Source organism: Dermacentor andersoni, chromosome 8 (assembly GCF_023375885.2).
Source record: "Dermacentor andersoni chromosome 8, qqDerAnde1_hic_scaffold, whole genome shotgun sequence".
NCBI lineage: Eukaryota > Metazoa > Arthropoda > Arachnida > Ixodida > Ixodidae > Dermacentor > Dermacentor andersoni.
This window is the reverse complement of record NC_092821.1, coordinates 92,577,563-92,649,651: the sequence shown is the minus strand read 5'-3', so window position 1 is coordinate 92,649,651 and position 72,089 is coordinate 92,577,563. Positions and strand designations below refer to the sequence as shown.

At 44.8% G+C, this 72,089-nt stretch overlaps 1 protein-coding gene and 2 long non-coding RNA genes across 3 annotated transcripts; 1 reads left to right on the top strand and 2 right to left on the bottom strand.

Moving 5' to 3' along the window:
• Positions 1 to 16,793: 16,793 nt before the first annotated feature.
• Positions 16,794 to 21,946, top strand: LOC126529351 (uncharacterized). The gene is made up of 3 exons (XR_007599210.3): positions 16,794 to 17,189; positions 18,285 to 18,386; positions 21,356 to 21,946. It is a non-coding gene; the product is annotated as an uncharacterized lncRNA (long non-coding RNA).
• A 14,417-nt stretch (positions 21,947 to 36,363) lies between these two features.
• LOC126529344 (sodium-dependent glucose transporter 1A-like) lies at positions 36,364 to 49,029 on the bottom strand. Its single transcript, XM_050176946.3, has 4 exons — positions 48,272 to 49,029; positions 42,755 to 42,881; positions 38,205 to 38,363; positions 36,364 to 38,009 (listed from the first exon to the last, which is right to left on the bottom strand). The coding sequence occupies exons 1-4, from the start codon at positions 48,341 to 48,343 to the stop codon at positions 36,934 to 36,936; spliced, it is 1,434 nt and encodes a 477-aa protein (XP_050032903.1). The 5' UTR covers positions 48,344 to 49,029; the 3' UTR covers positions 36,364 to 36,933.
• Positions 49,030 to 59,876: 10,847 nt separating this feature from the next.
• On the bottom strand, positions 59,877 to 69,004 carry LOC126529352 (uncharacterized). The gene is made up of 4 exons (XR_007599211.3): positions 68,915 to 69,004; positions 65,482 to 66,659; positions 64,347 to 64,427; positions 59,877 to 62,018 (listed from the first exon to the last, which is right to left on the bottom strand). It is a non-coding gene; the product is annotated as an uncharacterized lncRNA (long non-coding RNA).
• Between the last annotated feature and the right edge of the window lie 3,085 nt (positions 69,005 to 72,089).

Sequence of the window (72,089 nt, the reverse complement as noted above, 5' to 3'; positions counted from 1 at the left end):
CTGGCCTCCAGCTTAACTTGAAGAAGTGTCACTTCGCTGCCCGGCAGCTGGTCATCCTCGGCCATGTCGTGTCGAAAGAAGGTGTACTCCCTGATCCGGCGAAACTACAAGCTGTTGCCCAGTTTCCCCGACCAACGACTTTGAAAGAACTGCGCAGCTTCATTGGATTAGCGTCATACTTTCGCCGTTTCATCCGCAATTTTGCCACTATAATAGCACCTTTAACGCAGCTTCTTCATGGTGGCAACAACCTTTCAACCTGGTCACCGGATTGCGATGCCGCCTTCACAAAGCTGCGTCGTCTCTTGACGTCACCACCAATCCTGCGCCATTTCGACCCCAGTGCTCCAACTGAAATACACACGGATGCCAGTGGCGTTGGCCTTGGGGCCGTTCTCGCTCAGAGAAAGGCTGGCTTCGATGAGTACGTCGTTGCCTTCGCCAGTCGTGCACTCACTAAACCTGAATCTAACTATTCTGTCACAGAAAAGGAATGCCTGGCTATAATTTGGGCCATAACCAAATTCCGTCCGTATCTTTATGGCCGCCCGTTTGACGTCATAACTGATCACCATTCGCTGTGCTGGCTGTCGTCCTTAAAAGCACCGTCCGGTCGTCTTGCTCGATGGGCCCTTCGACTGCAGGAGTACGACATTCGCGTGCTGTATCGTTCTGGCCGAAAACATTCGGATGCGGATGCCTTGTCTCGTTCGCCACTAACAGACGAGGCTAGCTTCCCGAAGGCCTCATTGTCCGAGTCTTCCCTTGCTGCCACGGACATTCTTCTGGAGCAGAAGAAAGACCCATGGATTGTGTCCATGCTGCGTTTTTTGTCCAACCCATCGACACCCACTAACAATCGCGCATTACGTCGCCAAGCACATCACTTCTCCATTCGCGACGGGCTCCTGTACCGTCGCAACTACCTCCCGGACGGCCGCAAATGGTTGCTTGTCATCCCACGACACCTGCGTTCGGATATTTGCGCAGCGTTCCACGACGATCCCCAGTGCGCGCATGCGGGAGTACTGAAGACATACGCGCGTCTACGCCTTCGTTACTACTGGCGTGGGATGTATCGATTCATACATCATTATGTCCGCTCCTGTCTGGTTTGCCAACGCCGTAAAGATCCCCCTCGTCGTTCAACCGCCCCATTGCAGCCTTTGCCTTGCCCAGCACGTGCTTTTGATCGAGTAGGCATCGACATTTATGGACCTCTGCCAACCACATCAGATGGCAATCGCTGGGTAATCGTGGCCATCGACCATCTTACGCGCTATGCGGAAACTTCCCCTTTGTCCAGCGCTTCTGCACGTGACGTCGCCTGGTTTCTCCTGCGCCACATCATCCTTCGCCACGGAGCTCCCAGGGAATTACTCAGTGACAGAGGCCGCGTCTTCCTCTCCGACGTCATCGAGGCTCTCCTCAAAGAATGCCGCATCATTCATCGCACCACTACTGCGTATCATCCGCAGACTAATGGCATGACCGAGCGATTTAATCGCACTCTTGGTGACATGCTGGCCATGTACGTTGGATCCGACCAAACCAAATGGGACCATGTTCTACCTTTCCTGACCTACGCTTACAACACCGCCACGCAGACTACCACGGGATTTTCGCCCTTCTTTCTCCTGTACGGACGCGAACCTTTTTCCACCATGGATACTATCCTTCCGTACCGCCCTGACTCCACTGAAACAACTCCCCTATCCGAAGCTGCTGCACACGCAGAAGAGTGTCGCAAGCTTTCTCGTATATTTACGTCAGAAGACCAGCAACGCCAGAAGCACCATCGAGAAAGTTCCAATGCTCCTGTATCCTATGCTCCTGGCTCGCTAGTGTGGCTTTGGGTTCCAGCCTCTACCACTGGATTGTCACCGAAACTCGCGTCGAAGTACCAAGGCCCATACCGCGTGATCAAACAAACGTCTCCAGTCAACTATATTGTGGAACCCCTCGAGCTACCTTTGGATCATCGCCGTCGTGGACGCGAAATTGTGCATGCCCAGCGTCTCAAGCCCTACTATGATCCGCCTGTGCTGTCCTACCCGTAGGTCGCCGGGACGGCTTCCTTCTCCGCGGGGGAGATAACTGTACTGTAAAATAGGGAGCAGTGGGGCTGTGCCTAGGAGAGAGACAACGACGACGAGAAAGAACAACCTTGTTTCGGTGCTCGGTCGGCTACACTACCTCTCGCGGCTCCAACGTTCTAGTCGCGGACGCTTACTACTCAAAGTGCTTCGCAACAATATATATATATATATATATATATATAAAATTTGCATCACTGCATAGGTGCCACTGGACATGTACTTCGCTTCAGCCAGCGTAGCTCATTTAAAGTTGCATAACTGGGTATGCGAAACTGGGCGTGTGCAACGCTTCAATAAACTTCCGTTACGAGCTTTTGGTTCACTGAACGTGGGCCTCGAGGTATGTGCCCCCCTTCAATAAACCTTGCTGACACCAACTTGCATCGCTAGGTATTAGCCACACGTAAACGTAAAGAAATTGGAAGAAAAGCTGTCGAGTAGTCTAATGCAGGAAAAAGAAAGGCGTTCAGGAAAATTTCGGAATTTCACCATTCCGTCTGCCCTCATGAGTACGCAAGGTCATTGATAGCCACATGGGCTATAAGCTGTGAAAAAAAAGACCTTTGCTTTTTTGCGACTAAACATCGAGAAAAGAAATTTCGAAGAAAAAAAAATGGGGTAAGGTAACGATAATTTTATGGAAACTAGTCGTTTTACGTAATTTTGCCCAACTGAGGATCTTTAACGTGCGCTACGATGCACATGGGCAGACGCCCATGTTTGCCTCCATTCAGTTTGAAGAATGCAGTTTGCCTCCATTCAAACTGCATTCTCAGGAGCCGGGGATTGGCCCGCAATTTCGAGCTGAGTATACTAGCGCCTTAGGTACTCAGCTACCCCGAAGGGTGATAGAGTAAGGTTATACAGGCATATGAATGTGATGAGTCCAGGTATGTGTGCAACGATTTTCCACTACTGCCGGTTCAAAGTGTATGTGGCCCAGGTTTAAAGGGTTAGAAACAAAATAGCTGAGGGTCGTCGCGAATTTGACGGTTTGACATCATTAGGGCAGCTCATGGACTTTCTATTTTCTCGCCAACTTGTACTAATGGGTCGTCTACGGTCTGATAGAGTAAAGGGCTACTGTGGGATCCCAGGTGTGTCATCCCAGGTACGTGGCATTGCGTATGCGCCTCTCATTAGTTGACCCATTTAATGCGAACGTGTTTTACTGGGTATATGTCACTGATTATACGTCGATCTTTCATAATATCAATAGCGACAGAGAGATGGATTGCCCCCCACCCGCAAAATAGTTGATGCGCCGCTGTTTTGAACAAGGTTACGAACACATTTATTGTCCTCATCAACGGTCATCGTGACGATAGGTACGCGCACACATTCTTGTATCATCTCCGTTATTAAATGCGTAAGCATGTTTATGTCTAACCAACGAGAAATGTGTCCGTCCCCCTGAAGCAATGTCTCATACGCCGGTAAAAAAAAAACAAAAGCAAAAAACAAAAGAAGTTTTTCAACGTGGCCTCCCCATTACGAGGACAGAGGAGAAGTGGAATACCACCCTGTAATGACGTGCCGGAGCCAGCTGTGGAAGAAGACACTCGAGCCATTGCTAATGACAATAGTTTCTTTAACGGGCACGAAAAATACACGGCGCCCTATGCATAAACGGTTTCGCTGCAATAGTATGAACAGTGAACACAATATATTCTGTCACAAATTCTGAGTAAAAAGGTAAGATTTGCATTTCCTTTGATTTTATTAGGTTGAAGAATTTCTCTGTGTATAGTACATATATATATATATATATATATATATATGTATATACACACACACACACACACACACACACAAGATTCGTAGCGTCAACACTCCGACCTATAATCAGGCCGAGCTAGATGGTAAAACTAGAACTGCGCGTACTAACATCCACGTCACCAGTTTCTAGCAGCCCAGCTGTTCTGAAACGTGACGTTTACGGTACTTTATTCGAGCTGCACACATTTTCCCCACGCACGCAAAAAAAGGAAAAAGGAGCCATGACCTTAATATAGGAGACACGAGGCCGGGCTGTCGCAATCATCATTCGGAGTAATAAAACGTAAGAAATTCGAATGTCACATTTCTTCACAACGCATGGTAGATATTAATAGGGAGTGACAGCAAATTATTCGATTGTCCTCTTTGGTCAATCACAATGTGGTCCAATCGGCAGACTCAATTTCTCATTTTCAGCAAATATTGTTGGCTTTTTGCACCCGATGACTTATACATATAAGCTATCTGACATATGGCTGCTATGGGCCTTTGAAATGCGAGACGGTCAGCTTTATCGCTTCCTACCGTGCAGTGTTAGAGCCTATTTATACGAAGCGGGAGGACAGGCCAAGAATATCGCTTCATGCTCATAAAGCAGTGCAGTATATCACAATGGTTTCGTGAAGATCCTCTACTCTATCTTTGTTTGCTTATATCGGGTGATTACAAAAGGCTTCGGTTCTTGACTTCATCACTTCAATAGCTTTGTATCCAAATGCTTTGTTACCTGGTGCTTTCGTTCATCACTATGTGCGTTAGACATGACTGAAACAGTACTGTCGCTCTCGAAGTGATAGATGACTACGTCAGAATCGAAATCCTCTTGGCATTCGGAAGCTTTAAGCCCTAATTTGAAAATTACTTCAACAAATTTGTTGAAGTAATTTGAAGTTGAACTTTAAACTCAAGTTTAAACTAATACTGTATCGATTAATAAAAAATGCGCGGAAGAGACAGCGCCATAAATCTTTTCATCCTGTCTCATGTACATTCTAAGCGCATCGATTATGTTGTTGTTCATAGCAGTTGGCGTCATGTACAAGAAAGGAGACTACCTCATCTACGAAACATTCTTGAATGTATCTATAATTGTCGCGAATGCTTCTCCATGAATGGGCGTGCGACTTCACTAGACGATAGGAAATTACTGTCAGGTCGCAATAGCGCTCACGTTCCACTTTTTTTTTTTCATTTTACTGTTGGCTCATTTATAACCTTGTCCTCATCACTGCTTTACAAAGCTTTGCTTGCTACTTTAGCTACATATGTGCTTCGCGGGGAATAGTTCATGCCCGTGGCATATTTATGGCCGCTCTTCTCGTCAGTTATTATCTCAGCATAAATTTAAGGCGGAATAATAGAGACTGCTGAGGGCATCTCATTATGAATGTGAATATGGTTGAAAATTACGTTTCGCCTTTATGGAGCTTTGTTTGCCAAAGACTGATGATGGAATCTCTTCCCTTCCAACAGAAAGGAACATAACAGTTCATGTGATAGAATAATTACGTTAGGCTCTTTTTAATTGGATGTCCGGCACACACATGATTTCTATGCGCTCTCAAAAGTGTAACCAACCTGCTTATGTCCTAGGTTTAGAAGGCTGCTGTTTCAAACGTTGCAAGAGACAACGTCTTCAATACAGGGCATATATATTTTGTCGTTTATGCAGTTCCTTCATTATGAATAGGTAACCACATTCCTGGCCACAATAAATTATATTTTAATCAATTTCATTAAATTTATTTGCTGTCAGACGGTGTATTTCTTGAAGTCCCCAAACCCACAACATTGGAGCTGTCGTTACTCAGAAACGGCTAGATACACGGTTACCAAAGTTTGAACAGAGAAGAGTTCTGAATACAGGCTGGGAACCTTCGCAAGCTTTCCTGTTATAGAATGGGAGGAGTTGCTGCGAACGAAATAAGTGTATTACATGTAGAAAACTCGGCACATACGGATTAAGACACGAGAGAAGACTTACCAATCACCGACAATGGTCGGCTGCGGCTGATAGCGCACGTCCGTGCGGTCTCTTTGTGGACATTCACTCATATTTAGTCCCGGCATGAATCAGGCTACAATCCGACTGAGGGAGCCCACCAGAAACGACACAGGCGGTGGCAGGCCCGACACATGCGGCACAAAACGCGCCGTAGGAAAAACGTAACCCTCGCGTAGCTCCATCAGCAAGAGAGCAGCTGTGCGCAGCGAACAAAACAAAACGGATTCGTCACCCGCTGTTGGAATGCAACAGAGTGGAGTGATTGCCGGGGAGTGATAGCTCAGGGGGAATACAACTGCAATAGGAAGCAGGAAAGGAGACGAGTCTATGGAGTTGCAATGTTGTTCGCGCTCAAATTCAAAACAAGAACAAAAAGAAAGACGTCGACAGAGGAGGTCGAAATGAGATACCTTCACTGACAGACGTTCGAAAGGGAATCACCCTACTAGCAACGATGTCACCGCAGAATGAACAACAGAAGAACTGCCATGTACGTGGTAGCCATATTAAAAGGCCTTCATGGCAGGGAACGGAGTATATTTCAAAGGGATTTGCGTGCAGCGCCGTCCGAAGTCGCCTGCAGTTGCTCTCTGTCTGGCGCCTGCTCTCTGTGTCGGTCTGTGTCTCTCGGGAGCCGCCGCCGACGAGAGTCAGGAGAAGGGGAGAGAATGCGCCATTGGAGGTTGGTGCGAGCGGAAAGAAGGGGATCTCGTGGACACCGTCGTGGACACCGTCCACCCTTAGTTTTGCGCTTGGTAGTGCTCCAGAGGGCGCCTCTGCTGTGTCGACTTTCGCTGGGCGGGCACCTTCTTGTCGGTTTTCTCCGCCGGATCCGCTGGTTGCGTCGGAATGTGTCGGGAGTGTCGGTTAAGGAGCGTCACGTTCCTTTGATAGCCAAGCCATGTTGAAAGAAGCCTGAGGGCGCCTGCTTGTGGCAGTGTCAGACAGCGGGGAAGGTGCACCCGGGCTTCCGAGAGCGAGAGCGAGGGTGATGCAGCCGTGGCGGTGCCTCTTAGATAGAACAAGGCCTGTGCACTTCGATCGGTGAGGCTATACTACTTTGCTCCACTGCCATAAAATCTAATGAGGATGCTCTCGAGTAAGGCGCGGTGATTTTGACGTCACCGCTTTCGTCACGGAATTTTCGGTTCAAGTAGCATTACAACAAGCCTACTGGATATCTAGGAGGCGCTGGCCCTGTCGATGCCCTCTCGCCTGACGCAACACCTGGTGCGCTACTGTGCAGCTGGTGTTCCCTTTCGCGTGCTTCACTCCGTCGAGGCGCGCTAGTGTTGTGGCATTGCAGCCAACGGAAATCTAGGTTCCGTTTCGCTGCTCCAGAGGCCGGTGTTTTTGCTCAATGAGCCAGTTGACGCTTTCGCATAAAAGGTGGCGCGCATCATAAACGATACCCTATTATGTTACAGGTGTATTTTGGGACCATGTAGAAAAGAATTACAACTGCAGTAAACCTGCAAGAAGTATCAGAGCCAACAAAAGAACGTTTAAACATTTTTATAAAAAACGAAGCATATTTTTTTGAGGTGTATGTATACAAACTTCATCAAACTTTGGTGACGTTCAAGTCGGAAACTTAAGAGCAGTAGCTTGCTTTTATAGGAATGTATTGAAATAAGACTTCATGTGGGGCTAGTTTGTACGACATCGTTCTGTTTACTGGGGTATACTATTATACAAAGGACAAAAAAAATGAAAGCATTGACGCACATGTATTTGCTTTCATCACCATATTTATTTGAATATAGGTGGACCTTTATTCTGTAATATGTTGTCCAATATGAGATATCGACCTATATTCGCGTCCAAGGAATTTCGACCTCTGTTCGTGAACAAAGCTATCAAAAGTATGACAGCTAGCACAAGTACCGAACTAACGGAGTTGCTCCATCGTGCCTGCCGTAGGGAGATTATCAAGACCGGCTTTGAGAAATAGTGCACGTCCGACATACTCGACGGCACCAGGGATGACGTTGTTTGGGTACCGAGGATGCCTGCGAAGCATCCGACAAGGATGACTTCTCTATCAGTTTCGACGAGGGTACAGTTTCTGGCATCGCTAACGAGATTTATAAACCTAAGCTTACTGTAAATAAAGATGGATCATGATGAACGTTTCTCGTTCGTGTAACAATATCATGAGCCATTCCATTCTGTGAAGGTGGGTGACCAGCGAAGCTCTTTATCAGGCTACACAGGTGTGACACAGGGTTCTGAAGGAGGAGGAGGAGGAGGGAATAAAGAGAGAAGGCAGGGATGTTAACCGGAAATGCATCTGATTGGCTACCCTACTCTGGGGGACGGGAGAGAGGGAATAGAGAAATGAGATAGAGGGAGGGAGGGGAGGGGAAGGAAAGCTGCGGCGAGCTCGTGCACCCACACGTAGGGCCTGAGCGAGTCAGAGTTTCGAAGAAAGGTACGAACACATTTATTGTCCTGATCGGTGGTCGTTGTGTCGTAAGGTATGCACGCAGATTTACGTTTGCAAGGACACTTAGGTTTCGCCTTTAAGAGTGGAACGCCATAGCAGTGAAAGATACCTGACTGCTTCTGACGCTTCCCGGCAACTGCAGCTTATGTAATCGTAACGTATTCCTGAAAACGCTGGCGGCAAGTGTTATGGAAGAGGGCGAGCTTTCTGGTTCTTCTTTTGACGGTGTCTCAAGGAACGGAGCATGCCGCGCCGCTCCTACCTTTAGACAGATCTCAAACGGCAGCCGGAAAGCGGGTTTGTGTTAGCGTTTCTCCGTAGGAGAATTATGTTTCCTTTTATATTCAAATTACAATCCGACGCTATCACGTCCATAGGATTTGTGGAGGTCGTAGTAAAGGAATTCTTTTACGTGGTTTACTTTGAGAAATTTAGTTATTTCAGTAGCGCCTCTGCGCCACATGGAGGGCCTGCGTCATTCAGGAATCGTGATTCATGATGATCGTGTAGACGCAGAAGAAGAATGCACAGCGGCCTATCCATAAACAGCTTCGCTGTAAAGTATGCGTTAGTCTATATTCGAATGAGATTTTTTTTTTCAGTTGTCGACGAAGTCATTATATAGCGGTGAGCTTATATTCATGTTCGATCTATTTTTGAGTAAGTACGATAGTGGTTGGGAGACTGATGGAAGTTCTTCATCTTTCCTGTCTCTGTAAGCTCTTTGCTTCTCCTGTCGTCATTAGTTGTTGGAAAACAGCAGGCCCCACGCTATGTTCCGTGTTACACTGCCAGCATTTTAATTTTCTGATATATTCATGACAGTAATGGTGCTAAAATACAGTATAAACAGTGAGCACATTATTTGCCACAAATTTGTTCGCTCGCGCGGAAACGAATATTTGCGCTCATTCAGAAAACAAGCCATAACTAAATGCATATCATATATGATACAACAATAAATACTTGTCTAATAGAACAACCTGAATGTCTTTCTTGTTCAAAGCATTGTCATAGATTGATAAACAGCAAACAAACTCTGGTATTTTTGTCTGGTAACTGCAAGTGTAAACATATTCAAAATAACCTGTTGATTTCCGAACTTTCTTTAGCGTTGTGTGGCAAGCTGCTGGCATATATTGTTTTAGTTAAGAAAAAAATTCGAAAATAAAATTTGCACAATTACGGTCGCTATTGCTTGGCATGGCACAGATTTCGAGGGAAAAAGTAAGATTTATATTTGTTTTTGATTGTATTAGACTGAAGGATTTGTTCTATGTGTGTGGTGTATGATGCATCATGAGTAAGGGGTCAGGTTTCTTTTTAGACAAGTATGAAAAGTGTTATAAAGTTAATGCTGGCGTAAGTTTTCGAAGCACCGAAACAGTATTCATTGACAAGAAAACAAAATTGCGCGAAACCACGCCCAACTAAATTTTCGATATGCTGCTAATTCAGTTCAAGCTGACGTTCGAAAAACAAAACGAGTAATATTCATTTAAGGTCAGCAAAGAAAAGAAAAACGTGCTATTCGTAGCATCAACACCTGGCAGAACTAGGTGGCAAAATTAGAACTGCGCGTACCAACATCCATGTTGTGAGTTTCTAACAGCCACGCATGTGTCCTGCGTGTACAGGTGTCTTGAAACGCGACATTCACGGTACTTGTTTCGTGCCGCACACGGTTTCCCCGTGCACAAAAGAAAAATTCACGCAGTAACTCCTCTGCTAATTGTCTAAGTTGCGTAAGCGTTGTGCCACTTGTCCATATCTACTCAGCCCGGTGTCTTTATCAACGTTATAAAACTTGATCCTACCAGTAGAAGCGACAGCGCTGCGGCGACACGAACTGGCGCGGGTGGCGCTACAAGGAGCATTGATGACGCAAGCAAAGTACTGCAGGTGGCGGCGCCAGGTGCGCTAATGGCAATCGGATCATTATAGGCCATTATCGCTCTTTAGCGCCTTATCCATCCACATCGAACGATTATGAACCGTGACCAAACGTAATGAGGCGGTGACTTCGTATGGAACTGCCACACGGAGCGTACGTTGAAAGCGATCAGCGATACGGACAGAGTGTGCCGATTGCTGATAGCTTCGCGCGCTGTGTTCTCTGCGCTTACTTAGTCTTCAAGAGAGACATGCGGGCCCGTATCTTGAAAGCGATGTGGGAAAGTGGCAGTGTGAGGCATGTGCTGGGAGCTCCATGAGCGCTGTGTTCTCGCCGCTTCGTTGGCGTTGAAGTGAGAGGCAGCAGAAAGGTGAATTCGCTGGCTGCGGCGGGCGCTATCTTGAAAGCGGTCGTCTTACGGGACGGATGGAGGAACGGTTTCCCGTTGGGTAAGAATAGAAATGCTTACGCTTTGAAAATGGAACTCTGATCTTAATAAACAGGACACGAGGCCAGGCTATCGCTTACACCAGGATTTATGGAGGTTGGGGATAGGTGGGCGGGAGAATGGGAGGGGGGAAGCATCACTGACCAAACAGTTATCTTAACGGAAACGTGCTTCTAATCACGTTCTCTATACAGTTGGCTGCTTGAACCCACATATGCCTAAACGTTGACAAATTAGAAATGTCAAACTATTTTTTCATAAATAGCCTTTCAGAGGTTTTAAAATGTAGTATGAGCAGTTTAGTGATAGAAACATGTTTTGTAACTGCCGTTTTTGAGCCGTTATCCATATAGGAGACTAGGCAAACGCCATCCTCATTGGGAATAACATAATTTAAGATAGATCTTCCCAACACTGACGTCACATTTTTCACAACTCGCGTTAGAATATTCATGAGAGTTGCAACAAATTATTTGTTTGTCCTTCAGAATCACAATGCGGCTCAATCGGCTAAATCAATTTCGCATTTGCAGCAAATACTGTTGGCTTTTTGCATCCAAGGACTTATAGATATAAGCTTTCTAGTATATGACTGCTATGGGCCTTTGAAATGCGAAGTCAGCTTTATCGCTTCCTAACGTGTAGTGTTAGCGCACTTATACGAATCGAGAAGAGAGTTAAGTAGCGAAGAATATCGCTTCTTGCTCATGAAGCAGTCCAGGATATTGCAGTGGTTCCGTGACGTTCCTCTATGCATCCTTGTTAGCTTATATCGGGTTATTATAAGAGGCTTCGATTCTTGACTTCATCATTTAAATTGCTTTGTATCCAATGGTTTGTTACGTAGCGCTTTGGTTCATCACCATGTGCGTTAAACATGACTGAAACAGTACTGTAGCTTTCGCACTGATAGATGATTACATCAGAATCGAAACGAACTTGCCATTCGAAAGATTTCAGCCATAATTTGAAAATTACTTCAACAAAGTTTAAACTAATACTGTATTGATTAATAAAAGGCGCGCAGAGGAGACAACGCCACAAAGTTCTTCATCTTGTCTCATGTACATTCGAACAATCTTATAGGGTCAACAGCGCAAACAGAAGGCGACAGAAAGAAGAACAGAACACTGTCGCCGTCTGTATACACTGTTCACCCTTTAAGAGGCCTTACCAACTAGCCCATTAAACTATCCTTTTGAACATTCTAAGCGCATCGATTATATTGTTTTGCATAGCAGTTGGCGTCATGTACAAGAAAGGCGACTACTTCATCTACGAAATTTTTTTCAACGTATTTATGCTAGTCATTAATGCATCTTCATGAATGGGCGTGCCGTTTGACTAGGCGATAGGAAAATACGTCCAGCTCACACTTGCGCTCACGTTCCACATCCTTTCTTTACATTTCATTGGTGGCTCAGTTATAACCTTGTCCCCATCACTGCCTTACAAAGCTTTGCTTGCTACTATAGCTACATACGTGCTTCCCGGCTAATAGTTCATGCCCATGGCGTACTTATGGCCGCTCTTCTCGTCAGTTACTACCTCGGCGTAAATTCAAGGCCGAATTATGGAGACTGCTGAGGGCACTTGATCATGAGTGCGAATATGGTTAAAAATATGCTTAGCCTTTGTGGAGCTTCATTTGGCAGGCATTCTCAAATCATGAACAGCAGGTTGCCACTATCCCTCAAGAGAAAAGTGTATAACAGCTGTGTCTTACCAGTACTCACGTATGGGGCAGAAACCTGGAGGCTTACGAAAATGGTTCTGCTGAAATTGAGGACGACGCAAAGAGCTATGGAAAGAAGAATGATGGGCGTAACGGTAAGGGATAAGAAAAGAGCAGATTGGGTGAGGGAACAAACGCAGGTAAATGACATCTTAGTTGAAATCAAGAAAAAGAAATGGGCATGGGCCGGACATGTAATGAGGAGGGAAGATAACCGATGGTCATTAAGGGTTACGGACTGGATTCCAAGGGAAGGGAAGCGTAGCAGGGGGCGGCAGAAAGTTAGGTGGGCGGATGACATTAAGATGTTTGCAGGGACAACATGGCCACAATTAGTACATGACCGGGGTAGTTGGAGAAGTTTGGGAGAGGCCTTTGCCTTGCAGTGGGCGTGACTAGGCTGATGATGATGATTTGCCAAAGATTGATGACCGAGTCTCTTTCCTTCAACCAAAGGCACTAAACAGTTTATGTGATAGAAATAAACTTTTGATTAGGGGCCCTATAACGTAAAACTATCCCAATATGTTTCTATTCCAATTTTCTGACGTCAAATTTGCGTAACCGCTGACGCAAGCATCGTATGGTCACCCGTAGGGTTATCTAAGCAGATCAATCAAACGCGCTCCTCGTTCATAGGAGGTTACTTTTGTTTGCTTGAAAAACGAATCACATTGCCTACACTGAGCGGCTTCTCTTATCTAATTGGCTGACAAGAGGCGAGGAGCACTCTGAAGTGGAGAGGGATTCGATGGGGCCGAGCCACTGCACTGAATATCGATAACTGGATGAAGAGGGTGGTGCCGGCGCCTGCGATTGGTCCGCTTTCCCTTACTTAGCTGGCGGTGGCTGGTCGACAATCGCGGCGGCATGCAACGGAAGCTTAAGAATGATACTAAAACGGATCCTCACCAAAGAAGAGTTGGCAGAACGCGGTCGTAAACGTTCCGAAAGTGCTCGAAAACGTTACACGGCTACTCGAAATGTTTCATTATACGCAAATAAACCCATGCTCTCCGAAAGGTGCGAGTAGCTAGTGCATAAGCGATCGGCAGAAGCCATCTTTTATTCCTTTCGGAACGGCCCCTATGAAAATGACCATTGCCTTTATGTTACCTTTATGTTTCCTTCTTGTGCCCTATGTGACCTTTATGATTCCTTGTCCTTTGTGTGACCTCCGGGACGTCAACTTTGTGTGTACCCCGTGTTTACTCATCCTAACGTATACCTCGAGGAAGTGACCTTTATTAGACCTCTAGGATGTGTCCTTTATGTTTACAGCAGGATGTTAACTAGATGTGCACTGTGTGTTGCCTGAGTGTACACTTGAGTGCACATGTAGGTGACATAGAGTGCACATAACAACTGTTTGTGCATATAATACAGGCAGATCTATCTGTACTGCGTGACAGCCATTGATGCAGTCAGCAGAGTCATTGTAAGTACTAAATCTTGACTTATCCTTTCATTTACCCAAAAAAAACAACCGTTATTAAAATTCTTGTAGGATGTGTCGTTTGTGTTTACGGCGGGATGTTACCTAGGTGTGCACTTCAGGGCACACGTAGGTAACATAGAGCATTAATCTATATGGTGCACTCTATGTTACCTACATGTGCACTTGAGTGCACACGTAGGTAATAATGTGCGCAGTGAGCATCTTTTGCAAATTGTACAGTCAGATCTATCTGTACTGTGTGTTAGTCACTGGTGGATTCAGGGAAGAGGCACTGCTTGCCCCCTCACACTAGAGGCATGCCGACCGGCACTAATTGTGGCTATATTGTGCGGAAAATCGAACATGCCATGAAATAGGATGGTGTATAGTGCCTTATGCCATGCATTCTCGTTATATATAAAGTATTTAATAGTTTTTCAACCTACTATTCTCCAGTAGCAAGTCAGATGCAAAAATCTGAAGTATTTAACCTAATATGCAAGAATTGCATGAAAGTTTTGTGACAGCTAGGCTATGAAATAAAGTTGATTGAATGTTTAAGACGGTTCTCGTAGCAAGCGTCCTTCATGTTCATCGCAGGAGATCGCCTGGATGCTCCGCTTCGCCTGTAGTTTGTGAAATAATCTACTTATTTTATATATCTGGCTTCTGCAAAAGTGCAGACATCAGGGCTTTTGTCACTGGGGATGATTTGAAGTTTATGATCTGCTTGCCGGTACAAGAGACTGATTGATTTTGCTGCTAGCACAGTGCAGTGCGACTTTTACCACACAGCTAGGCACTAGAACATCTGGCAGTGAGCGCACTGTGGCTTATGCAGTTTCTAAAATTCTTTTCCTTGTACCCTTCATGAAATCACCTTTTTCAGTACAAGAAAGTGAGCATTATGGCTTCTAGTTGTAATTAATATTATCACAGAAATATGAGCACTATGTTACCTGTGTTACCAGCAGGATGTTACCTGTGTGTGCACTCTACATTACCTGGCTGTGTACTCTCTCGAGTGCACATCCAGGAAACAGAGTGCACCCAGTAAATATCTTTTAACACATGCTACAGATAGCTCCTCTATCTGAAAGATGTATTAGCTACTGGCGTATCAAAATAAAAAAAATGAGGGGGGGGGGGGGGGGCGCCCGCCCGATCTATATTGGCCGCATTGATGGCGACGCGCCATCAACAGTACATACGCACATCAAAGCCTCATGCAGCGAATTATCTATCACGACAAATAACAATTGCGCGGCGGCTGGAGACGCGGTGGCACGACGCGTAGTGTTGGATAGTTTGCGCTACATGAACCGAAAAAGAGGGGGGCCCTCCGGGGCCAATCCGCCGTTTTGCTGCGAGCGTACATGAATATACAACCTACCATTTAAGTAGCTGCTGGCAGTGTTATATTGGTTTCATGACAGCCTCATTACACGTAAATATCTAATAAGTACGTTACGATTGTCTCTATATTACGCTCGTAAGATTTCTTTGCAGTCGTCAGCGGGAAATGCCAGCGCTGCCACCTCCAAAGCTGAACTGGAGCTGCCGCTCACTTTCAGAACGCCTAGTTCGAAAGAATCTAGTGAAATTGAATATCTGTAACATTTCTGATACTCTAAACTGAAAAAAAAAAAAAAAACTTGACCATTGGGAGACGCTGCCACGGCTCCACCTCAAAACCGTGGTCTTCGAAGCACTTTGTAAAATGTTGCTTTTTCCACGCTATTTCTTTTTTCAGCCGTCGGCCTTGTCATGATACGTTTTCTCTACTACTCGCGCAAATTATACACAAAAGTTCGCTCACTAACCAATGCGGAACCTGCGGTCAATGCTATAAGTGCCTTTCTTTTCAGAACTGCGTGCGCTTGCTGTAGAAAGATAGCAAAGTGGGCGAGTTCGTTACGATTCATCGTGCTTTTAGCAACAGCGCAATAGCAACGCGGAAACAAGGAACAATCACCCCGAAGAAGCAGCGCCGTGTTGCTGTGTTTCTTCCTTTTGTCCTTGTCGTTTTCGCGCTGACCACAAGTACGAGTCATTGCTTTGTTTTAATTAGCAGGGGTAGAAGTAGGGCAGCGCGGATCCCGTAAATGCTTGCTTGGGCGTACAACTGAATAATTTATAATTGTCAGTTGGCTGAGTATGAAAGTTGTATGCGGAGTATGGCCGTATTTGTTTGATTACGCGAACGTGCAAGCAGTACGCCTGTTTCACTTTGGGCGAAGTTCCGCTGCCGCTGTAAGCCAGCCATCGCCACGTTTTTTCGCCTTTATTCCTTACGCTTCGAGGAAATGTGGTTCCAGCTATTCAAGATAAGGCCTCACATTCTCAAGAACACGCCACTGGGCGCCATAAGAAGCGTGTATATGTGTGGTGATTCGGAATTTCTGATCGGTGGGTCTCGCAGCTATCGCGGCTTCCAGTACACCGTCCGCCATCCCAAGAAGACGGAGCTGCACATGCTGCGCGCTGATTGTCTCGTGTTCGCCGGCAAAAGTTCGCACATAGTTCGTCTGATATCTCTGCATATGCTTTAAAAAAACAAGGCACACCACGGCACTTCAAACATCGATAAGTTGTGTTTAAATAGCAGCCTTCCATCCAGCTACGACTTTCCCTGAGTAAGAAAATAAATCTTGAAGGCCGTGCTTTTGCAAACTGCACGCCCTGAAAGCAAATGTAGATCTCGGAGGCTAAATTGACTTGTTAACCGCAGTACAGCGCTGCGGCAGTGTGAAGGTTAGGTTGCCTCGGTTGCCTCGATGTGCGCCCGCTCTCCGCGGGCGCACAAGAAAATGGCGGCAGCGCTAGCAGACAATGTGGTTGTCCTCACCCTAAACGGAGAGCGGGTGCGCGCGCATCTAGGCACCCTAGTGACGGTTATGCCCGGTAAAATTACTGGATGATATATTGAGCTGGGTCACGTTGCGTTTGTGTGAGCGGTGAGAGTGCTCGTTGCTGTTACACGGTAATTGAATCATATTTTAGAAGTGCCTAAACAAACTGTGATCCGTATCGTGTGCATCAACCATCAGGAAACCTCTGGACTCGTGTAACGCCATTAGTTCGCCTTATGTTTCCTGTGATACGCTGGTGTCTTACGTGTACTACAGCGCCCGTACGAGCTGCCTTTGTTCTCGCCTGTCCGCGTTCGCTCGTGAATTACCTGGTACTGTGGCTTCGAATTATAGTGCGTGGAAGAGTTTGTTGAAAGTTGTGCTTTTGTGCGGTGGTGTTCATCGGCAATTCGACAGTGTCCGCGCTGGAAAGAGCGTCGTCGCGTGGTGCCTGCGAGACGAAGGAGCGCTTGCTGTTCACATCTTGAAGGTAAGCAGGTCTGACGCTTGCGCGCATTCTCGCAGCTTATGGTTCATGTAGTAAACTTTGTGCAAAGACAACAGAGCACTTTCGGAGAGTATGTTGCCCATGTTGTTGTGCCCATTTAGCAAACCGTTTCAGGATGGGAGTTTCCGTGAAAATTATTATTTCTTACCGCTTGCTTTCTGCAGTGATTTGCTACCACCGCTGATTGTTGAGGCTTAATAGGCAAATATTTACGTAAACGCTGAAAGTTCCTGTTTTCTCGGTAGTTTCCCGGCAAGAAATTCTTCCGTGGATATCATTTCTGCAAATTACGTGTGTAATGCATGTAGGTGTGTCGTGGGCATCGCGAGTTGGAACGCGACTGCGGTGTTTTGACAGTGGAGCAGATATTTGCATGTGTGAAGATTATTTTATTGATACAGTTCAGTTTGAAGCCCAGCTTCGCGAGAACCTGTCTGCATTGTTTCTGTTCTTCGTCGTGTTCGCGTATTTCTCTTCTATATTGCACGGCAAATATAGACCGATGTTACAACAGCGAAATTTCTTTTTAATCGATGCATGTCAATAAGGCGCTCGTTTTCATTAATATTTTCATCTGAAGAACATGATGTCAGCTCCTGCGATTGTTGTCATAATATGTGGGTTGTAGCACTGCGTAAATAAGGGCTGCGATTTTGTTGCGATGCTTTCCGCTCGATGTTTGCCTCTCTTGTAACCCACCGTCCACGGCTGGCTGTACTAGTCAATAACGATGGCGGAATGTCAGTCCGACCACTGAGGAAAAGGAGTAGCATCGGAAAAGGCATCGCTACAAAATCGCGGCCTAGGTTTTAGACCGCTCATAATCGATTCTTTTGATTCACTACGTATTTAGGTTTTGGTGATAATTTCCCAGGTAGTCTGGTGTGAGCTGCTGGTTTTATTACCGCCTGAATTTTACAATATAACAATGTAAGCACATGAGATATAACTACGAGACATCTGTAAAACAGGCACAGATTTATGTGTGAGTCTCTTTCTTTCAATGCCACATGACACTGTAAATCACACGTTTGAAGCTTCACATCACAATAAATTAAACCTTTCTTACTGTTGAAGGTTATGCGGATTCTGGAGTCAAGCCTACGACCTGTAGGAACCTGCTGCACTGCTACATATTGGATCGCACAACGATGCACTTGACCTGCATGCTTTTACAAGGTGCGTAAAAAACTGTCGCTGCACTTAGTTGTAGGATATGCTTGTGCAATAAGGAATCATTTTTTGTGTGTGCCATTTCCAGGATTTCTAGTAGCAGATCACTTGCACAATATCTTTTATTTATCCGAGGAGCCCTCAGTTGAAGCACTGTAACTAAATTTGGTCCTTCTGAGACAAATATAAACAAAGCTGGAGTGACTATGCAATATATTCTCTATACAGACTTTATTATTCGAGCCAGGTTGCTTTTTTAGAAACATCATTGAGGAGCATGAGGGTGTCTATGAGCCACCCGAGAGAAACAGAAGGCTGTGGTTACCTGAATTATTATGTAGTCGCTACTCGCACTAGTACCTGCACACCTAAATTCTTCCCTTTTCTCGGTCACAAATATGCATTGCATACCATAATTCATCTGCTAAAAATACCCCCATCAAGACAATAAAGTTTGCTGCTCTATTAGGTAGCTGCCAAATTCCTACTCACAGTATGAGTGCTCAATTTTTCAAGCAAACAACAAGCCATTAACCTTTTAATGTGGCAAGTTCAATGTGTGCCCCAAGAGCTCGTCGGCTTCAGAGTGGAAGCCAGTCTCTTTTATATGTAACAGAAATTTCACTCGTTGATAATGTGGTATAGAATGCTGCTGAATCATAAGTCAACCCAGTAAAGTAGTTGCAAGCCCACATGGTAGCACAGCTGAAAGCGGAGCATTCTCTGTTGCATTGCATTTTTTTCTCCGTTTCGCTGCACTTGTTCATTTGATAAGACAAAGCTGGTCCTATGCCATCATCTATCTCAAACGTGGAGAACCTTATTTTACCTTCTCATCTTCATTACTTATCTGCCTAATACACAAGCTTCCAGGGACATGCAAACAATGCGGAGTACTGCCTAGAACTTATGCATTCATCTGTGGTTTGTGGTACCATACGCTCACCACCTTAGATTTTCGTTATGTTACATGGAGGCTTGCTTCATGCTCGAGCTACACTGCACTAGGTGCAATTTTGAAACAGCCACTTTTTGACATAGTGTAATTATTTGTTGCACTCTCACTGAATTTATATTTTCTACTGTGAATAATGCGCTCGCGGTGATTGTACGAAAAGGTTTTAACCACCTAAAGACATGGTTTAGGCAGAAAGTCTCCTAAGTAATGCTGTCACACAAAAGTTGTATAACAATGCGCTACGTCGCAAGATCCATACATAACTAAATTTCTGGCTTTCAAGCCCTAGCTTTTCAACACAATTGTGTGTGCAACAAACATCTTGCTTTTTAACCACTATTCTTGTAGTGACAGACTTTTGTCTGTTTAAAATAAGCGCTCCAATCGGTCTTACTATGTCCGGTTAATTCGAATGGATTCTTGACTGTTGCTGTAATGGTGGCGGCTTCAAGGCCAACTAGATCTCCCAGCCTCAGTTGAAAGCATGGACACAGTGGTTGTTTCTTTTGATGATTGTTGTACGTGTGACTTGGCAGTTTGGGTTTCAACTTGTAGTGGTTTTGATTGTGGTGGGTTAGAGATGAAATGAGAGCTCATGGCATGTTCTGCACTGCACAATGCGATGCTTTGGCTGGCATCCTGTATCTTAGTTTGTCTTGGACTGCTGTCTGATTTGTTGAGCTGTTGGCCATATTCTTATGAATACAAAGCTGTATACTGGGCTAGGCAATCATGCCATTGTGCTTATTAGCAACACAAGATATACACAATAATATTGTCAGGCATGCTGAGGCATGTGGGCTGGCGCTATGAGCACACTAGGGAAAGCACACCAATGATGGCATGGCATGGTAACGCTTTTCGCTTGCACCGCTGTGGTGTTATCAGATTAAGGTAGCAACAATGACATCTAGGCTTCCAGTTCCTGCACTTGCAATGCAGATACTAGAGTATGCTATTCGCTGGTAGTGGAAGTTTGCAAAGCATTGGTTACATACTAAGCTAGCCCGCCTGTTAAACACCACTGCTGAATCTAATAGCAGCATGCAGTTGCAGGATATCAACGCAACTGAAAACTCTTAAAGGATACAGCATTGATGGAAGGTATTGCTTAATACAAATGTCGATCGCCTCCCACATTTTGCTCTATGACGAGCACGTGATGAAGTATAATGCAGTTCGTCTTAGATTAAACACCAGTTAACTCATCATTTTTCTGTTCAGAAAGCATAAGATTGCAATAATGTATTCACATGAAGTTTATTGATAGTGTGTCCAATTTTGATAAAAGCCTAAACAACTCGCCACGCGAATAACACCTTTTCATGCTTGTGAAGCAGATGCTGCTACCATTCAGTTTGCTGTAGGTACACATACACAGCATGTTTGCCCGCCACCTTCTGTGGCATGCTGAAGTCAGTAAAGTGTTGTGCTAAATGTTCAGTAGAATGCACACCTGCAGCCTGTAACTGACAATAAAGATGGGTAAGAACTACAAAAACTGTGAAAATGTGAAAAATGCACAGGATATTGTAATGCCTTTAAATTTGGCATTAGAATGTGTGCGCAACTAACTTTTAACCACAGCACCTTATGGCATAGACAGTAGTGTTGCTCGATGGGAGGCCTGTGATATTAGCAAGCTTTCCTGGTAAATATTGGCAAGTTCTTGCTCACGGCATAGGGAGGGCCTCAACTTTGGGAACCTCGATGCTTGAGGTAGCTAGCACAATAAGGTTTATTGGCCAGTTGCCTAGTCCTAAAGTTCATGTAATACTTAGCAGCTGCTGCAATAATGTTTAAAATAATTTGTGAGCAGTTTCATACCTGAGTGGAATGGCAGATAACAGCGCTCAAACAACAATTAGTTAAAAGCTTGTTTGTTGCCCTGATCTTTATATGTGCTATTTCTGACTGCTGCAAGTTTCTTAGCTGTGTGCATACAGGCCAAGCTGTTCTTGCTTATATGAATATTTTTGAATAAGTGAAAAAGATTTCCTTCTGTTTTGTTTTTCAGGTGCCCTGTGAGCTCTCATCCAAGCACCGCATTGCAGAGGTCTGCTGTGAGCAGACGTGGCAAATTGAAGTAACATACAGATAGTCCAATAAAATACTCGTAATTTCAGACAAACCTTTACAAAGTACAGTGAAAACTTTCTTTTAAAAGTACAAACACCAATACAGCGTGATCTTTCCATCCAAACATTACATTTTATATTAGTAAGAAAGACATAACTAGAACAGCAGCAGCACTGCGGTGAGGAACGTACAATGGTATTCCAAGTGTTATACTGAAATATTCTATGAAGTCTAATTAGTTTGTAATTTTACAACAAGTTAGCATGAATTTCTGTGCCATAGCAGTGTTCTAATCTGTATGCTGCATCTTGTAGGGAACAGTAACCTTGCAATCTTCATCTATGCATGTCTACATAAAATACAGGATTTAATCACTGGGGCCACATAAAGGATGCATAAAGGTGGAACACACGAAGGAAACATAAAAGCAGTGGCCAAATTTCAACATGGAGGAATCATAAAGGACGGTAACATAAAGGATACACAAAGGAAAGACACATAAAGGAAACATAAAAGCAGTGGCCAAATTTCAACATGGAGGAAACATAAAGTACGGTTACATAAGGGATACATATAGGGAGGACACATGAAGGAAACATAAAAGCAGTGGCCAAATTTCATCATGGAGGAAACATAAAGGACGTTTCCTCATGTGACCTCAAGGAAACATACAGTAAACATAAAGGACATAACCATTTTCATAAGGGGGGGCAGCCAGCGGTTATTCAGAAGAAAATTCAGTTTTGTTCGGAATATTAATGCATCTTCGACGCGTACACGTCACTCTGACGCGGTGAGTTTTTGAAGTTTTGTGACGTCTCGTAACAGGCAGGTGAAGTGGGTGCTGCCCGAAAACGTTTGACCAACAGCCGAGGGCTAGTGCCGAAAAGGCGTCGAATCAGAAATAAATATTTTTCTTTTGTTCGGTCAAATCATGCATAATCAGTGTGTACACGTCATATCAGATGGGGAGCTATCGCGGTTTTCGTGACGTCGCGTGACCTACAGTTGAAGTGGGGGTGGCCCAAAAAAGTTTTTGACCAACCACGGAAGGCTGATTGCAGAATTGGAATAGAAATGTTTAGAATAGTTTTACGTTATAGCGCCCTAGGTTAGTCTCTTTTTGTTTGGATGCTCGGAAGGAAGGAAGGAAAAAGTGGAGAAGGAAGGCAGGGAGGTTAACCAGTTTTGCCTAACCGGTTTGCTACCCTACACATGGGAGCGGGATGGGGGGGATGAAAGATGGGGAGAAGAGAAAGAGGGCACATAACACCACACACATTATTTCAATGGGCTCTTGAAAGTACAACGCTTCTGCCTAGTGTCCTACATATAGAATGCCGCTGCTTCAAACACTGCAAGTGACAACGTTTTAAATACAGAACACATATATTTTGTCGTTTATGCATTTTGTTCATTATTAACAGGTAATTACATTCTTGGCCACAATCAATTATATTTGAACCAATTATGCTAGGTTTATTCGCTGTCACATGACGTATTTTTTGAAGTCCCCAAATCCCTGATATTGCAGCTGTCCTTACGCAGAAACAACTAGATACGCAGCTACCAAAGTTTGCACATAGAAGAGTTATGACCTTATGAATACAGGCTGCGAAATGCAAGCTTTTCTGTTCAAGAATGTGAGGAGTTACTGCGAAAGAAGTAAGTGTATTACATGAAGAACACTAGGCATATACGTGTTAAGACGATAGAAAAGACTTACCAATCACTGACAATGGTAGGCTGTGGCTGATAGCGTACATCAGCACGGTCTCTTTGGGGACTTTCACTCATGTTTAGCCACGGCGTGTATCAGGCTACAATCCGACTAAAGGAGCTCACCAGAAACCAGGCAGGTTGTGGCAGGCGCGACACATGCGGGACAAAACGCTCTGTAGGAGACACTCAACAACGCTTGGCTCCATCGGCAAGAGAGCAGCTGTGTAGAGCGAACATAGCTAAACGGCTTCGTCATCCGCTGGTGGAATACAACACAGTGGAATGATTGCCGGAGAAATACAACCGCAATAGGCAGCAGAAAATGAGACTAGTAAAATTGCAATGGAGTTCGCGTTTAAGTTCAAAACAAGAATAAAAATAAACGTCGGCAAAGGAGACGGAAATGAGATCCCTTCACTGAGAGACCTTCGGACGACAATCAACTGACTTGTGACTTCATATCACAGCGGAATGAACACAAAAAGAACTAATTAAGCAGAAGTAGGGTGATCAAGTTCTTCCTTTTCCAGAGTTGCAGTGCGTAGGAAAACGTACCACAGGCCTTGAACGATATGGAGAATATCGCGTAGATAATAAACTGAAACTGAAACTGATATGGAGTATCGCGTTATCGCGTAGTGTTGCACTGGTTTCGCTGGCTCGCAACATTCGCACAAACTGCAAACAGCAAAGAATTCAACTTCCATGTGATGTCGCGGGATGCCCAAACGGTCTAGGCCACTTGACCAAACGACAGCTGCAGCGGCGAATTCACGGCTCTGTCTTGGCTCGGTACCGCCGTCTGTCGGACTACGTTTTACTCACCGACGGCATCAAAGGGTTGCGATAGCGTATGCAACGTCACCACTCCCTCGGTTGGGTGGTGGGAGATTTGAATTTCGAAAAAGGTATGCGGACCCTTCAGGTTCAATTTTCTCGTAAACTCAGTCTTTTCTTGGCACGAAACAAACATTGTGAGGTTTCTGGAATGGTATCAAAAAATCCACGTCGACTTAGTATTTGCCTTTAGTGTCCCTTTAAGGCTGTGTTCGCGATAGTATTGACGCCTTAGAGATTCGCGAGCACTAATCTATCACTTTAGCTTGACTTAATATTTGTTTTTAGTGTCCCTTTCAGTAGCCCGTGTCGCAGAAAATCCGGTGTAGGCGCCGGCACTTAGCGTCGGACGTCGATACGACAAAAATATTTTCGTACCACGCATACCCAGGCTGTTCATGTGAGGCACGAAATTCACTGAACAAATTGAATTTCTCGAGCTCAAATACGTCGAAAAATGGTGAACTACGACTAATGCACACACTACAGACATGATAGCTCTCGGATTGTAATTGGAATATACGAGAAAACGTAATTATGTTACGCGAGAACTTAACGAAACCCCTATTCCAGCGTTTCTACAATGCACAGACCGAGACGGCGTCCGCTGTTTGCGCACGCCGCCGCGTAAGTATGTCAGAGTCCACGGAGCGGCGCGCCCGCTTCATTGAGACACTTCCAGATGACGCTCGACTCCGCCGCATTGTGGCCCATGCAAGAGGCCGCGTTTAGACCAGAAAGCCCACCTTCGTGCATAGCGTTCGTCGCGAGTGTGTCCCGGTAAACATTACCGTTACATACGCTGCAGTTGCGGGGAAGCGTGAGAAGCAGTCGGGGATCTTTGAATGCTATCTGTTCCAGTCTTAAAGGCGAAGCTTAAGCGTCCTGCAAATCTTTATTTATATTCAAATACTGCATCCCAATTGAGGGCTATTGCAGGACTGGGATACATGTGTAGGTACGAAGTAAAAAGAACAAAGAAGTGGTACTGAATAAAGGAGCCACATGGCAGTAAACGCCCACATGCGTTCGTATATTGTAGTGCGGTACACAAAATCTACAAAATATGACAGTGGTAGTTCACGGACAGAACCGGGTATCTGGTTCCAGCATTTGACAACTCGCGGAAAATAACTGTGTTTGAGAAAGAGAGAGAGAGAAACAACCTTATCTGTCCCATCTTAAAGTGAAGAGGGCTGCGAGAAGAAGGCGAAGGAGGTTATCCTACTCACGGTAGGCCTCCTCCACCACCTCAGCCCTCCTCAGCATAGCTTCCTAAAGTTCGAGGTTGTAGCTGCGCATGGAAGCCTCCCACAGCTCCCTACTACTTAAAACTCTACAAAGGTTAGGGGGAGGGGAGTGAAGTTTGTTAGAGCGCGCAAAGAAAGGCTTGAGGTTGAGACAGTGGCCTCTTATAGCTGGAAAGGCGCTGTCAGGAACGAGGTCAACAGCGGATAGTCAACAACATGAGTCAACAACGGAGTGTAGTAGCTTCAAAGAATCAACGTGCCCCCTAATGTACAGTAAAGGTAAAAATTCCTAGTCGTAGCAATGAAAAATAAAAGCAAACGCTTTGCTTGTACAGTTTCGATGTTCTTAATGTAGCACTGCTTAAGTTTTTTATGCACTAACAATTTAGTGTTCTTTGGAATTTTCGGAAACGTGCGTCTCAAATAACTTGATTTTTTGTAGTGATTTTTTTTGTAACGTGAATGAATATGCTGAGGCTATTTATTGCATGGATGTCGCCAGTGAAGCTAGCTCTTAGGTATTTGTACCGACGTTCAAGGTGAACTGTACTGCATTGTTGCGTTGTTGCGTGCGTACTCACGATGTAAAGAAAAATATCTGTTCGTAAATGATACTGTACGGTGGTTCTTCAAAATTAATACGATTGTGGCAATCCTTACACCAGGTCTAAAACCCGGTGAAGGACTTCTGAGGTAAGATGCGATCTCCAACAGAAGAAATTACCGGGTAAGGACGTGCTTGTCGGCATAACGACCGACTCTTGATTTGATATTGCGGAAAAGGTCACTTATGAATGTTAAAATTGACAAGAGTTCCAGAACAGAGCCCTGCGGGACTCCTTGTGTTACCTTTGCAGTCTAGAACTTAGTAGAATCAAATGAAACGAGCTGAGAGCGAGAGTTGCGGAAGCTCGATATCAAATTCAATCAAATCCATCACTCGACGATTATTAGAAGTGGCGTTTAGTTTGCACAGTAGCTCGCCGTGAACAATGTTATCGAAGGCTTTTTGAAAAATCTAAAAATGGCGCGTCAATTTGTGTGCCAATGTCGAGGTAGCTAGAGTTGTCAGATGTAAATTCCACCATTTGTGTTACTCCGCTGAAACCGCGACAGAATGCACATCGAGTGTCAGAGAAAACGTTACTGGATTCAAGGTATTCTATGATGTGCTTGTGTAGGATATGCTCCAGTAGCTCACCAGAGCTGGAGTTTAGCAATAATGCAAGCATCATTTACGTAAAGGTTGTCCTTGCACCCACTTTCATGGCTGTTAGGGAAAGTTGTAAGGGTAAGGAACGTATGGTCTGCAAAGCCAGAAGCACTAGTTTATTTGTGTCGATCACTGCAATATTTATTGCGAAATATCTGAACTTGGAACTGGAAAACGATTCCTTTTAGCCATAACAAGTTATCTTAACTGGCGTCGATACTCTAGAATAATTTCAGTACGTCAATTCACTTTTTACTTGACGGTGCTGTTTTTATTTTCAGGGATCGTACACCTCCTTGAAATCGTTGTGAACCTTTGGAACTCGGAAGGAAAAAAAAAAGATTCAAGGGCCCTTAAAACTCCTTGAAGATAAATGTGCTCCTCGAATTCTTTGAAAAATTTGGTTGGGGCAACTTTAGTACATTCAAAATAATGCATTTCGCATACCGGCCAAGCCACTAACGCTGTCTATCGGGCCAAAGATGCTAGATATTTTCTTTCGATTGAGTTGAACGATTACAATGTGGCTGTCCACAGCCACAAACGTCGCCACAGTCGCTCGTTTAACTCACCGTTGCTATTGTAGCGCTAGACAAAGTCAGGTCAAGTGACAAAGACATGCCGCTATTTTGTTGTTTTGTTACTTGGTTCACACCACATCCTCTGTGACTACATTTCCGGGCCCCAGGCTCTTGAAATGCTTGGCGGAAAGCAAGACTCAGCCATTTGGCTTTAACGTATGACGAGTATCGTCGGTTGAACTCGGACCATCATGCGAGAAAGACATGGTCATTATTAGAATCGTGAAGTCAACTATAAAGAAAGCCGACCTGAAGAGCTTGAAGCGTCTGTACAATCCAGCAGCAGCCTAGCTGTAAAAACATTGCAGCTAAATAGAGCATTTTACTACATTTAAGTGTTAGTCTACGAATAAGCTTTATTTCTCCCTTCTTGAAATTTGCCTTCAGCATCCTTGAACTGCCCTTGAAGTTTACTCAAATGTTCATTTTTTTATTTATTTTGCATACTGTCAAGCGCCAAGGCATTACATAGGGGAGTGGGGCACATGCGTAAAACAACAATAACGATTACAACGAATTTATATAACGCAAGTGACATGTGTAGTGGACGTAATCATTGAGAAAGGAATTAACAAGAATACTGTGAAATTCAAATTATGTAAACGTAGGAACATTAGAACTGGACAAATAGAAAAATACGGTGCTGCAGCGCATGGGCAAATACAGCGCGTGGTCACGTGGTCGCAGTTGAAGAAGAAAGGAAACAAGGTTCGGCGGAAAAGTGCATTGTCTTCGACTGAGGCATCATCAGGACGCTGGTTCAATTCGTTCGTTGTATGTGGAAAAAATGAACAAAAAAGCCTGTTTGTGTGACAGAGAGAGAGAGCGAGAGAGAGCAAATGATAATTGAAAGGTAGGGAGGTCAACCAGGACTGAGCCCGGTTGTCTACACTACACTGGGGAAAGGGAAAAGGGGACGGAAAGATTAAGAGAAGAAGAGAAAGTCCACTGGCGATATCATTCGGTCACTCAGTCCGGACCACAGACGGTTACTCAATCCGGTAGCTTTCAAATATCGCAGCAGCGCTTTTGTGGCTTTTTGTGTGACAAAAAGTGTCTCTTACTTTATGAAGGTAATCATCTGCACGAAGCCTGCACTTTTCATCTCAAACTTCGATCGACGTTGCCTGACTTGTAAATAGCAAAGTATCTATCGTAATGCTCTACCTCTTGCATTAAATAGCCAGCGCATTGCCATCTGTCACGTTGAACCAATGTTGCGATGCTGCTTGCTTATAAATAATACCAGTATAGATTGACAGTTTGCTTGCCTCGAACAATAAAATAGGTGCACAGAAGCTTCAGGCGAATTGCTTGGCAAGTTATGTCTATATACACTTATATTCGAAGGCCACCAACGTGGCTGTGACGTGTGCACTGGAGAAAGTGTCTGCTTAACCGTAAATTCATTGGTTTCAATCCACACAGGGTTGTTATAGCTGTAGTTGCTTTACGATTGCATTGTTCGTGTTTCCGCTGATGTTAGGAAACACGAAGAAGCGCATTAAATAACATGGTGACCACACGATTTTTTTTTTATTTGGGCGTCTGGTCCGTTATTTGATTTTTTTTAAGGTGCCATCCAGCCCTAGGGTGCTTATATTCGCACTTGTAGTGTGCGCGTCCGGTATGGTATGGTATGGTATGACGAACTGTATTATTGTCCTGAAGATCAACCCTTCAGGACAATCTTCACAATCTGCACGACGTGGGAGCCGCAGGCGGCTCCCACTTCGGGACAGTAAGGAGAGTATAAGGTGACAAAAAAGAAAAAAAATTCACACCCTTGTGGGCGTGAAAATTGTAACAGTGTATACTGAAACGTCGTGTACCTCCGTCTTTTTGTCGCCTTGTTCTGTTTGCGCTGTACTGTACGTGATACCTTACCGACTAGCCCATCAGTATTTCTCTTTGCATACTGCAAGTCGAACATGTGGCTGAGGTAAGTATCAAAGTGAACGCAAAACCCTCACCGCGGGTGTATCAGATTGTATAATAGTATTTGACGGAGGTCTGCAGAAAGGGTTGCAAGCGCGCCGTCGTCTTTAATTCAGAGCCTGTTAACTTCGTCCTCGAGTGCTACGTAGCAATATCGGGGATGGCAGACGCGCTAAGGCGATATCGCCTGAGAGAAAGCGACAGTGTTCTGTGAGACAACTGCTCTGTGCCGACACTCACTCGGGCACCTTTCACAAGTACTTTGCTTATCTCACCAGAATGCCTGCCATTGTTTCATGTTAGGTGTGCGGCATCGAGGAAACTATCGCAACACGTTCTTTGCCGTTTAAGTTGCCACAGCGCACAGGGGCGGTCGTTTTTGGAGCAGACGGTTCTCGAGTACCGCCCGATGCAAGCGTCCTAATAAAATGCAGTCGAGGCGCTACTCAATTTCCTACCATAAAGCAACCTGCGTGTTTGATTGACTCTATCACTACGGCATTTTCCCATTCCTTTGTACTTTAACGTGAAGTGAAGATTTCATGCCGAATATTCCGCTTTTGTCGTCATCTCATTCTGTTTTGCAAAGATGGGCTCAAAGAGAGGTTTCAACAGAAGCGCGCCCACTCCACACTCCTCAAAAAGTTATGCAGGTCCCACGCACCAAGCTAATCAGTTATATAGAAGCATTTTGCAGGTACATAGCCGGCCACCCAGAATCATTAGGAGTTCTGTAAAGCGTTACCAGGTAGACCAACGTTTTATTGCGATAGAAATTATACGGACCCTCCAGGCGCATTTCCGCCGCCAACGTCGGCGTTGCGGTGATGGTCCGTATAAAGCCCAAGTGCGATAACATCGTCGCCGCGTGCCATGTGCTGTACGTGCGAATGAAAGCGTGCGAGGTTGAGCCGACGATGGTGGCTCAATTTCGCGCGCGCAAGCGAGGAAAGCGGCGAGGTAGCGCGCCGTCTTCCATCCATGGCGCACGGGGTAACGCAGGGCCGGGAGTGAGGGGGGTTCTACTCAGGCGGCGTATGGCGCGGCCGCTCGGGCCCTGTCTTGAAAGTGATCTGCGATGGGGGACACAGTGCGCCGAGTGCTGGTAGCTTCCTGTGCGCTGTGTTCTCGCCGCTTAGTTCGCGTTGAAGTGAAAGGCAGCACGACGGTCACTTCACTCGCTGCAGCTGCCGCGCTTCCTCGCCCCAGCGTTTTGACAGCCAGCGTGCACGGTCACAGAGTGAGAAATGTTCCTGTTTGCTCGTGCGCGCGTGGCTCCATGCTTGTTGATTTAGTTAGTAAGCGAATGTTTACAAGTTCGTACGGCCGATAAATATTCTATCCTTACTTCGTAAAGCTGTCTACTATTCTCATTTAAAACAACGCATAAAGACACGGACAAGGGAGGACACAAGACGAGCGCTGTCCGTGTCAGCGCTCGTCCTGTGTCCTGCCTTGTCCGTGTTTTTTGGCGCTGTTTTAAATATGAATGATCCGTACCAACTAGCTCTCACCCAAGCCCTTCTACTGTCTACTAATTTGCTATCACAATCGATGCTCCGCCTTTCCGGCGAAACTGCGACTTTTTTGTGCAAGGCTAACAATTGTACACGTTGCGAATGTTGTGACGAGACGACGGTGACGATCAGCAGTATGTCAGCGATGGCATGACGACTACTTCCTTTGTACTCCGGTGAAGGAAGGTTGCAACCACGCCCATTAAAACCTAGGCTGATCTCGAAGGCGATACAATGTTGCACGACGTTTACGTAGCACTCGGAAATGCAAACACATGCGCAAAGGGCGTTACTGCGTTGTGAGATATGCTTGCAGTTTCACACCCTTCTGTGCTCTCACCGCATAAGGTTCAGCCGGAGGTCTCAGGAGAAGCCGAAAAAAAATTCAGTAACGATTTAACAGGAATTGCGAAAGAAATGCTCTAGCATTGCGTCGCACCTCCTTGAATTAGATATTTATTTTAATACTAATTAATTTACCTCAAATTACATTTCATAGTTTTTGTGCGAATGTACTCCCCATAACCAGAAAAAAGGGATATCAGATTGTTGCAATTTTCCTCCATTTCGAATGGTCTTTGGCCCTGTGTGTGGTTATCTTCCGCATGCCTATAGCAACAATGTAGACTATTTTCTGACCAGTCGGTAACGTGTAAAAGAATTGACCAACATTGCGATAACACGGGCGAGATAACCTCTTTCTTAGTGCCACCAGTGCCTCTTTAGCAACGAAAAGAGAACTTTCAGCAGCATCTCCCGATCAAGGCGTACACCATTTACACTGTATTTCACTAACGGAAATGCGTTGGCGGGGCTGATGGTTTACTATACCAAGCCAATGGTAGCCTTATATAGATTAGAGTGGTCGAACAAAACGTGCCCTTGGAGACAACGCTGTGACAAAGAAACTTGCCTTCTTCAGAGCAAGTCCCGCTGCTTGCGTGATACGGCCGTCAGCATAATTAGGTCCCGGGGTCTGAAACATGTGCCCCGCGAGTATTACGCCACTTGCGCAATCCTCGCGATTTGAACGCTCCTTTAAGGTGCACACTTCTCGAAGAGTGGTAGAGTTACTCAACGATGATTCGTGCCATCCACGTGTGCATTTCTTATCGTTAACAGTGTGCGACTAGTGCTGTCCTGAAGTTGGTGATTTCCTTGAGTGCACAAAATTTGTCCTGATGAAAGACAAGTCCAAGCTGCACCTCAGCCATAGGCGTCGACTACGGAGAGCGGGGGGGGCGGGGGGGGGGCGCTCAGGAGTCTGACTGCCCCCCGAAGCTTTCCGGGGGGGGGGGGGGCAGAGCCCCCGGCGATGCCAAACCGTACCCCCCCCCCCTACCCACAAAGTGTCATTACCAGAGTTCTGTCACCCACATCATTATAGGTTTTCTTGCCTCTACCTTTTCATTGTGGCTAAAGGCTTATTGCATCATTCTTGGCGCAGCGGACGTCACGGCCTTTAATTCATACTTTTGCTTATTTCTGCAAATCCTGAAAATAGGAGGACAAGCAATTAGAAGTACCACCGGTGGCTACCTCATTCGTATTTTCTGATTTCAACTTTTTTTTTATTGCGATAGCAATTATATGGACACTCCAGGTGCATTTATGCCGTCGCCGTGATGTGCCGTATAAATTACAAGGGCGATAAGATCTTCGCCGCGCGCCGTATGCTGTATGTGCGTGTAAAAGCGTGCCAGGGTGAGCGGACGGTGGTGGCTCAATCTCGCGCTCGCGAGCGAGGAAAGCAGGTAGGAAGCGCGCCGTTTTCCGTCGCCCGCACGCCACGGAAGGTGGGAGGGGGGGGGGTATTCTACTACGGCGCCAACTGCGTGTGGCGCGGCCGCGCGGCGTTTGTGTTGAAAGTGATCTGTGATGGGGACCGAGTCTAGGTGCATCGGCGGCTCGTAGCTTCGTGTGCGCTATGTTTTCGCCACTCAGGTTGCGTAAGCGACAGGTAGCAAGAAGGTCACTTAGCTCGCTACTGCTGCCGCACTTCCTCATGCCAGCGTTTTCAAAGCGGGTGTCCGCAGTGATCGAGTGTGATGTGTTCATAACTGCCTGCGCGCGCGTGACACCAGCTTGTTAACTTAGTAAGCGAACGTTTACAAGTTTATACGGCTCATAAAACTACTATCCTTACTTCGTATAGCTGTTTACTAATTTGCTATTGCAATCGATGCTTCACCTTTCGGGCGAAAGAGCAACTTTTTTGAAGAGAAGGAGGTAGCCAACCAACAATTATTTATAATGGTATGGATAGCCCATGCCTAGATAATGAATGTGTGCGAATGAACGAACGCGCTTCAAATTACTTCCGGTGCTTTTTTTGACCCTAAAACAAAAAAAAAACCTGTAGGCTTCAGCGACTTCTTCGGCGTGTGAAGTGCACGTGAACGGTATGTGTCTCAGTATTGCTTCTCTTCCTAGTAAGCAATGCTAACGACTCATGAAGAAGAAACAACACTGCTAATAATTTACAATATTTATTAGGGATGGGAAAATTGCCGCCTTCATGCGGATTTCATAAACACGAGGGACGTTTTCTAAATAAGTTTCGTTGTTTATTTTCACGCGCAAACGTTATTGCAAAAAAAAAAAAAGAAAATACACCATGGCATCGTAAACTACTCACCTTGCACTATTTTTCCATATGGTCGCCACGTCGCCGCCTACAACGAGACATTTGCCATAGTGTGTAACCAGTCTGAAGAAACCATTCTGGTAACGCTCGGTGCCCTGCGAAGCAAAGAATTGTCGCACAGCCTGCTACTCCTCGGCATTGTTTTGGAAGTGACGTCCCGAAAGTGCGGCTTTCAATGCAGGGAACAGGCGCCCATTCATACCAGATAACAGCACGCACTTTCATTGGCGACCACGTGGTCAGCACACATCTTTCTGCCATCGTGATTTGTACTCGAATAGCCCCGGGCACCGCCGGTCTGCTGCTACTCTCTCTTCGATGCTTATTTTGTTGTAGCGCAAGCTGAACGACAAGGACAACAGAACGGCACATGTGACACACACAGCTCTGTGTGTGTTGAATGTGCGAATCATAATCAACAGCAGTCATGCACAGCAGCGCTTATACTCGGACTCACAGTAAAAAAAGGAAAAAAAAGAGCGAGGCTGCCGCTTTTTTGGAAAGGCGAAGCAGAAATAGTGATAGCGAAGTATAAGACAATTACACGAAGGAAAATCGTACCACCAAGAGACGCCATATACTTGGTGGTGCAGGAAGAATTACACTGTTAAGTGGAACAGTCTCATACTATGAGGTCTTGTAAATACGCATATAAGTCCGTCACTTCAGTGAACAATCCTTCGATGTCACACGAAGTTTCTTCAAGTGCGACGGTTATTAAAGGTTATATATATATATATATATATATATATATATATATATACATGGAATATGTAGGGGGTTTGGAAAGCTGCTCGGGCCTCAGCCATTCCCCCCCTTCCCCGGACAAATAAAAGCTTTCCGCCCGTGACCTCAGCTGTAAAATACACATTATAATGATGCTCTTTGTAATTATTAAAAAAAAAAACGGGGCTTCTCAAAGCGGTAAATTGCCAATTTTCCTGAGGTTTTCGATTCTTCCGCTCCCAAGCACATCAATTTTCGCTTCATGGGACGCTGTACAGTATGCATGTCGCTAAACAAATGATTCGACCTCGAGACAGCTGAAATCAACTAGTCAGTTATCAGGCATCTTCACTACTAAATCGCCTACGTGATTATGATTACGAAATTATGGAGGATTCTAATAAATCATACAAATCTCTTCTCATTGCGAACAATAACGAGTTTGCCTGCATACGTAGTATAAATTGTCTCTAATATGGGGCCCTATAACGTAAAACTATTCCAATATGTTTCTATTCCAATCTCCTGACGTCAAATTTGCGTAACCACCAACGCAAGCACCGGGCGGTCACCCGCAGGGTTGTCTGAACAGACCTATCAAACACTCCCCTCGTTCATAGGAGGTCACTTTTGTTTGCTTGAAAAACGAATAACATTGCCTACACTGAGCGGCTTGTCGTATCTAATTGGCTGACAAGAGGCGAGGAGAACGCTCAAGTGGAGAGGCATTCGATGGGGCCGAACCACTGCACTGAAAGTCGACAACCGGATGAAGTGGGTGGTGCCGGCGTCTACGATTGGTCGGCTTTCCCTTACTTAGCTTGCTGTGGCTGGTCGAAAATCGCGGCGGCATGCAACGGAAGCTCAAGAATGACGCTAAAACGGACCCTCAGCAAAGAAGAGTTGGCAGAACGTGGTCGTAAACGTGCTGAAAGTGCTCGAAAACGTTACGCGGCTATGCAAAAAGTTAATTATATGCAAATAAACCCATGCTTTCCGGTAGGTGCGAGTAGCCAGTGCCTGGGCGATCGGCGGCAGCCATCTTTTATTCCTTTCGTAGCGGGGCAGCCTGCGGCTATTCAGAAGAAAATTCAGTTTTGTTCGGCATATTAATGCATCTTTATCGCGTACACGTCACTTTGACGCAGTGAGTTCTTGCGGTTTTGTGACGTCGCGTGACAGGCAGGTGAAGTGGGTGCAGCCCGAAAACTTTTTACCAATAGCCGAGGGCTAATGGCGAAAAGGGGTCGAATCAGAAATAACTGTTTTTCTTTTTTCTGTCAAATCATGCATAATCAGTGTGTACACATCATATCAGATGGGGAGGTATAGCGGTTTTCGTGACGTCGCGTGACAGACAGGTGAAATGGGGGTGGTCGAAAAAAGTTTTTGACCAATCATGGAGGGCTGATAGCAGAATTGGAATAGAAAAGTTTGGAATAGTTTTACGTTATAGCGCCCATGGTCTACTTTTTCTCTCTTAATTTTTGTTCCTTTTCAAATTACAGCTGTACCTTTATAAGAAGTGCAGCTTGATTGTATTCGGTCGGAATTTTTTTTTATTTCTGCGTACGTGTTCTTTTCTAGCCAAAAAACAATGTGCTGTATCGCGACACCCGATTGGATTTCTGCATGTCTGTGCGATTTGTGGGCTGCGCACGGCTTGCGGGCAGTACTGTCGGAGCAGAAGCTTTAGTCAGGCCATACAACCTTTCGCTTCTGCTTCTGTTCTGTTGTAAACAGGAAAAATAATTTCATTCATTCACTCATAGCTGAAACCGTCAAAGATACGAGACTATAAGGGCATGTTCGAGTGGTTTTTTCAGAACGCTGTCGCAGTCCAACAAAAATTGTGTGGATGAGCAACTAAGCGTAATCGCTAGCGTAAAGGGTTGCACTGGTGATAACGAAGCAAGATTATTAATTCCTTGTACGGTTATTCTTATACTAAAGCTTCAAAGATGTTTTGCACCCCCTACGTAGCGTGGCCAGAGGCATCTATGACGACCACCTGGATATACCACGAGAGTACACTTAAGCCCCAGCACAGCGAAGCTTCGCTGGTATGTGCAGTGCACGTTCAAATGTTGTGCGGCCGCAGGGGAATATTGGGTTTCCGTTATCGGGTATTCTCAGCAGCGCACATTAAAAACTGCAGAACGTTAATTTCATAATCTGCAGTCTTATAGCAAGTCACAATGGATTTTACGCTGCTCACGGACGCTGTCAGCATTTAGCTCTTCCAGACTGTCGGCGACGATAAAGAAAAACGAAAAAGAACAGAAAACAAAACTTTAATGCAGCACTGCATAGAGTAATGTACCAGAGAAGCCTACAAGCGAGAGCATACAGCAAGAGGTTGTTTTCATGCTGCATATAGGAAGTCCAGTTATTAGCATGCACATAAAGAAAAAAGGAATACTTGGAACCATAATCCAGATCAACGATTGCATATGACATTGCGTGAAATTCATATTTTTTCCGAAAGTGATTGATTAAACTGACAAAAGCGGCATTCTCAAATCCAGCACTTCTTTCACAATCTTTATTTTTGAAAAATATGGTGTTTTTGATCATGTTCCGCACTACGTGGGAAACAGTCGGTTGAAGCTGTTACCAGAGGTGAAAATGCAAACTCAGCAAATCAAATGGCGACAGCCTGTGAAGAATGATTAAAAAGCTAAAGCACTATGCTTTTACGCCGCATATGTATTTGGAAAGCTTCTTAATACTGTGAGAGCTGCAATATATTAAAATTAACTATGCGTGCTCTTTTTCGCTTAAGTTTGCCGGTAAATGCACCACATAGAGACCTTGTGCAGCATTAACTGCTGTTGTGGTCGCTACATTTTTTCTCAACCACATACACTAGCTTCTTCAGAATAAAAAATAAACAACCGAAAGACATGGAACTTAAGAGTGCTTTCCCAAGTCACTAATTATTTACTTAAGATTGCCTTGTTCCGTTCGTGACGCGATTGACAAGTTTCAAGTACCATTGCAAGAGTGTGTCCGCTACCCTTCTTCACAATTGAAACGTACAATTTTGTCCAAAGTACTAGAAGACATACAGTCACTACGGTGCTCAAAAATGAATAGGAGGAGAAAGACTGTCTTGAGAGCTCCCGTGATTTACGCTTTCGAGCAGCACTTCACTTTCATTCGACCGCGTCGCCTCTCGCACGTATACGCACATGGTAACAAAGACAACGATACAGAGCGAAGCGGCCGCGAGGCACACGTAGAGAAAAACATCGGGGCTGCTTTCGAGGAACTGGCCCACGAGAAGAGGCGGGGACATGGAACCAACGCCTCCAGTAACAACAACCAGCGACATCATCTTGTTTGTGATACTTATGTACTTTGCCGTCCACGCCGTAACTCCCGCGTTTAGCGGTCCCTGGGCAAAGCCAGTTAGGGCGCTGCCCAACCACAGCACCGTGGCTCTACTGGAACCCCACATCGCGAGAACGACCGCCGTGGGAAGCAGGACGATGTGCGACGCGATGATTATCCAGAAGACGGACACCTTGATCGTGAGCAGGACAGCACTGAGGCGACCGGCGGAAAAGCAGAAGAAGTAGACCGCGACCACACGCGAGGCGGCCTCCTTCGTGAAGTGCAGGTCGCTCTTCACCGCGAACGTCGCGAACATCTCGGACGACGAGCACTCCAGGACCACGTAAACGCACACGTAAGCGCAGAGCATCGCCAGCACTGTGCGGGTGAACCGGACAGCGCTCGCTGGTTGCGCTATCACAGCTTCGGCTGGGTCCGTGTTGCTCGGCTCTTGCGGCTTGAAATCGGCCCTGTCTACGAAGTAAAGTACAATCATGGAGATCACCAGCAGTATGTTTAGGGCACTGGCAATTGCGAAAGCGTAGTGAACTTGACTCTTGCCCGAACCGTGCCCGCTGTCGCTTCCAAGTTCGAGAAGTTCTTTCGAGAGGTCACTAGTGTGGTTTGCCGTCAGGTAAGCCTGTTCGGCCATTCCGAACGTGTGGTTCAGAATGCTGCTCGAGTTGCCTCCGGCCACTGGTGAGAGGAACGGCTTGGCGATGAATGGGGCGATGAGGCCGCCGATGCCGAAAGCCAAGTGGAAAGCCTGGAGGGCTGGGCTACTGTTCTCGGGCCACATCCTGATGATCCATACGTTGGCGCCTGCACGCAAAGGAGAAAATATGGTGTTACTGCTTTCTATGTACCATTCGTAGTTTCAAGTAATGTATCCCCCTCTCTAAAGGACTTTCTGTTAGCGTCTTCTAAGCATAACATTCTGTTCACCTGGAAAATGTCTGGCCTGTTGTGTTTACAACGTGCGTTGCCGCGGAAACTGAGCGAGTGTACAGTGCTTACCGGTGCCAAATGCGCCCAAGCTGAGGCCTTCGAAGAACACCATGACGTGTGCGACTGCCAAGTACCCGCTCAGGGGAACCACGAGCACTGTGATTGAGCTCAATATCATCGTCAGGATCGATATCACTTGCGTGTTGTAGGTGTCGTACAGCTTCCCGCCTGCGTATTCGTTGGAAAATATTAAAAAAAGTATAATGTAAAAGACGGGGGCGGCGGCATTAAACAAAAGCAAGCAACATGTACTGCAGTGGTAACATTGCACCAAATGGGTTTCAGCCTACTTGTTAATTAGGTTTCAGCATCCTTGTTAATAATGGTTAACGACTTCAGAGATTTGTTTCTTTTTTCTGGAAGCAAACACAGGAATAGAGAAAATTTTAGCAAATAGCAGTTAATTAATTAAATTCATTGCAATGTAGATTGACAGAATCTTTATACAAGTACGGCGGTATTTCTTGAAGAGCCATTTTTGTGCCTTTCAACGTTTTTTTTTTTTGCTTTCTTTGCATCGCATACTCAAAGAATATTGCCCTTTTTGTATCTGCTGAGAATTCATATCTTCACTCAATTCCTATTTAAAGCCAGACAATCTGACTTTAATACTAGATACCTATTATGCCACCGCAATAGGAAAGCGGAAAGTTTTTGTACCTACCCGGTGCTAATGTTCGAATGCCATTCGCACAGGCGGAGAGGTTTCATTTTCCCGGGGAGGGCCGGGGCCCGACGAGCTTTTCAACCCCCTCTCCCCCCTCTTTCTCTTTAAAACGTTGCCTGCCTAGGACTCGCCCGTTTGCACTGTTCCCCACATATAACACTTTCGAGCACTCAAATGCGTTTGTTTGTTGCCCTTGCGTTCGTCTTTAGAACTGTTTCATCATGTCACCACACTAACTCACCCAGCTGTTCTTACCTCCCTACCTTTCATTTATCATTTGCTCTCTCTCTCTCTCTCTCTACTTTCGCTTAAGGAATTTTTACCCACACCTAGGGCATGATAATAATAAGGAATTGACGGCTCAGTAATTATTTCTGAAGCTCCTAGTTATCGTAGAAACGTTAACATATTGCCATACATTGCACATAACACGCCCTCCATTTTAACGAAGTATGAACACAGCTTGACGTAAAGTCCTCTCGGGACATTGGGAAACGTTGCAGCCGATAGCAGTCGCAGAACGCATCGAGCGCTCGATGAATTTCATCGGCGGTAGTTACGAACACACATTTGGCTATGTCCTCCCCCCCCCCCCCCCCCAAAGTAAGGTTTCATTTCGCTGGCAGCTATAGGGCGGCAGGAAAGATTGTGCGCCATTCGTAAGACAAACTTATCGCGTTCCGGAGAAGTTGAATACGTAATTTGTTCGAAAAGTCATAATTGGCATCGTTTATGGTGGGGTAAGTCCAAAATAAGAATAAGTTACTGTTAAAGAAAGGTACAACATAACATACTTTGATACTCTATACTTTACCTACACATTTGGCCCTGTTCCCTGCCACCATATACGAAACAAGTTCCTCATCTAGGTCGCCGAGTTCATCAGGTAAACATGTGCTCAGTGGAACGCATGAAAATAGGCACAAAACGATCGACTATTTAGCAATTCCTTGCAATGATTGAAACGTTCAACATGTTGACAAACATTGCGCCTAATACGGGCCCCGTCTCCACTGAATGCGAACTTGGTGTCATGCATAATTATTCCTAAGACACTAGGAAACAGTGAGCTCCCCAGTGTCCCCAGAGTGAGTGAGTTCCCCAGAGTGAGCGAGAACAGTAACCGCCTACTCGCGCTTTCAAGCACTTGCTGACGGAGTTTTTACAATGACTACAACCCAAAAACACGCATTTAACCTCGTATGCTAATTGGCCATAACGTTTCCCCCGCTTTCCCCAAATTCAATTTTAGTGGCAATTACAGATTCTCGATACAGAGGGCTAAATTCTGGAAACACAATTGACTATAGCGTTCCGGAATGCTTGGATAGGCAACTTATGACAAATGCTGTAATTAACTGGCACACCTTGTACTTCGCCTACACATTACCGATAACATTTCCCTATTTTCACAAAATATAAACAAGGTACACCTTGTTCAATTCATTGAAGACACCGGGGAAACCAACTAAGAACCTCGCATAACACATGGAAATTTGGAAAAAAACTATGGATGAATAGTTATTTTCAAAGCGCATAATTACGCAAGAAACGCTCACTTTCGTCACGCCACGCATTAAATCTGCCATGCACCCTGTTTTCACCAAACATAAACTCAGATGTACATAGAGTTCTCCCGGGACACAGAGAAACATAGCTGAAAACAGCCATATAAAGTCTTTGAGCACTTGTTTAAAGAGTTTTTCGCAATGGCTCTAATGAACTGACGTTCTCGAAGCCTCGCCCATGGATGACGCATAAAATGCCCTTTATTCCCTCAGACTGGCAACCATGTGACACGTTGAGTTCTCGCAGGACATCAGGAAAATCTCTTACGTGGTTCGTAAAATACCAATGTGAAGCTTTCGGTATACGTTACCCATAACATGCAAATATAGAAAGCAGGGAAACTTTGTGAGAGTTTTCAGAAGACCTCTACAAGGCAAAAAACGAAGCTTTAGTAATTATCATTTAGCCCTTAATTGCATAATGCAGTTAACAATTTTCTGCGCATCGCATGCTAGCGCATTAGCCACATTACCTCTAAAGATAACATAGTTGTAAGCAATGCACTTGAAAAAACACTCCAAAAACTTCAGCGCCTCGTGTGTGTCCCGATTGTCCGTGTTCTCACGTTCTTCTTCAAGTGCAGCGCTAATAGAGAAGTCATCAATTATCAACTAGCTCATCAATGCATCTGAAAGGAACACTAAAGAGAAACACCAAAGGAGATTAAAAAAGATAAAGTATTCTTGAAGAACTCTAGTTTAATTTATTGCGCGGTGACACATATAAGTGGGATATTACAAGAGAAACTAAAGGGCAAAGGAACTTTATTTTTAATTTCGCGTCATAACTTCCTCTAATTTGAGCCGTTTTGGAGACGTGAAAATTCTGTAATCTTGCTAAGTTTTGTTTTGGCTTATTGAGGTAGTTCATGTTTACCAATAAATGCTTAACTAGGCCAGCGCTGTCTCTGTTATGCATGACACCACGGGCCAGTTGGTGCAGGAACTTCAAGGCAGCGTCGCCAAGCGTGTGTTATTCTCGCCTCATCTACCAGTAAGATTAACTTTTTTGGTATTGTAGATGGGAAACTTATTAACCCAGCTCAAATAGTCTTTCCCTTTAGTGTTACTTTAAGATCTAAATGTAAACTCCGTGAATTATCTAGTCGTCTCAAGTCACCGTTAATTATGCATTTAACGTTTTCGAACACTTGTCACAGTAACAGCTTCGCTGTAAAAGCTTGCAGATCAATCGCAGAAGTACCGTGAACACTTAGCAACATATAATGATTCTCTATGGGTAGAAGCTGCCCATACCACTAGAAATGAAGCTTAATGTGCAAAATTTCTTTTTAACGAGTTTTTCCTGCCGCTATTGGCGTTTCCAGAAAGTAAGTGAAAATGTGAATTAACTAAGAGAGGAGTACGCCTGCACCAACAATACTATAACAAGCTTTTAGTCTATTGAAAGATTTAACAAGTGAAATGTAGGGGTAACTAAAAGCAACCTCAGGTGACAGTAGTCTGGCAATGAGGAAATGAGGCATGGGGGGCGGGTGAGGGAGGGATTTTGGCATCGCTGAGGGCGGGGGAGAGCTCTGCCCCCTGCGGGAAAGTTCGGGAGGAGCTCGGGTCCCCGAGCCCCCTTGTAGTCGGCGCCTATGACCATTCGTACTGACTGAAATGTGGATTTATTTACCCCCAATTAGACTATAAATAAAACCGTGTATAAGAAATACATCAATCGTTGTGACGTTTCTTCTGCTCTGCCCAGACGATTTCTTGCGCAATGTTGGGATTACCCGTTCACTGAATTAAAGCAACAAGCATTGAAAGAACGCTAATCTAAAAAAAAATGTCTCAGAAAATTTGTGTATGCAACAATTCAACGTGATTAGTGATAACTCACGCTACACGTGGCTATAGATTTCTTAAGCTCTTGTCATAAGCGGCGCTCGCGTGTAGGGATTGCTGGCGAAACTTACAAGCCAAGATCTTCCTGCTGCCAACGACATTTTATTGGCCATGTAATAACGTGAATATAAGTTATATAAAATCCCATGTGATCCTATGGAGCGTAGCACTACGCGGTGCTGTGATGCGTGCATAAGGACTGGATGTGAAGATTTAGACGCGGCACACAAGGGGATGTGCAAACGAACAACTGTTGAATGACCTTTACAATAACAAAACTTTTGCAGGACGACTGCTCGGTTTCGCGTGGCAGTACAGCGTTCCGCTATACTTCGTAATCAAGTGGCTCATTACAATACCTCACTGGATCATATATAGACCATTGCACGCATGGGGATATGGGGCACATACAGTTGTTTGTTTCTTTTTCGACAGCGAAAAGTCAATTCTTCTTCAGCGCTCATACGTACCTAGCAGAGAGCCTATTAGGTTGCCGATGCCACGCGTAGTGATCAGATAGGAGACGCTTGACACACTGGCGTCGTAGATCTCCACAAGGTCCAGCAGAGCCACACCGGTGAGCGCGACAGACAAACCCTGCACAGAAGCAGCCACCAAACATATTTGCCGTGAGAAACGTACAAGATACTTCAAGATCAATGCCATCCCTGCAAAAAAAAAAAAAAAAAAGTTGCAGGAATGCAACCGCTGTGTGATACTCTTTTCCAAACGTTAGACTCAAATGATTCTATAAAAAGAGTGAACTGAGGCCCCTGTCACCTTATAACAGGTTCTTGATTGTAACTAAATATTTTTTCAGCGGGGCAAATGACAGCTGGAGGTAAAAAATATGCAATGTCACGCATACATGGCGTACAACCACCTCGACGTGTAAACATTACGTAGATTTTCTCTCCTACCTCTTTCGCAGACTTTTTGGTCACAGTGTGCGTATACGTCGTTCATTTCAGTATCAGTGACGCTATATGGTAGACGCCGGAAAGAAGCCTTTCAACAGGCTTGACGCTGTCTACGTACCAGTTGCATAGCCAGAATTTTTTTTCCGGGACTGGGGGTTAGCCGCTTGTTCGGGGACGAGCAAGTGGGGGAGCGGGGGTGGAGGGGATTGGGGAGGGAGCTGGGAAGACAGCACACTAACACAGGAAATTGGGGGTCGGATGTGCCACCTCCTGGCTACGCCAATACTACGTACCCACTAGACAAACTTCAGGAGAAACCATCTTTAAGACCTTCATGTCTTTGACTGCATTCAGTCTGAAACAGAAGAATCATATGGAAGGGGTGCACAACGACATGCGATAAAGCGCAACTTGCGTAGATGCAGCTTCGGAATTTTTATGCTCGTGGTCAGGAAGCTAGTGGAGCTCAATTGAGTTTTCGTCTACTGGTACTTCAAATGTGCTTCTTTTTTTTTATACAGTAATGGTTCACGTTAAGGTGCGTTTTTAAAACTCTTAGTTTGTTCACGCAGCTCAAAAAAGAATCGTTTAGATGCCTCGTATAAAGACAAATGTGTAATGTGTCTCACTTTACATAACACAATTCTCATTTCACGCTAACGAACTATTAAGAAATTAGCACGCATATCCGTCTGCTTTGTTGCTCCCTCCGTTATGGAAGCCTATATTATGAATTGAATACGTCAAAACATTTTGTTGTCACCTCTAAACTTTCAGACTCTCTTGAGCTTCGCAAACGGTCACTGGGGCACTGCACAATTACTGCACCTATCTAAATCTCCAAGCACAAGGGAGAATATTGAAGCGTTAGTGGAAGTATTGAACCTACCCCTTGTTGCTTAATTTCCAATCTTGCTCGATCCTCTGGTCTCATACGCAGAACCGCATTGCCGAAAGTCCGACTAGGAACCATCACAATCATCACCTTTCCAAGTCCTTGTGACCAGTTCTTAGCTATTGTAATTCCACACTGCCGTATTTTTTATCACGGCTGCATTCCTGCTACCTTTAGTCGTTACACATTTTTCATGTTCCGTTAGGTACTCAGCACAATTATATATCCACATGCCAAGATATTTGTGTTTACGCACTACCTCCAGCGTAACCTCCTGTACCCCATGCTCGCGGCCCTGATTATGATTAAAAATCATGACTGCAGATTTTTCTTACTCAACGTGAAACCTAATCTATCTTCCTCTTTACCGCAGATGTCCATCAATCTCTGCCAATCTTCCTTGTTGTCAGCCACTAGTACTACATCATCCGCGTAAATCAGTCCTGGAAATAATCCATTCTCCTTGCTTGAAAAAAGAAAGGTTGAAGCCAATTTTGCTCCTCCCTAATTTGGTATCTAATCCTTGTATGTGCATCATGAACAACAAAGGTGACAGAGGGCACCGTCGCCTAAGCCCGCGCTGTATCTCTATTGGCCCAGATACCTGTCTTTTTTTTTTTCGTGTTATAAGCACCTTGTTACTTATATAGATATATTTTAAAAGATTAGTTACTCCATTTTCCACATCTAGTGTGCCCGGTATGTCCCACAATCCTCTTGAATAACACTGTCACAAGCTCCCTTGATATCCATAAATGCAAGACACAGGGGCCTGTGCTCCTTTTCTGCTATTTCGATACACTGCGTCAATAAGAACCGATTGCCGTCGAGCCTCCTTTCTTTCCGGAACCCCTTTTGTAGTTCCCCCAGCACCAATGCCTGCAGTCTGTCCTTCAGATGTTTCCAAAATTTCTTAGCTGCTTCTCTATCCTTTTTGCTTACTTCTGACAAGTACTGGGTCCCCTTTCTTCTAATCTTCTCATTGATCAAATGGGATGGTTCCCTTCTATAGTTTAAGAAATTATGCCACTTGCTGTCTACATCAGCTTCTTCTTTCTCATTGTATTTCATTCAGCCCTTTCCCTAGCACAGGGTAGCCAGTTTTGTTACACTGGCAAACCTCCCTGTCGTTTCTTCCACTTTGTCTCTCTTCTGGTTTACCCCACTGCTTAGAATATCTGTATTCTCTGGAGGATTCCTGACATTTCTCTGTGGCCTTTTTAACCTCCTCATCCCACCGGCTCTTGGGTTTGCGTGTTCTTTTCTCCTTGGGCCTGACCCGTACTTTAGCCAGCTCTACCTCAAATAGCCCTGTTAAACTTGCGTATGTGCATTTTGTTTTAGTATTCTCAGAAATTACTTCCGCAGTTTGTTTGGTTGCTATTTCCAGTTGCTTTTCCGAGTAAAAAAAAATATCTGGTTCTTCAGCTTGCCTCTTTCTTAATTTCGTTTCTCTTCTAAAACTCATCTTGATACGTTTGTGATCACTGCCTAGAATTCCGTATATATATATGTATATATATATATATATATATATATATATATATATATATATATATATATATATATATATATATATATATATATATATATATATATATATATATATATATATTTACCACCATGTGTGTGTTCAGTATCCCTAGCCTATTATACATCCTATGTGACATTAGTGCATAATCTATCGTCGAATGCAGGCTGTCACACATATCACATGCACATGCACACATACGCACACATGCACACATATGCACACATATCAGTACCGTTGCACAGAACTAAGTCATGCCTTTGAACATATCCCACAGCATGTTGCCCGTTGAGCCTTTGTACCCTTACATATCTTGTATGAGTGTGTTAATGTCTCCTAGTATAATTATCTCGCACACTCCTCCTAGGTCATCAATGCCACTTGCTACGCATTGTACCTTTCTTTTTCCCTCTTTGGCATTTACTCCTGTCAACAGGTATACAAAGCCAAATAGTGCCTGCTTCCCTGTCACTTTCCCTTTTAGCCATTTTTGTTCCTTGCATTCCTGTTTCACCCTTTGTCAATTCGCACTTTTATGTTTGAATGCCCCAATTACAACTCCCTTTCTGCTGTCTTCTGTTCTACTGCAATATTTCCATGCACAGTCAGGATTACACGGTGGCTACTTCATGCCCCTAAGATGTCTCCATAAACCCGTATACGATCAGCTCCTCCTGCCTTAACTGCTCTTCGATTTCCTCCCACTTCAGCCTATTCCTGCCGACGTACATGCTAATATGCCCTATGTCTGAATTAAATTAGCGCTGGTGCTTACGTCTATTTCTTCTCCTCAGACTATGGTTCTTGAATCCTGGCGCCTCTCGGGCTCCAGGACCGTCTTTGCCTACAATGTCTACAGGGCTCTGGATCCTCCCCACAAAGCTGTTGCATGGCGGCCCACCCTTTAAAATAAACTGGATGGATGGATGTTATGAGCGTCCCCTTTGGAACAGGGCGGTGGATTGCGCCATCAGGCTCTTCCTATTATACTGCCTAATTTCCTACCTAGGTTCAAAAAGAAATAAAAAGGAAACGAAAAAAAACCACCATGAACTCCCACAACCAAATTTTCTGACCCCCTATTGTGAACTTTGCTTTTGTACGCCTTTGTTTTTTGTCGTTTCCCTACTTTTCTTCCACCAATCTTCCAATCGCCTCTTGCTAATCTATATTGCGGACATGTTTACTTTTTCCCTGCTTTCGCTGAATTCAAGGGCTTCAAGGAGGCCAGTGGTGCCTAAATCGACCGCTGGGCAGATGTCATCACATTCTTATGAAACTTGCTCCATCGTTTCCCTAGCTTTACCGCAGCAAGCACATGCTTCTTCTTCCTTCTTATATCTCACTCTATAGGTGCGTGTTCTAAGGCATCCCGATCTCGCTTCGAAAAGTAATGAGCTTCCCTTTGAGTTATCATAAATTGTTTCTTTCCTGATTTCGTTTTTCCTCTTAACTGATGGCAGGTTTCTTTTCCATTGCCGTCACCCATGAGATTATTTCAGCCTCTTTGCCTTTCTGCTTGAAGTTCTTTGTTGCTGTGTTGCTCACCCTCCAGGCCGTGTACTTGCTGGTAAGCTTTCTAATTCTTTTCCTCCACTGTGAATCAATGTTTTTTTTTTCTGTACAGATACCTCAACACTCTCCCGGCCCAATTACTTTCTTCCATATTCCTCAGTCGTTCTTCATAATCAATTTTACTGTGAGCTATGAGAAAAAAACCTTTGAGATACCAGCATCAGCTATCGATGATGTTGGCAAATAGGCGCGACGACGGCATGTGGCCTCTGAGACTATAGTAGACAGCCTGTAGAGCTTGCACTGATTTCGCCGCGAATTGGCGGACACGGGAAATACAGTGCGCTCCTGGCTTCAGTTGCACTGCCTCTCGTGCTTTCCGGGCGCACACACAGATATAATCACTTAGATGCACTATGCATGCGAAATTCAAAGCGTAACGGAATAGCGTCCCGCACGTAAACTACGCTATCACGCGATGCTAAAACTCACTTTCTGCAAAGTTCGTTTGCGGAATGGTAACGCTATTTCCATGAACCCCGCCAGTACACTATCGTTAAACTAAAACTGTTAATGTGAAATACGAAAAGGCATTTGGCATCTGCCGTACACATTCTTTCGTAAGTTAGTGTGGTATACTGCAATGTACCAATGAAGCGGCATGGAGACTGCTAGCGAAATTACTGCTTCTATCGAAGCATATATACCTGTGCTATCAAAAAATAGAAAGGCATGGAGGTTACTTAGATTAGAGTTTTCTGTTGGCTATCGCAGATTGAGGGAAAGGGAGGGGTGAATGGGTTACAAAGGGGGTAAAAGGAGAGAGCAAAAGGGAAGAACGAGAGAACATGATCAAAAGAAAACAAAAACGGATAAAAAAGATTATATATGCATTATGTTCTGGATACGTATGACGACCTAATCCAGTTACGAAACTATAAATTACTTTACAGACACGTTTGATGCTACAACACATTTGCAAATGCAGGATTTAAAAAAAAAAAGAATGCTATAAATTATGTTACAGAAACGTATGACGACATGATGCATTTCCATATCGACAGCGAAAACAGAAGTACCTTCAACGAAACCGTAGGTCACTGGAGGTCAGTAACGTATCTCTCACCATTCCAAGGTTTCCCAGGCCCAAGTTGAAGGTCCGGCCTAAATTTAGCCATAATCGAGCTTGCGTGGGCATCAATGCAAAGGTGACACTGTGCGCGTGTATGTGGATCAAGTGCACTGAGGAGGTTATCGGGGTGGGAGAGCAGGAGTAAGAATCGTTATCGGCAACGCTGTCACGAGAAACCTCGCAACCACGCTTATCATATCTCACTCTAACCTATGCAGAGATAAGCTAAACATAGCGCACCTCTTTACTCGGCAGCAAAACGGAATTGCTTTATGGTGAACTGGATGATAAAAAAAAAGTAGCAGTGTCGCGTAATCTGAGAAGCAGCGTCAACGATGACTCTCGCGATATCGCGGACTGCCCAGAGTGGTTCACACAGGAACAACGCGCACCATAAGAACAAGCGATAGAGGGAGCGAGACGCTCGCCCGCCTGGGGCAACGTAATGCGAGCGCGGAGTCCGAATGAGCGCACGAAGTGGAACGAATGTCGCTGCACAGTGCACCATGCGAAACGACGGGGTCACCACCGCGTTCGCGAACAGGAATTCAATCCGTCTGACGTACGTTGCCCTCTGCCTTGCGACAAGCAGCCCACAGATGAAACGCATCAACGAGCGACATAAAACAAACGCCCTCTCCCTCTCGTTTCTTCGTCGTCGACACTCTGCTAGCGCGTGTTAGACTACAGCTTGCAAAACCCGCTTTGACGGCGAGGAAACTTTTCAGGAGAGCAAAACCACGGCCGCTCGATGACAACACACACGGCCTGCTGTACGCGGTGGAGACTGCGTAGCAGGCTTAGTACACCGGGCCGCCGCTGTAGCGCTACCGGTCGGGATGAGTGGCCGAGAATATTTGCTGCGGTGTGAGGCACGGCTCTTGCACTGTCGTATTAGCGTTCTTACGGTGTTAATCTTGACTGGTCAGCGACTAACGAAAGTGACAGTGACGAATATAGTGACAGTTTGTTTTACAACGGGGCTGTTGCAGTGATTAGAAGAGCTGTAAAACGTTACACGCCTGTCTTAATTCTCAGCGCTCTGGGTACAAGCAGGAGATATCATGCGCCATCGAACAGGCCGACTGCGTTTAGAAGGAGTGAGAGGGAAGGAAACGAAAGCTTCCCGGTAAGCGGCCGCCGGCGAACAAAAACAAAAGCAAGGCGCTTATCACGAACGTCGCCGACGCGCACTAGCGGAAACAGCGAGAAATACAGCTACAGGTGGGGTCACGGGACCGGAAAATGACCAGATGTCTCAGCTGCTCAGACAGGGTGAACGGCATTACTTATGATGAGACATTCATTTGAGGGATCGCCAGCCGTTGGAGCGCCGGCGCGAGTAAGAGCGGGCGTGAGAGAGAAAATCTGGGGACTTTTGTTTCTTGAGTATATGACTCTGCCTAGGCACTAAGGAGGAGGTTTCTTAGCGCGTGTTGTATGCGTTTGTGCCCTAGACATGCCGGCATTGCGGAGTGCGGTCGAGTTTACGCTCCGCCGCTGGCTGCCCGCGCGGTGAGGCAGTGAGCACAGACGCCCCATTTGGTGATCGCTGTGTCTGAAGGGACAATGGTTGTTGTATTAGTCGCGGGTCGCTTTTTTCATCGCGACGATATATTTCATTTTTTACAAGCACTACTACAGGAGGGTACCCCAGGGGTAGCAGAGGGACGAAAGTGGCCCGCGGGTTGGGGCCGCGAAAGCCGAAGCGTGCCAGGGTGTGATCGCATAAAAGAATGGCTCTCCGCGATAGCGGACAGCCGTTCTTATACACCCCTGTCACGCGCATGCCTCGGCAATCCCAACCCCGACCAGTCCGGGTTGCAGCGTATTTGCAATTGCTAGTATGTACAGCCAGTGGCGTAGCAACGGCGGGGGTGGTCGTGGGCCCCGGGTGCAAGAGGCCAGTGGGGAGGGGGGGTGTCATATACGTCTGAAGACACCCGGAAATTGTCGATATCCTCTCCTTCCTCGACTACACCCGGGGGGAGGGGGGTGACAGAAGACCTATGGGCCCCGGGTGCCAGAAGACCTAGCTACGCCACTGGGTACAGCCGGGCGTGGCACTTGCGAAGACGCCGGACGTGTGATTTGCATGCGCGAGTAAGAGCGGGCGAGAGAGAAAATGTGGGGACTTTTGCTCCTTGAATACATGACTGTGCCTAGGTACTACGGAGGAGTTTCTTCGCGTGTTGTATGCGTTTGTCTCTAGGCGTACCGGCAGAAGTCGCGGGGCGCGGTAGTGCTGAACTTCGCGTCGCAAGTAGGCGGCTGGACGTAATTATACTTATGCAATCGTGTTGTTTTACTAATTGAAACAACGTGTCATTATTTCGCATTATTGGCGGTGCCTCCAGGACACTAAAGCGGCAACGGGGACACCAAAGCTAGAACCCGGACTGGTCCGTGGGTAGGAGCTCGCCGAGGCCTGCGCGTGCCAGGATGTATAAGATCAGGTGTCCGCTATCGCGGACACCCGATCTTATACACTCCTGGCATCCTGGCACGCGCAGGTGTATATTTGCCACACAACAATGATCGTCATCTGCCTTGCTTGCGTTTCCTCTCTTGAGAACTCGGCGCTGGCTACTTTCCTGTCGAGAATGCTGTTTCAAGCTGATAACGCGAAGCCGTTCGTGACTAGGAAGTACCGGGCTCGCAGCGTTAAAGAAAGGAAATGCGGGCAAGACAGATGACGATTATCGTTGTGTGGCAAGATACGACCCAAAGGGTGTAAACTTTTTTTAGAGTGAGTGGTCGCGAAATAGGACGTCAGTGCCCGCTGCTTTACATATTTCTCCGTGCCGGCAGCCTGCGTCCGAGCGCAAACTCCGCCCCTCTCCGCAATGCCAGCACGTCTAGAGACAAACGCCTACAACACGCGCTAAGAAACCTCCTCCGTAGTGCCTAGGCAGAGTCATATATTCAAGGTGCAAAAGCCCCCAGATTTTCTCTCTCACGCCCGCTCTTACTCGCGCCTGCGCACAAACGGCTGGCGATCCCTCAAGCGAACGTCTCGTTTATACATGGACAATTCGGCAAATCGCGACGGTGCGCACCGGTGCGATTTGCCGAATTCGCCATTTGATCGCCTCTCAGCGCTTTGATCTGGAGTCGGGCGATTGAAAGGACTATTCGAATGCAGTCTGAGCGCCCCTTTTCGACCGCCCCAAACAATATGGGCGGTGGCTTCGCGGCGAATGATGATGATGATGTTTACTGTAATCCTCTTTTGAACGGAGCGTCGAAAAAGAAATCACCTAGCCTGCTTGATCTATCGTCAGGTTTTACTGCATCTACAACCATAGAACACTTTGCGTATCATTTTTGTCACGAAAGCCTCTATCTCTATATATTGTAAATTTGCCTACGCTTGCAACGACTACGATTCTCTCACTCTCTTCTCTGCTTTTTTTTCCACCAATACTGTAACCGTCTCTAAGTTATCTCAACTGGTGACCAGTTATAATTCTTCCATGCTCTTTGAATCCCCATGCTTCTGGAAGGTGGACGCTTCCTGCGGGTTTCGCTGAGTGAACATCTCGCCATTCCATTGCGATGTGCCTAGGGGTTTCCGGAGTTTTGTTGCACGACACACAGGTCTCATCCAGTGCCTCATATTTGCTCCGGTTTGCTTTTGTCCACAGTCAGGCTGCTCGAGCCTCAAATAGCAAGGTATACTGCCTATTGCGTTATCCCCCTATGGACAACAGACAACCCTGGAACGTCCTCCGGATCACGTTGCCGGAGATTAAGAACGTCCCCAGGACATACGGAAGAATCCACGGGAAGTACTAGAGAGAGAGAAAATAATGCAGAGAAAGGCAGGGAGGTTAACCAGAAGCAGTTCCGGTTGGCTACCCTGCGCAGGGGGTAGGGTTAAGGGCGATAAAAAGAGAAACAGAGTGAAAGGGGGAGATAGAAAGAAAGGGAGACAAGCACGAACAAAGCGCGTACACTACAGAGCGGTAGGGGGCGGCATTCTTAAAGTCTGTCGTGAAGCCCCGTGGACCACAAGAACCTTAATAGCGCGAGTAAGGCCTTCAACGCGGATGTTCTTTCGGAGCATTGGCCTAAAGCTTTTAGTTCTGAAAGTGGGCGATTGTCCAACTGGTCCAGTACTCTGCATATCACTTGTCTCTCAGCACTGTACCGCGGGCAGACACAGATAATGTGTGCTAGCGTCTCGTCGATGTTACATGTGTCGCACGTGGGGCTGTTGGCCATTCCTATGAGGAAAGCATATGTGTTTGTAAAGGCAACGCCTAGCCACAGACGGTAGAGCATGGTCTGTTCACGTCGTGGTAATCCAGGCGGGAGGTGCATCCGTATGTCCGATCCCTGAAGCTAAGCAGCATTGGGCTCGGTCAGTACTTGGGAGGGACGTACTAATGGACGTCCGTAAGACTATAAGACGCAAAAAAAGTACATCCTGGGCTGGCCCGACGGACGTAAAAACGGACGTTCGCAAGTTTACAAATTTTATTAACGCTTTTCACTACGTCCAGCCGATGTCCGCGGGATATCCGAATGTCCGCTGTAAGCAAAGAGAGGGACATTCTGTGGTGCTTGGATATCCTTAGGACGTCAAAGTAGAGGATCTTTTGCGGGCATTTGCAAAGTAGTTCTAGGCGAGGCGTATGTACTCTGCCGCTAGCAACGTGAATTTCAGAACAATTAACCGAAATTCGTAATAATTATTTTATTAGTGCCAAGGGCCGGGGTAGATTAAATAGCAAACTTGAAGGCAGTCAGATTTTAATCTATTCCCACTTATTAATCTTAGAAATCGTGTCTAATTTGTGATAATCTTGACCGAAATTCAAGCTCAATCCAAGCAATATCGAAACTGAGCACGCCTCGCCGCTACCTCACACGGAAACGTCCCGTGACTAAGTTTGAACGATGGCATGTCGCAGCAAATAGTGATACCGCATGTCGCGGCAGAGGTTTACCAAGCAAAGCGCGCCATCAGTATGTGCCGCAATTTTCAGTTTCGAATTTCGTCGCACTTTTCGTCACGGAGGGTTTCTATCTGATGTGATAGCGGGGCTGCCTTTTCTGCATTCTCGGTGTGATCTTTTTCGATATTTCCTGGATTGAGCATTGACTGTCGTAGATGAATACCTTGAATCAAGTGCAATTTTCAAGGAATTTTTTTTTTTGATGGAGGTGCATTCAAGTTTGGCTCCAAGTTTGGCATTTAAACCACCCTATATACCTCACCTCAGTGCAGGGTAGCAAACCGGAAACTCGCCTCTGGTTAACCTCCCTGCCTTTCCCCCTCTCTGTCTAATTTGAACAAATTTGTTAACTGTTTTGAAACTCGCGTTACTAGTGGCAAAGTATGTCTGCGTCGCCTAGCAAACTCCTCTACAGAAATGCCACGTTCGGTACTCTCAGAGCTCTGTTATAAAAGAATCTGTATACTAAAAAAACACACTTGGATGATCCGCAACGAATGGAGAGGAGAGCTGGTAAGTGGGAAATTGATTTTCTTAAATGCGAATATGCGCACACCAGGAGAGCGGCAGTAATTTAATTTCCATGCATATTTGTCCACTAGAACACCAGATTTTTCTCTTATGTGCATCACTGTCTTACTGCACAGGCTCTACGCTCTGTCAGAGCCTGTTGTGTCCCTTGTTTCAATGATTGTGTTGTGAGTACACAGTCACCATTAGGAATATTAGTATAAGTCACCGCCAACATATGTGATAGGCAAAATTTCAATGTTGTTGGAACCTACATTCATGTGAACAAACTGTGTAACTTTTATTTGGCATCATTGTAGTGTATTTTTTACGCACAATTTTGGAAGTTAGATGCCATCCCACAATGAACAAATAAAGTATAGAACAGGCACTTGCTGACTAGTGCATATACATCAAGAGAAAAAGGGCAGTACGGTAGGGCAGGAATTCGCAAGAAAACTCTGCCCGAAGAGTGACACACCTACTATTCTATATTCTGTTACTTTTCTGGTGTATACATTATTTGCATTTCAAAAACAAAACTCATTTTCCTATTTGTCAGCAGTCATTTTCAACATTTCCAAAGCATTTACTGTAAATAGTGCAGCTTACTCTATCACTACAACTGTCGTCCCATTTCATGTATATATGTGAACGCTGTTGGCTTGCGCAAACTTTAGTCCCTTGTGTGCAATAAGGAGTGTGTGCACACGTTACCAACTATTGACATTCTGAATTACGGAATCGGCAGTCTAAAACAGGTACACAACATATTTTTATTAGTAAAAGCAGCAGCAGCAGCAAATGGTGAATTGCCACACAATAAAGCCTAACTTCATGAAGACGTAAAATGTTGAACACATGGGGTATTGCGACTAGGTGGGCAGTGGTGCAACTCTTGACCAGACAGAATTAAACGACAAACATGGGCGACCGGACGCATGGTATACTTTCACAAGAAAGGCAGATAGGGAAACACTTATCACAAACTACATCACAGAAATAAACATGTATAGTAGACGCGAATTCGTAGCAAGTAGTGAATTAAGACAACAAAATATGATACCAACATGAATGGTATAATCTGGCATAATACCTTACCCGACGAGGATCACTCGAAAGCAAGGAAGCCACAAATCAGATAATAAACACAAGAACCCTTGAATAAACACTAGAACCCTTGAATAATAACGCGAAAATGTGGAAATGATAAATATCCCAAAATAAATTAAATTCTGAGGCTTTCACCCAAAACCACGATATGATTATGAGGCTAGCCGTACAGCCGGGACTCCGGGATAACTTTTTGGCGTTCTTGGGTTTTTTAACGTGCACCCAGTTGCAAGGTACGTGTTTTTTTCATTTCGCCTTCATCGAAATACGGCCTCCGCGGCTGGGATTTGATACCGCGCCATCAGGCTTAGCAGCACACCAAAGCCACTACCATGGCAGGTTATCACAAAAACATGTCAACTCACAAAGTTGCAAAGTTAAATGTCATTGTCGTTACAGATGACGCAATTAGACATAGAGCAGTGAATCACCTTACTGCTGACAAAATGCAAGAGATATGAGATATTACATGCTGCACACATTCAAAATAATGGAATGGTCAATGTCCTAGTGGTAAAAACAATACTTCTCACCCATTCGCATGTAACGCCACATGCTTAGGTAAAATGTACAAAAATTCTCCTGCTACTCAGTGACTGACGTTTCAGCTAAGCATTGAAGTACACAACACGCAAAAAATAGGTTGCTGCAAGTATGCAATTTAAAGGGACCAGACAAACTCAGAACTTCAATCGAGATAACCCCGCTGCTGGAAAGATTGCCTCTCGTATTGCTTAAAACGAGCCATGTCTTTCTCATCAAACATGGATTTATAGTTTTAATTATTCACTAAAAGTCGCGACAAATGACCTTTGGTGCCCAAAATCAAAATCAAAATCATGTTTATTTTTCCAAAGAACTTTGGAAGGAGGCCCGAACAAAAAGTGGAAGCTAGTCCACTTGACGGGGGTTCGGGCCCCCTTTTACAAGGCACAGCGAAGGTGACAAGTCGACAGATAAACAATAGAATCAATTATACATAACAAGATAATAACTAGTTTACAATAGCACAGGCGTACAAATGAGAAGAAAACAATCTTATCAACATATAAGTGAATTTTACATTTTCTTATAATGTTGTTATTCGACATGTACAAACATGTACCCCACGTGGCAAAAGCGAGAAGATGCGTAAGAGGTCTTTCACGTGACCTTCAATTAGTGTACGCGATTCCTGGTCTCTTTATTAGTATTGAAATGCAGTACACCTTTTTTATACACTTTATAACTTTGTAACTTGCACATTATAACTTGCAATGTGAAGAGAGGCCTTCGTTTAGAGTGAGCAGAAAAGTGGCGCTGCCCTCGCCTTCTTTTGCGATGAGTTGTCTTGGCTGGTCTATCGACAGAATAACGACAACGGGGGCCAGCCAGCCATGACGCAGGCGTGTACTTGGGGGAAAACGTGGTACAAATATAAGAAAGGTCCCGTATAACAACGCAAGCTTGGATTATGGGGTTTTACGTGCCAAAACCACTTTCTGATTATGAGGCACGCCGTAGTGGAGGACTCCGGAAATTTCGACCACCTGGGGTTCTTTAACGTGCACCTAAATCTAAGTACACGGGTGTTTTCGCATTTCGCCCCCATCGAAATGCGGCCGCCGTGACCGGGATTCGATCCCGCGACCTCGTGCTCAGCAGCCTAACACCACACTCTAAAAACTAAGGGAGTGCCGGGCACTCTCTTTGAGGGAGTAGCTGCTTGTCCCATATTTCACTCTCTTTTCGAGAGTAGATCGACCCTCTTTGAGAGAGAGTAGGTCAACTCCTCCTGATAGAGTTTTGTTACTCCACCGCAAGGGATTGCTAGTACTCTTCCGCAGAGTGATAATACTCTTCCCACAGGGAGTGCTAGTACTCTTCCGCAGAGTGCTAATACTCTCCCCGCAGGGTTAATAGTACACCGCCAGACCGAGTACTTCTACTCCCCCAAACAGAGTGCTTGTACTCCTTCAGAACAGAGTGCTAGTACTCTTCCCAATACCCTCTTAGCCAAGTCCTGATCACGCATGCAGGCAGGAAATCAGATCAAATTAGGGCCGCTGATATACTGTTCCCTAGGCGGCTCCTCAGAGACACTGGCACGATTCCAAGCGGCCTTCAGTATAGGCGTGAGCAAAGTTATGCAGGATTTTAAAGTCATTTTTTCCTGGCTATTTGCTGCCTACCGTGAGGCGTGACTGCTCTGAAGCGGCCGATGCGTATGCCTCACGAACGCCACTAAGGAGAAAAAAAAAAAAGCGATTTAACACTTAATCTGCAAATATCTTCGCAAATTTCACAATCAGGAGTCACACAATCTAATTAGAATACAATTGTCAAGGGAATCACATACTTATCAAGGATCACAATGCTCTATACATCATGTGAATTCGAACCCGCGTACACTCGCATTTGTACAATTCAAAACACTCATCATAACCATTACACCACAGCGCCGCCACGCCCAGTCGTGTTCTTTTAGAGCTTATATATATACCAAACGTATTTGATGAATCGGCTGTGGTGGGTGGGGTTTCTCTGCAGTGTGCTGTGCTGTTGTGTACTGGAATACGTGTGCGTTTGCATCGTTTCCATTCCTTGCTACGACTAACGAAGGAAGACAACGTAGACGACAACGTGAGAACTATTCACGGCTTGTCGTCACCGCAGGAAAATAACAAATGTGCCGTTCAGCTCATGATCGAGTGCTTCTCCAGTCCATGTTCTCCAAAATACGCGGATACAAAGTATTGCGCCAACCATCCACGTATGTGAATTTAATTCGCGCGTATACTGGTGAGCAACTGCGACGCCAGTACCAGGCATTTCGACGTGCCTCACGCTGCCGTGTAGACGTTCTTTTCAAGTGCATTAGTTTAGAGTTTGGTTCAGTCCGCTGTGAGCTGTTGTCCTGCATTAGCAGCGGATCGTTAGCGTTTTGAAGCGCATGCATTCCAGCATTTGGAGACTGCTTATGCCGATAGCCGCGTCAAATGCATTGGCACGCATGTTTAAATGACTAATGTGTCCACTTGTTACGCGTGCACTGCTCGTATCCTGTGGCAGTGTTCGTTCTAAAAGCTTCGAAGACCATCTACACTCATGCGTGTGTTCAATTTATATATGCACAGGATGGACTTGCCGGCTAATTGGTTGAGCATTTTAGAAGAAACAGCGCAACACAAGGACGACGCAAAAACATGCCACACCACGAAGCGCTGGTGTGGTTGATGCTTTTTTTCGTCCTTGTGTTTGCGCTGTTTCTTCTTCCACGATACACGCACACCACAGGTACGCGAAAGTTTAGGAGCATAAGTGGTTAACTCTGTTTTCCCCGTTTTCTCTCAGTGTCAATGGCACAGTGCGTTGCCCGGAATTGTGCACGCTTACCCCCATATGCAGAAATGCATCATAACTTGAAGCCCATGCTTGACTTGATCTAAACGACGCAAGTCGTGAACGCACCAAAAGAAAGGCAGTGAGCGTCTTGGGGGACGTTCGCACCAGGCGTCGTTTATATCAAGTCAAGCATGAGCTTTGTATTAAGATACATTTCTGAATACGGGGGCTAGACATCTGCTTCTTCCAGAAAATGTCGAAAAAACGCCCGCCAAAACCAGGCACATTCGTAAACTTAACTAGGCAATACGAAGCTCCATAGAAAAAAAGAAGAGTGGTATTAAAAGCTTTCAGTATTTTTCTTTACTCCAAAATAGTTGCGCTCTCGTGGCTTCACTGTACAGAGATAGTGCAGCGTTAGCTAGAAAGCATGAATTTCCTAACTCCATGCCAAAATAAGCTTGTAAAATAATTTAGGTGCTAGAATCCAGGGTTTGTAGCGATCCTTGAAAATCTTTTATTTCTAAAATGCCATTTTCAAGGCATTGAAAACCCTTGAATTTTTAGAAGTACTGGAAAGTCCTTAAACTTGTACACTTGGCTAGACTTAGCAGACATTGCCAAGCGCTTTTTTTCCCTTCTGTGACACTCTTTCGCATGTCACAGAAAATTGTCTCTGGAGGTAATAGAAGGAAAGCGACATCCTTAAAGTTGAAATTACAAAGGAGCTGCAGATACCAGTTTTATGCACATGGAACCGGCGACAAATGTGCTTGGAGGAGCAGAAGCAGGAAGCTCAACAGCTGAGGCATTCGAAGAGAAGCCGTGAAGAGTAAATTGAGAGCGACAGACACAATAAAAAGAAATTAGAAATGACTATTGATTATTTGATGGTGAAAAAAGCTGAGGCAACAGATGACATCACATACACTGTCAAACCAAACAGTATTCAAAAACTGCAAATGTTGCAGGTCCAAGTAGTTAATTGTGCTATTGCAGAAAAACTTTGAGCGCTTTCTTGAAATGCTTCCTTGTGTGCGTTTAGTGGTGGGCGGTGAAAGGCAAATTAGCAGTCTTTCAAATGCTTGAAATCACTGAAATACGATTTGTTTTGTTTTCTTTTGTTTGCATTAAAGTTAACGGTGTTCTTGAACAAGTTATTGCCTGTCCAAACTACTACACACATTGCACGAGGTCCTTGAAGTTACTGTGTCGGGGCCTCGAAAGTCCTTGAAAACCATTGAATTTTTTTCTTCAATATTGCTACGAACCCAGTAGAACAACTGTCATGGAGTAAAAACCTTGGCTGAACAGGGGCTTATACGCAGAGCACAGGAAGACTAGAAATGCAGTAGTAGGCATGGAGGGCCCTGAAAAAAATGTGCCACGTCCGCTCGTCTGCCTTATGTTTCTGCACTGACTGTCGCATTTTTAATAGAAGTGCACTTTCTGTTCTACTCCAATAAACGCAACATTACGAACTCCAGTGTGGGGCAGTCCTTCAGCCAGTGCAGAACTTTTTCTGTGCATCCGAGTCAGCTCTGTCATTTTTCCAGCATTGTAGTAGAAGATTTGTTAAACTGGTTTAGCAGAATATGAGCAGTATACTCTTAAATTAGCTGTTTATTTGTATGCACAAGTGCAGGTCCTCAGTTTGGTTGCATGACAAATTGCCATACCTCAATAGATACAAGAAACAATTTTATTACAGTTTAATAAAATCCAAACAGTAATAATCACAACAATATAATGACATACATTTCTTTTGGTACGTATACAGCCCATGTCTTGGCAGTGTATAAATTCAACTATACACCGCAAGTACTGTGTCCTGACCACTATTATTCACATGTGTAAAACCATCACAGCAATTCAACAAATATCGTAGTAATTAGTGACATACACTTTGTAACTGCTTTACATGAGCATAATGTATACAAATGGTCCCTGTGTACCTACACATGACTAGTGCCACACGAGTACTATTACTCACAGGTGTAAAACCAACAAAGCAGTTCTTTAAAAAATATCACAGCGCTTAGTGTCGTACATGCTGTAACTCCCTTGTAGAAACTTAATACAAACACGTGAGGACACAGAAAGCTAGCAGTGGGCATACATGGGAATACCACCGCCTCAATACTAATTCACAAGTGTAAAACCAACCAAGCAGTTCTTTAAAGAATATCACAATGCTTAGTGACATACATTTTCTAACTAGCTTATATAAGCTTTATACAAACATGAGAACATACACAAAGCTAGCGGTGCACCCGCATAGAAGTGCGGCCATCTGAACACGATTATTTGCAAGTGTAAGCTCAACAGAACAGTTCGTTATAGTGCCGCACATTTTGTAACTGCCTTATACAAGCTTAGTGCAAGCACAAGAATGCAGAAAAATATAAATTAAAAACTTGCTCTATGCATACACAAACAGATCAACACAAATGGTAAACACCGCTTTGAAGACAAATGTGACTGTGGCAAAGCGCAGTGCTGTGCCGGTTGAAATTGCCACCCACAAAAGTATTGAGCAATGCTTAAACCACAGGCAATAAAGTGCTGAAAGACTGCGTCTCTAACGTAACTATTTTATTTCAAATTTCTTGAATATAGGGCTCGCTTGCAGATAAGGCATCTGATCCAACTGACCTGATTTTACACCTGCTACATGCATACAATGCACTCAGATATAACTGGTAATAATAATTATAAAAGGCATTTAAAAACTTGATAGTATGATGAAGATGCATGACTAGAAAAGTTCTGTCCCCCTCGTACTTGTTAAAAAGGTGTAAGTACGACACATGTTCTTTTTTTCCTCAATTTTTGCATTAATAGACAGCCGGGAACCTCGAACCGACACAAAAAAAAAGATACTGCTATGTTAATAGTGTTATGAATAATTTTTTGTGAAAGCTTTTTTACAGACAACTTGCAGTCTCGTTTCTGGAGGTTGAGCTGTATCTTGCAAAATAACTTGAAAAGTGGTCACATGGGAGCATGACACTATATCATAATGTTAGTTTCAGTTGACTCTCTTGCCCTACAAGTCGCTGCTCACTGTGGCCAGTGATGCAACAGCAGTGTCTGTGTGATTTTCATCACACTTCTGTCCTATGCCATTCTTACCAGAGTTGGCGGCACATAGATACCCAAATTTCGATAGTGTTGCTTTCTCAGGTGGTTGCTTTTGATTTGCTCAATATCAGTTGGCACTTCAGCTGCATCAAACTTCTTTTTTACCTCTTCAACAACAACATCAACAACAATCTTATGACACCCGTGTTGTCCTAGTTGCCTACAAAGACCAGTTAATCTAACAACAACACTGACAGTCTCTACTATCTTCTAATGGAGAAGATGTGTGTCCCACCATGTGTTCAACATTGTTGTGGCTATGTGGGCTGGCTGGGGAGGCAACAACTGTAATATGTTTTCATATGTTAAAGTGATGCTTGTACTGTGTTATAACACTTAACTTAGTCTTGCACTTGCTGCACAATAACACTGGCTCACAGTCGTGGTGAAAAGCTTTTGTATGTTGAGCAAATGAGTTGTATCCACTACAAAAAAAGTCAGTGATAGCACACATGTTGCTCTACCAGGCCTGGTGTGGTTCCTTCTGACACTGCTGCTGACGCGCTGCTGCTTGCCTCGTACACTGTTGCAGCTGCAGTAGACGTGGCAGTCTCTGTATCTATTGCTGCCGTGTCATCTGTCATGGTAACTTCCAAGTGGTACCGGGCTCACTTCTGCAACAGAGATGTTGTTTGCCCCTTGAGGGCTCTCATGATCAGGGCCAATAATTTCGTAGGCATTGTCTCCTGCATCGAATAACCAATAAGAACAGCATGAATTAATAAACATAGCTCTAAAAAGTACGGACATCAAGACTTAACCACAAACTTTGCACATAAGTGACCGGGCTTAATGAATAATACTTGCAGGAGGAGTTACACAATTGGTTGTGTATATTACAGTAAAGCCTCATCAGAAGATATTCAAGAGGCACGGGAAACATGTCTCTCGAAACCAAAAATTTTGAGACACTGAGGAGCCAGACTAGATCACTTTATTATGCATCATCACTAAAGTATGTTTTGATATATCTGAAGGAATAAATGCTCAGGGTGGCTTAAAGGGCCCCTAAACCACTTCTCGACATTTTTTGAACATTTCAAGTAAACACGCGTATCGAAATCAGAATGCCGTCACGATCGACGAAGCCAAATGCCAGAGTGCGTAGCACTGCCGGAGCACCACAATATGAAGAAAATGACCCCGTGCGCCTCTCTGGACCTATCCTGCACCCCCCAGTTTGTCCTGACGTCACCAGGCTGTCTCTGATGATGTCACCAGTTTCCGGTGCTGTCGATTGGTCGAACGAAAGTGTACGACTGCCGGCAAGGCCTGCAAGCAAATACACACACTCCTTCTTCCTCGTCGCGTTGCGCGCGATGCCATTGTGGGCAGCCAATGGGGGCAAAGAAGAGAAACGCCAACAGAAGGGTCTCCCTATGAGGCTCTTCAACGCGAGTCACCATACAGTTCCGTTGTATTAGCGCCACCCCTCGCAGGACGACGGGCCAGCGAGGCAGCAACAGAGCTCGTTGGTGTTGGCCTGTCCCGTAACATTTGGAGGTGTACTAGGCAAGGAAAAGACGATACTGTCCATATGGCGTGTACCAGATGAAAGAGTAAAATGAGTGGGGACTACTTTTCGATAATCAAACACACGTAGCTCCACTATTACTGCACCGTTTCGAAAAATTCTTGTGGCTACCTGTTCATTGCCTTATTGTGTAGAACTGCAACACCGCAACTAAATTTCAACCTCGGTGGTTTAGGGGCCCTTTAAAGAAGACATTCACAGCTTTTTAGTGACTGTAGATTGTGTTAGCTTCCTTCCCAACTTCTGGAATTTAAACACTTCACTTTGCAAGCCTTGTTGCTCGCAGTACCTTTGAGGTGCTCTTAGACGCTCGTCAGCTTCAACTGCCGACACTTTCTGCCCTGCACTGTCCTCGTTGCCCTCCTTTTCTGGTTCATGCTAAAAGAGACATGCGCGATTGACTTGTGTAAGGATTGCGTGATCTTTACGCCCTTTGGAGCACACAAGGTGCACAAAGTGAATGTGTGTGGGTTGTGTCCCTTCGAAGTAGTGAATACTTAAAAAGTCATCCTTAGTAACAAAGGTGTCTCTTGTATACAGTATTGTTAACGTGGCAAACATTGGAAAACCAACCAAACCATTTTCAGATGTCTCTTACAACCAAGTGCATCTTGTAATGAGATTCTACTGTACTGAATATTTTTCAGCTATGGATCATCTGCATGTACATATAGTCACAAAGACATGTTGTGTGGAATGGCGAATCGGGAAACAGTTCGTACTCTTACTTTGTGTCCCTAACATAAGCAGCTGATAACAATATGATAAAGAAGCAGGCAATGAGGCTAGAATGGAACATAATCCTTCAGCTCTAAACAGTTTTTTGGGCCCACATCATTCCCTCATATGACATAAGGAAACAACTTGATTGCAGTAATGGCTGCATGTGATCTGAGTTGATTGAAACAAACTATACGTAAGGTTGTCCTGTATGTAATTTTATCAGAGTGCTTTTTAGATGTCCTGCTGGTGATCCTGGCTGCGCGATGCTTCTCATGCTTTTTGGCACAATTCCTTTTTTTCCACTCCACTTTTTTTTCAGATTTTCTCCCCTTTCCCTTCCCCCTTGTGTAATATAGCACACTTGAAGTATCAAATCTGTTGAACTAACGTGTGTATCAAACCTGTTAACATGTGTGCTTCTCTGTGGTCTGTGTTGTATTTTTGCGCTGCACAATTCAATTCAAGATGAAAGATGGAACGTCCCTGCCTTTAGTTTAATTGTGTGTGTGTGTGTGTGTGTGTGTGTGTGTATATGTCTCTCTCATGTTTTGAAATATATGTACATTCAGGAGTGCCTGCATGCCCTTCTCTCCTGCTCCTGTGATGAAAAGGAGAGCCTGTTTATGTACCATAGTAAAAAATTCAAAGGTTTTCGCTGTGCCCATTACATCCCTTATCATATGGATCTGTCACAATACAGAGTAGCAGTGGTCCATAATACTAGCCCATCCCAACATAATTATAAATTAACACATACCGACATGCTGCGAAACAGCTGTTGCAAAGCCGCTGGTGAAGGCAATTTCCGCAGCACTGCAGTGGTACAGCCGAGTTCCACCTGTATAGTGACAAATCCATATGCGTGTTAGCAACTCAGTAGTTGCTGATGGTTTCATAAGCTTTACACTACACAATAAAGTAATCTAGACAACTTTGTTGGAACAAATGCACATAATTAGGACACCACTTAAACACTAACACGATTAATTGCCCCCAATCTCTCACTCACTAAGGGATAATATTACTGAAACATCGGTAGAGAGCTCAGATAACACAGCCCATAAAGGACAAGCGTTCTTTGAGGAAAACAGCTATAACAGCGGTTAGTTTTCTTGCTCATTTTATGTGGTAGCTTTGATTTAAATGTCATGCAGTACTATAAAATACGAAGTGCCGCATTTCTAGCAGCAGAAGGCGTCGTCAGGCTCATGGTACAACAGATTTTTGCACTGTTTGTCAGTGAGCCGACACATACAAAGAAAACCGAATTCACACATACATATACAGTGTCAAGTTCACTTCTCCTTCTGAAAACGCAGCCACCAGTTCCAATGGTGCTGAAAGGAAAGGTTATATAAAGTGCGAGACTGCATGGAACTGCCACTTATGACTGTAAATGTATGGTCTGCTGATTGCAGAGGTAGTCACATGCTATTTCTAGTCTCTTTTAGAAGCATTACTAAAGAACAAATTAAAATCTATTCATAAGTCACGAATTTCATGCATCCACAGTTTGGCTAAATAACCTGTGAGAAAAAGACATGTTTACCTGGAATAGCAACCTTTTTTCCTGCTGCAAAACTTTCCTTCGAATTAATGAAATAACTTTACAGCGTCATAATGCGTTTCTCGCAACTACTTGCCGGCAGTGGCGAGTTAGTGTTTATATCCGACTCATTGGGCGACAATACTGCCAAACACAAATGCTTCACGAACACGAGAACACGTCCCTCGCAGAGAATAGCAACCATATATGCCTCTGTGAGACATGATCGCACCTTTGTGGTCAAAATGTACATTAGAACGACATCACCATCTCATTAAAAAAAAAAGCCTCCGTACAAGGCAGCTGCCAACTGCATAATGTGAAATTGCAACTGATGTCCACTTACTGGTGGCCTGTGTTTGAGTCACTTTTGGCAGTTGACTGGGTGCTGAGAAATGCACGTCCTGGGTTGTCCCTGCAAAACATACAGGGTTATGTCAGATGTTGAAAATATATATATGCCGGCATTTCATCAGTCGCAAAACAAACGAGTAAACTAATAAACAACTGTAATGTAAACAGAGTACACATCATAAGATAGGCTGTCAACTGTTAATGCATTACGCAAAAAACCTAATGCATAGGGAAGACTATATGTATACACACGAAGCTGACACACAATTTAATTCGCTCTAGGTTTTTCCGTGCAGTATATTCAAATTATTATGTCTCGTGGTTAGAGCAAAATTAGTGTAAATTACGAACTAAATTATCTACCCTGGAAACTTTTCTTCAATATGCACCTGTGCGCGCTTCGAACGAGTAGCGTTGTAAAATTTACGTACATGGCATTTAACATAGTTGCTGAACACGGATTTCCTTTGCCCTGTATCGTGTACAGTGAGCTACATATATCTGCCCCCCCCCCCCTTTTTTGTACTAGCCATACTGCGTGCCACTGCACCTATACGCACGTCAATAAACCTCACGATACAGAAATAAAAAAAGTGCCAATCACCCATGCCTGCATGTTGTAGTGGGCCTAACCTAACCAAGCATGGGCTGTTGCTTTCTATAGTAAACACAGGCACCGTGCTCATTGCAAGTATGTATCATGTCGCTAAGCAAATATGCAATTTCATTGTACCACTATTTTTTTATCACATGGATATATGTCTTGAGAGGCAAGACAAAAAGCAGTCACTTCTCAGAACTAATCAGCTTTCTTAAAACACATTTTTAACTTTTCAATGACACTTGCTGCTATGTGTTTGTCTCCAGTGAGCATACTTGATTTGACTTTCCATTTAGAGACATTACATAAATATACCATGTTAAGATGACTGCCTGGAGCACGTGAGAATTTTCATCTTCGTGTAACATACTGTATCTTGATTTTGTTGACATTTGGTCAAATGGTACACCCAATATACCCACATACTAGTTTTCTTGTCCAAATAACATGCCAATGTATTTTGATTTTTTGGCATTGGCTCCTCTACACTACGTGAAGTCGCGCTGCACTGGCTCTTTCACATCCTCGTGTCCTTGCAGCTGCCTTCTTGCGTTATATAAAGCGGGTGCCTGAAAAATATCGTATGCAAAAGTCAACACAAGGACATGGTGCAAAACAACATCAAGACAGTCAAGGCACTGGCAATAAAAAAGTCTTAGCTCTTAGTCTTCCTAGTGAAATGCATGCAAAACATCCAAATGACTGAAACAGTCAACTGCTAAACTAACTTCAATTTTTAGATTTAGGCAAAAAAAAAAAACCACAGTTCATCCTTGTTTTTCATGAATGTTAGAATACTCCTGCTAATGAATAGAATATTGGTCATTTTCAGACGTCATAGGTCTGTCATGAGTCTGGTGTATCGCAAACACCACTTGTGACACATCCTAAGCACGTGCCCAGTGTGCCCCCCCACCCCCCCACACCATGCCTGGTTGTGCCACTGCTGAAGCCATAATTTGAGGATTATAGCTGCAAACATGATGCTCAGTAGGGATGAAAATATTGTCCTTCAGCTCAATGGATATATGGATGTGCCTATAAAAAAGGGCAACAAGGCTTGTTATGGCAAGCTTACCCACATTTCAATACTAACAAGTTCACTGCGGCCTGCATCTAAGCTTTTTTAAAAGGCATGAACTTATTTTCATGCATGAGGTGCGCAGTGGAGTTCATTTTTGACAGACCCGACTACTGCTGCAGTTTGAAATCTAGCATTTTAGATTCTTGTAGGCATGTAAAAGTTGCAGTTAAACTTCAGTTATTAGTTTATTACACCAACCTATTGTTCTGTGTACGACAGAATGGTAACACGGAATTAAAGCAACATTTTATTTTGATATTTTATTTCTCTACTAAAAATATTCAAGCGATAAACACATCATAATCTGCCATGCTATAGCAAAATGCACACATTACGCTTGTAACACCCAGAGGAAGGCTGATTTAGCTGTTCATATGACATAACTCTGACACGCCAACTCATATTAGCAAATGCACAGGCATGTCCAAAACAATAAGCGTATGCAAAGCGCCCCTGCAATTGTAATTCCACACAGCAGCCGTTATATTCGATGCCGATGCGTAACTAGCTGCTCGACAATTCACCGAGTTCGTAGACATAAGCATCCTTTCAGTTTCGCACCGTGCACGAAAACCGCAACAGGAGACAAAACCAGACCTATAATCACACCATTTCAACATGAGCAAAAACAGTTCAGTCTTAGGGATAAACACTGTGAGAGCGATTTAGTGCGCGACGGCGACGAGTGACAAAACGGGCCGTCGCTTGAACAGATGGCTCGGTTCTGGAAATCTAGAAATCGTCACTCGTCGCCCAGAAGTGCTATGAGTGACTAGCCAATAGCGCGAAGCCGGAACTGGATGTACATACATCGCTCAAATACTACCGATTCTCGCGCGGAACGAGCAAATGATTCAATTTTTATACGTGCAAGGATAAGAACGTACTGCAAGACCTCCGGAAATATTTTATGCTACTTTTTATAGTAAAATACATCAACGTAAATTACTAAAGCACGCGTCACGCGTGACTGCAGCCCTCATGCCGGCAACACCGGGGAGGCGTCGCTCAAAATCGTCGCTCGCACGGAGTACGACTTGTAGGCGACGAGCGAACGCGACAGCCATCTCCGTCGCGTCGCTTGCAGCTGCCGCGCGCAAGATCGCTTATATGGGGTTTATACATTTTTCAGCATAAAACATGGATTCCTCATGCGTTTTCAGTAAGTTCAAGATAACGCGCCCAACTGACCTCTTGCAGCATGCAGGTGAATGCCTGCGGCAAAGTTTCTAACTAGCACTGGTGCTGCACGTAACTTCAGTGGTCGCAGATTCCCCCTGCGCGAGACACCGTCAAGAGCGCGGTTTATTTATAAAAAGAAAGCATGCTGCCAGCAAAATGACGGCTTCTGTTATGTGATTCCTTAGTTCAACAGCGTTCCGTACATAGTAGACTGCCAAACTGAATAAATTCAAACACACAAAACGCATGCTAATCACGCTCCGCATAGGCTCGGAATCACGGGCTGGTGAACTAACCATTTTAAGCGTCCTCTCGCCTGGCGTCTTATTGAACATACCATAGTTCTGGCAGCGTTTGCGATTTTTAAAGCTCTTACGGACAACGGCAAAGTGATAAAATCACATGCAGTTATCGCGACGACTGGCTTTTTCGATTGACATCAAGAGACAGCGCGTACGCCTAGTCCTTTGTCAATCGCGTCGGCTAAGCGCAGCGACAACTTCCTGGCGATAGCATGACATATACGGAGAATGTGCACCTAAGTTAGAATTCACTTACCGTGGAGGATTTGTTGTTATATCCAAGGCATGACGAACGACTGTCGTGTTTTCGTGGCGACGCGAGATGGCTGCCACACGATCTCCCTCGGCTGGCTTTTGCTCGCTGGATGGATCTACTTTCTCCGGTGCTGTGTTGTTCCGCGAACTTGAGCGCGCGCGCGCGCGGTGGAGCCACTCCGAGTGAAAAAGTAGAGCGCTCGCTACGCGTTCCTTTGAACTGCGGCGGCCTGTTCTCTTAGAAGCAAAACGATGTGTTCTTTGCTCAGCGTGCATGAATGATACATTGCCATGTTCGGGGCCAGCCACCTACAGTTGAAGCAGAAGATTACGCTACGTTTTGTTTTCTATTGCCGCAAGAGTCTCTCTTTTCTATTGTCGCAAGAGTCTTTTCACTCTCTCTCTCTGAAGGGGAGAGTGAAAAGCACATTTCACTCTCTCCTTGGTGATAGAGTGAACAATGCATTTCACTCTCTTCGACATTTTGCGAGAGTAAAACGACGCTTTGAAGAGTGAACCGGCAGCTTCACTCCTGCGATACCCTTCCAATTTTTTAGAGTGCATAGCCACTGAGCAACCACGGCGGGTAACAACGCAAGCTTATTGTAAAAGCTTTTTATGTTCAAAAACGGTTGAAAAGGTCAAAATGTACGTCGTTAACCACAACGATGGGCGGCTTTCACAATTTGCGAGGCGGGCTATCGGCATCACTTCTATTACTCAGCTTAGCTGGAGCAGGGACCCTTGCTTTGTTAGAGTCAGCTCAGATCAAAAAATTTTGATTGTAAAATATCCACAAGCTTTTGGAAGCAGCCACCGCAGGTGGTAACACTACCGAGGGTGAGCATTGCGTTGTGCCATAAAAACTAGCGTGTTAAAAATCGGTTGTCAGCCCCTTTCAACTAAAATAAGAATTTATCTCTGGCAGCAGTTAGCTGCTTAGACACGCGTGGCACACTCTTAGGCAAAGTTACACCCTTTGGCTTGCCCCTTCTGCCACACAACAATAATCGTTATCTGCCTTGATGAGTTTCCTTTCTTTAACGCTGCGAGCCCGGTACTTTCCAGTAACGAACGGCACGCGCGTTATCAGCATAGAACAGTTTACACCGTTTGGAGTGCCCCTTCTGATAACGCGCGTGCCGTTCGTTACTGGAAAGTACCGGGCTCGCAGCGTTAAAGAAAGGAAACGCATCAAGGCAGATAACGATTATTGTTGTGTGGCAAAAGGGGCAAGCCAAAGGGTGTAACTTTGCCTAAGAGTGCAGTACGCATAGAAGTAGATAAAATTTACATTTGCTGTAATAAATCATTATAAAAGGCACCGAGACGAATTATTTTGGCAATAAGGTTTCCGTAATGATTCATGTTGTAAATTACTTTGATAAACTTTGGCCTCATCAATATCAAATTTGCCACAGGGACTAACCAGGCAGTGCAATTGGTGAACATTAATATAACGCCTTTTCTACTGCTAGTTTAGGTTTAGGTTCTACTGTCTTGTGACGTCATGAGATAGTGCGTGGTCGCGTCAAAGCAGGACTGTCATGTTTTGACACTCGCTCCTGCCTGCTCTGTCATCCACTATGCTGCTACATCGCTTCTCAGAATGAGTAGCAGTATACGAGGCAACCGAGCAAGTCAGACCGAGTGGCAAAACGTCACATTGTCTCCACACCATGTGACCCCACACCGTGTCATATTAAACACAGTATCCTACAAGGAAAACACCGAAATTGGCTAGAGAAAAGTTATTATAATAACTTATTTAGAGTAGTCTGAGGCTTGTCAAAACATATTCTAGCTTAGAGGCTTATGTCCTTCCCATAATGCACACAAAAAAGACAGTTGAAAATATCATTCCATTACCGGTTTAAAAAGCCGGTTTACCGGTTTACGGGCAAAAAAAAAAAGGTATTTGACAAGCACTCGAGTAACAACACCTGTTTGAGTTGGCCAAAAAGTCTCTACAGAATCTTTCTCTTTTTCACTGTATATCTTTAGAGCTTTGTTTTGATTTGTTCCTCTTCTGTAAGAGCGAAATGTTTAGTAGAAATCAGTAAAGTCAATTTGAAGTAAAAAAAAAAAAAAAATCGGTACAGACCTTATAAAGCATCTTCAAGTTTTGCTGTAAGACGCTCGGGCACACGTTGCAGCCATGACTTGATATGAGCCTTAACAGTAGCCATCGTTCTATCCGGCAGCGAACTCACTGCAGCTGAAATCGAATCGAGTGAAAAATAACGTAGTACTTCAGGTTGCAGTACCCAGCAGCTGTATACATGCGAACACAGTCAATGAACATTGATAAATAAAACCTTTAAATGCAATACACGGTTATTTATAACTTTTCATTGACTGGCATTAAACGGCATCTCCACAAAAGTATTTTTCAGTATGTTTTTCTATGTGCCTTGTATGAGCGGAAATTCATTCACAAATATTGGCTTCAAGAGACCTGCGTATGCCCCTATACTACAAATGGTGCAACATCACGAGTCGTGAATTACGCCCTCAATCGAAGAGAATTGTGTTTTAGAGCTTTTGGCCAGTGGAATCCCATCCACGTTTACTGTGAGCTGCACGACAGGAGGAAGATTTTCTACGTGCGTTAGGCCATGCGGCAGGCCAGACACGAATCCAAAGTGCCTGTACTAGCCTCTACTCATGACAATGACTGAAAACCTGTCGCTGCAGATTTTGTCGGACGCTGTGAGGAGGCCGCCCGCATCGTTCGCATCGTTCGGAAGGTCCCAAATCTTGCTGTTTCAGTAATTCTAGCCATTTAGTGAGCGGCCTCCTAAAACCGCTGTTTACCGCCCGACGCCTTAAGGATACTCTGCAACTTCCGCCAGTCACTGCACCATCACATTCTGGATAGGGCAGGCGGGATCGCGATGCGCTCCACTCGAAAATCAGCGTGGCGAAATCTGTTATCGCCTCGGCACTGTCGCCGCTACTATCACTGACACCGTGCTGTCCGTTTTCGGTACAATGCGTGCAGGCGCCGTTACCTCTACAATATTCCGTCTGGAATGTAGGCACCGACTATGGGGGAAGGGGAGGGGGAGAGGCCCGAGCACCCTCCGAAGTATTCCGGGGGGAGGGGGGGTGCGCTGAGCCTAAGCTTAACCTCCCTAAAGTGTCATTGGCAGAGCTTTGTCACCCACATCATT

Coding starts and splice junctions, on each gene's coding strand:
- LOC126529344 (XM_050176946.3), bottom strand. CDS start 48,343: ATGCCCACGCAAGCTCGATTATGGCTAAATTTAGGCCGGACCTTCAAC. Junction 42,882..48,271: donor GCCTGGGAAACCTTGGAATG/GTGAGAGATACG, acceptor GCTTCTGTGCAG/GGTTTGTCTGTCGCGCTCAC. Junction 38,364..42,754: donor CCTAATAGGCTCTCTGCTAG/GTACGTATGAGC, acceptor ACGAATACGCAG/GCGGGAAGCTGTACGACACC.